The following is a 72,089-nucleotide window of genomic DNA, read 5'->3' on the forward strand; positions in this document are numbered from 1 at the left end:
CAAGCTTCAAATCATAAAGGGATAAAATTTGGAGAGGCCAGATCTTATATTGATAAATTATGCCATGGCTTATGCAAAAGATAGCACGCTTGTCCAACCATTTAGTGTACAATCAAAAAAATAATTAGTGGCTAGTAGCAGCTAAAGTGCCCAAGGAGACCCATGATACTCTCTTGGATCTTCCAACCCACTCTATATCCGAATATAATTTCGAGACATACAAGTGGCAAGAAGCTCTAGGAGGAAAGAGTCGAAGAAATCAACATTAATTTACACTTGGGTGGTGATATTAAGACTCTGAAGCGTATGTTCAATTGTGATACTAAGGCATTAGTATCATTGTTTTGACTATTTTGCATGAAAATAAACAATTCTTTTGAGATCATGAATAATGTTACATGGAAGAGAGGATCAGTAGCCTACAATAGAAAGGCACCACAAAATAGATCACGTCTTGATGAGAATTGAAAAGCCATACTTCCATTTCTGATTAACATTGAGAATGACCATTTTTGCTCTTTGTATTACCTCATGCATATATTTGACAAGTTGTTAGAGTTACATGTCAATTATGTATACATAATGAAGCCTCTCTTCAAACATGAAGTAACTATTGAGAGAGTCAAGAAGCTATTAAATTCATTAGGTGTATATGGAGACAAGGTTAAGGTTGAAAATGACCAAAAAATGTCAAGGCTAACTTATAATGTAGCACAAAAAATATAAATGAGTGGGATGAAGACGAAGAGATTCATAAGCAATATGACTAGCAAGCCATCAAAGTTAAAGTAGGAGCTATGGAAAGATTTATGCAAACACAGTACAAATTTGGAAAAAGAACTAGTCTTAAGAATGTTCGGGTGAAAGTTTGGTGTTCTTTTGATAAGCTAGTGTATATAATGCTAAAACAATCAACAATATCACGTGTGTTCAAGGTCTATTTATAAATATCCTTACATATGAATTTTTCCTAAATAAAACATAACCATTTTCTACTCAATCTGTAAATAACACCTCTATATTACACCCTTCTGTATGTAAAAAACCTATAAAAATTGTATTTTAAAAATACCTATTTTTTAACTCACGTGATGCACAAACTTTCACATTCAAGTAGGGAGATAAGATTTGACTATGTGTCCTAATACTAATCGCATTAGAAATATTCAAACTTTATAAAAATTTATAAATTCTTGAATATGTGGTTAAAGTTGATACAAAATAGCAAGTAAGTCTTCTACAATTTTTCATAACAAGTGTACAATAATACACTAAGCATCCTTTTTCACTAACCACTCAATTGTACATGTAATTTGGAATATGTTTGCAGATAAAACTTGTGTTTGCGTCTTGGCAAATACCTCAAGACTTCAAAATTTGAAATCTGTAACCTATGTACCAACTTTTGGTCAATACAACTAAAATCACAGTATACATAATTCCACTCAAGTTAAATTTCATATATTAGTCAATGATTTTACAAAGCTAGTTGTCAATGCATGGGGAGAAATCATCATCATCCACTATATGGTACATATTTAATTTTACTTCTTACGTGTTCTTTTATATTTTGTATAATTTGATGTTCCAAATCTAATGTCAATGCTCTATATCTTTGTAGTACATATTATATGCTCATAGATCATATTTTTTGGATAAGTATCGATCTTTGAAAATGTGGAGCACCCAAGGTATGGAAAAGTCTCGTTACTAGGCTCTTGGAGCATATTTCAAGAACACTTACCATAGAGATGGTCGCACCATGAAAAGCTACCTTATAAAAATATTCGATTGGTTTTATGGATATATATTCTACCACTTCATCACATTGGAGAATGTTAAGACTACCGCATTGGCTGAATCTCTCAGGCAAGAAATTCAAGCACTTAATAAGGAAAGGTGGAAAATACATCTATAGTGAATATACATGCAGCATGGCACATGACAAGGTAAAGAAAATTGTCAAAATGGACATGTATATAAACCATGTGAACCCCCCTTAAACCCTAATACTAGGTTTCATACAAATAGAGCTCTTTTAGTTAATTTCCTATTTCGTACTTCTATTGTTGTCTTCTCTTCTCCTCTTCTAATCCACCTCATGGCCTGAACCAAGCAAATTGCATGATGACATCCACAACCAAGCCAAGGCCAAGGGCAAGATATGTATGTTGTCTTCTCTTCTCTTCTAATCCACCTCATGGCCTGCACCAAACAAACTGCACAACGACATCCATGAACAAGCCAAGGCCAAGGGCAAGTATTTACATATCCATCATGGCAAGGCAAAGAGATCCCCAATTTTAGCCAACTGGATAACTCCAACAACAATGTAACCTCATCGTCTTGCATCCTCCCCCCACTCAAGTGTCTATCCAAATGCTCAAAGACCCTCCCTAGATTGGCCTTGGAAACCTTGAAAAGAGGCCACAAGCAAAAAGACCATTCTAAAGACCAAGATGTAAGTAAAAATGTGAAATGTTACAACATACCAAAGAACAACGAGGATAACACTTCTATGAATAAAGAAGATGACATCAATGATGATAAGGGTAGCATTGATGATGATATCAATAGGCCCCAAAACATAATTGATTAGCTCAAGCCTAGCACAAATGCAACTGAGAGGCACTCAACAAGTAACAAGGGCTCCATGCGACATCCCAAGCTACCAAGCAAGTGACCCAGAGTACTTCCTCCTCCAACACCCCTCCTCCCTACTCCAGAACCAGTCCCTATTAAGCAATTCACACCTAAGTTCCAACCTCTACTCCAACAAACACAAAGAACCACCACCGCAAGGTCCAACCAGAGAAGTCCTAACGCAAAGGCTAAAGTGAAGAAAGAACTATCACCTAGCAACCCCCATGAAGATCTGCAAGTATTAGAAGAGCACAGACCTACTAATCAAGAAATTGCCATTTGCGAGCTTAGAGAAGAAAATCATTCACTCTTACGGAGATTGATTCTACATGCAAGGTCTTGCACCAGAAAGCCGCAAAAGCATGCCTTGTCACTCTTTTTGAGGACACATATATGTATGCAATTCATGCCAAGTGGATGACCATCATGCAGAGACACGATTAGCTAGTAGAATAAGAGGAAATTGAGACTAGTGAGTAATACACACTGTAGCACAATACGTTTTGTAAGCTTTGATATATAATGTAAAACCTTTGCTTTATATTCTACCTTGAATATCTCACATTGTATTTATGTATGATGATGTAATTATTAAATTTCCAACGTCAATTGAAAACTCAATGATTAAGGAGGAGTATTCATTTATCAAAGTGTTTGATCACTTAGCCTTTCTCCTTTATTGAATGACAACTTAGCATGCATTATCCAAGCAATGTGTAGGTGAAATTTGTTAAAATTTGTAGTGAAAAAAAATTATTGTTTAACAGGCCAAATAGCTTAGTTTTGTCTTAAAATGCCAAAACATGGAAAAAAAATGCTAGACAAGCTGCCCAAGAGATGATGGACACTACGATGCATGAATGGGCAGAATGACACTATGACACGTGAATAATCATCCTATCCATTTGCACACCCTATAGCGTCCAAGACATGCTAGACAACTCATAGCCTTTTTTTTTCCAAATACCAATGTTGTCCTACCCATTTACATGCCATAGCATCTAAGGCCTCTTGCACGACTCATCTAGCATTTTTTTCCTCCATTTTTTGGCATTTTAAGACAAAACTAAGCTATCTATCCTATCAAAAAAATAACTACATATTTTTAATTATATGTTTATGATCTTTCATACTTTAAAAATACTAACACATATCACATAACATCGATTCATAAAGGACTTCAATATTATGACAATTGAACACAAAAAAATATGTTTGATAGATTGCGAGAAAAATACATTTATATAGACATAAGTAATGGACTTTTAAAAAAATTAATTCATTAATTTTTTTATAATTTCTAAAAAGTAAAAAAGAATAAAATCACAAAACAAACCAAAATATACAATATCAAAGAATCTTAAATATATATAAAGAATCAAAAAATAACATCACTCAATCTATTGATTGTGAATTTCCAATACATTGTCCATCTCCACACAACATTTGACTTGTTGCAAATCACTTGATACCATATAATTCTTCTTCATTGTTTTACCCATCTAAAAGAAAAAAAATTATAAGTTTCATAATATAAGTGTCCCAACCAAAGTAAAATACTTCCAATATCAAGTGTCCCAATCGAAGTAAAATACTTCCAATATTAAACAAACTTACCTTTCTACCAATAATATGAAAGATAAAACTCTCCGTACAAACGCTTCCCATCAATACCAGATGCTCTTGCAAATTTAGGAGACTCCAACAATCATTGTAACTAACTCAATCATTTTGTCTAACATATGGATTTGAATATCAAATGCTTGTTCCATATCTTTAGTGGACTCCAAGTGAATCCATTGGCTTCCTTTTTTCATCCAACATCGATAATAGTAGTGTATATACAATGATGAACATACAATCAAGTAATGGAAGATAACACTATGGACCACTAAGAACCACCACTTTTCATGAAAAGATGCTACCTTTGTGCATCCCATCCACCTCATTTCATCATTCTTTAAAATTGAAATTAAAAAAGTTCACTTATATCCTTACAAATGAACATGGAGGGATATTGATACATATAAGTGATTTTGAATATATAAGCAAAAATTTGAATTGGCACAAATTATGAAAGACCCACTAATCTTGAAGCTCTCCAAAATTTTACGAGCTATAAATATCATATACGATCTTCAATTTTAATATCTCAAGCATTCACTCATCTAAAATGGACCATTTCAAAGAATTGAGAGATGGATAAGGAAGCTATTTAAGAGAACCATACGAATTAACTAATGTAAGCGCTATATACATTAACTTATAGAAAAAAATATTACAATCTAAAAGATATTGCGATGACTTTCCGATCAGTGTCTCACTCACATCCCCATATAAATCTTAGTATGTCCCTAACCTCAAAGACTGATCCCTAATAAGATTCGAAAGAAAAAGGCCTGACATGAGATAAGAAGTAAAAACCTTAATAATATATGAAAAGTTAAAAATATAAAAGTAATGACTTACAATTCGAGAAAAAGAATTGTCAAGTAGTCCCATGAGGTAGTCTCAAGTTATTCACATTGTGCACATATTAAACTGATGTAACAAGACCATCTCGAGCCTCCCAAAACCCAAGCACTTTGCCCTTCCAATGATTTTATAGCACACCACATGACATACTCGATGAGGCTCTATTGATGAAGGCTGAACAATGCTCCTAATTTGTCATGCTCGTACTTTGTATTGTATACATAGATAGCATAAATGAAATCACAAGATTGCTTTTACTGACATGTAGATGCCATTAGAATGGATTTGAAAAGAACACTACTTAGAAAGAGAGGAGCGTGAGTGAGAATAATTAAAATTGGTGATAGCTAATGGAGATGAAAAAAAGAGATGTGAAGTATTGTGTGGCTATGGCTGAAAAAGGCTAGGACTATATGATTATGGTTGTGTGAGCACTAAAAAAATGAGAAGATTTATAAAATGGAGATAAGAGAATGACTATGAAAAAAAGAAAAAAGCTAGATGTTGTGTGGCTATAACTAGGAGAAGCTAAGGGTTGTGTAGCCATGGTTATGTAAGCATAAAAACATAAAAATATTTGTGAAATAGAGATAAAAGAATAACCATGGAAAAAAGAAAAAAGTTGGATGCTATGTGACTATGGCTTGGAGAGGCTACGAGTTGTATAACTATGATTGTATAAGCATAGAAAGCTAAGAAGATTAGTAGAATCAAGGTAAGAGAATGATGAAATTGAAAGCATGTCTTACAAAAAAATTACCAAAAAATACTTTTTTTAACTATACATGACATAAGAATATGTTTTGGGAGGGAAAAAAAACTTTTTGAAAGAGAGAAAAATTTCAATTTTGGGTCACCTTTTTGGATGCCTAATGGGACCCACTTGACACGCTATGGTAAAAATAAAAAAAGAGAGAGAGTGACCCTTTTTGGAACAGGAAAAAATCAAATTTTGGATTACTTTTTTGGATGCCGAATGAGACCCACCTAGCGTGGGGTGGTAAAAGTAAAAGGGAGAAGAGAGAAGGGAAGGGATAAAGGGAACATAGGGAGACAAACCTGCCCATAAGTGGTAAGGATAAGGAAAAAAAAATTGATAATATGTACACACCACCCCTTCTCCCATTGATCCACCTCAAATCTTGTCATTAGGAGAGTCGTTAACTCCTAAGCCAAAGAATCCTTTTTGAGTCCTGATTCCCCCTAATGGTCATTCCTATGCAACTCCAATCTAAACCTTCAAAGTACACTTCCTTTCACATTATCAAGAAAGATTCCAAGACAACCTACCACCTCCAACAATAGGTTCTCATTCATCAATTATGGAGAGGCCCAAAGTTTTAACCAACTATTAGGCCACAATGGCACTACTTGGGCACATTGCCAGCACTAGCCATGGCTCCATCACATTATTCTTTCCCATGGTAAGATCATATGTGGAGATGCTCAACCAATTGTTCTAGGAAACATTGCAGTGGAGTCTTATAATAGTCACACCAAGCATGTTCAATCTCACTTTCAAATTTTAAAATATGATACTATATCCAAGTGCAAATGGAAAGAGGAAGTTGGAAACCAAATCCAACTGTCACATATATATCTATAGAATACAACACCTTGTCCAAGACCAATCGGTTGTGGGATCCGAAGACACCATTAATCAATAAATGTTCTTTGACAAGAACCCTTCAAAAGGAACTGATCGAGAGTATTCTACTTCCACATCATTGCAAGACAAGGGGCTCTTCTCAACAACCCAACTCTTTGAAATTGCATATAGCCATCCCACACATCTGATCCCATTCCCTTCTTTTCCTTTCCTATCCCTCTCCTTTATTCATTCTATCCACTATACAAACTCCATCTTCTCCACCACACATTGTCATCCATCTTCCTACATTACGATAGACAATCCCAAGAACAACAATCAATCAAACCATCCAAGATTCTCATAATACAAATTTACCAAACTTCAAAGGAGCCTTGCCTTTTACAATGTGTTATGGCACATTAATATTGAATGTTCTTGTGCACGACTGAAATCACGCTTGGTTCTTAGCACATAGATCCCCTCATAAACATGTCACTGGGGTGAAATATCTATGGAAAGGTCCACTCAGATGGTAACTTGGACAAGTACAAGGCCTGCTTAGTAGCAAAGGGCTACATTCAGCAAGAAGGCATCAACAACACAAAGACCTTAGCTCCTACAGCCCGCATGACCACCATCCGATTGGTCCTAGCTCACGTCCCATTATGAGTGACTCATTTACCAAATGAACATTAAGAATGCCTTCCTAAGCAAGAAGATCCATGAGACATGTAGATCAGCTCACAGGATCTGTCATTTCAAGACGTCAGTAGAGCATCCAATATCTATCACTTGCAAAAGGCCCTTTATGGCCTGAAGCAAAGCCCTTCAGGCTTGCAATGAAATTACTAAAAACTTTTTTGTTTCGTAAGGATTCACATGCAGCCAGCTGGATCAAAATCTCTATTTGTATTCAGTTGATTTCCTTTAAAGTTCATCATATCTCGTATGTAGACAATCTCATCATTAGAGATTCTCATATTGCCAAGGTGTCAAATATCATGGATCATCTTCTCATCACCTTTTAGATGACATAGCTCAGCTTCACATTGCCAAGGTGTCAAATATCATGGATCATCTTCTCATCACCTTTTAGATGACATACCTCAGCTTCATTACTTCCTTGGCCTGGAGATCACTAATCATGAGCAGAAGAATTTCATTCCCAGCAACATTATTGTCAAGAGATCCTTTCTACATTTGACATGGCTGAAGGTACTCCCACGGATCCAAACTCCAAGCTCTGTCAACATCCAGTTTCTACCTCCCCTAACCATACTACTTTGCAAGCTAGCACATGTTAAACCAGCAAGTTTTAACTGCAAAGCACAGAATTCTACTCACTGTCATATTCCAAAAAACACTGTAGATGCCAAAATCCCAAGACTATGTTGCTGGGGGGCAGTTTTTTGTAAGTTTCAAAGCTACACAATACAGTCCCAAGTCTCGAACTCTACAGCTTCTTGCATCTACGAAGATCGTTTTAGATAAAGCAAGCTTTCAAATTCCAGTCCACATATGACATCCTGAAAAGCCACAGTAACATGTCAATGATTAAACAATTGCTTCAAAGTCATTCATGACAATCAGGTCTGACCTCAATACTTACAGAGCCGTTCTCTGGGTTTATATCAAAAGTGTTGATGGCACATGGCTCAGCCAATATTTCCAATGGAGCTTGCCCTATTTTTAGACAGCATATTATCATTATCAGCACACATCCCATATTTTGATACTCTTAATGATGCTTAAAAAGAACAAAAGTAAAAACAGAGAGTTCCAAAAAGGAAAGGAAAAGAAGAAAACCAAAAAAAAGGGGAAAAAAAATGATTAATATAAAACCAACAATCAAGCTTTTGGATGACACATATCCAAGAAAGACATGTTCAAGCTGCTCTCTCTTCCTTATGAATTAGCACAGGACCTCTTCCTCATTATGCTAACACCAGCCACCTCATTTCTCTCTGTGCTACCTTAAGCTCCTGTCTTTCATCTCACTCCTTGCTTTCTAAGAGCAGGGCTAAAAGTGAGGTGCACTAATTGTCCTCCATGTCCATACTGTGTACAAATAAGAAATGAACTCAAAAATGGAAAGAGATGAATGAAATGAACCTCAATGAACAAACCCAGTATATGGAAGGTCTGTGATACAACGGATGGCGAAGGAGTCAAGGGCTGATGAACAGTCGTGTCTCTCTAGGGAGCAAGCTGAGTAGTGCCAAAGGAGTCTGCTGTACGCTTAACAGATTATGAGACCGAGTAACCAGCCAAAAACGTGATGCCAGGAGACAAAAGATGATGATGATCAGGGTTAGGTAAAATGGGACAACCAAAATCTCAGACTCATTGAAGAGGGTACAGGCTGTGTTTGCTGATGACAACAATTGAGGATGATTACAGCAGCAACATGCAGCACCTGACTGCAGTTGTGACAACTGCTGGGCCTGTCATTGCAGATTGCAGCAGCAGCAGCAGCAGGATGACATCTGGACTGATCAATTGCAGCAAACAGTTCATCAATGTCTGGAGGAGCAGACCAGCAAACCCAGCAGTAGGATGTCTTTGGAGCAGTCAACAAGCCTCCAGTCTTGAGTTGGGAGCAGTAGGGGCAGGAAGAAGCAGCAGTAACCAGTACTTGGCAGCAGCAGCAATCATCTAGTCTCCTAGGGCTGCCATTAGATGATCGAGAGAGAGAGAGTGGAATCTCCAAGGATGGCAATGATGGCTTAAGGCAAACGACAAAGAAGTTGGCATTGGCTCTAGTGAGGAAATTGATAATAATAGGGACCAAAAAGTGGCTTGCCCATGATCCCCCCTTTTATAGAACTTCCTGAATTAATTTTCCTACCAAAATTCTGGAGCCTCTTCTTTTTCACTACGTGTCTTGAGGCTAAGTATATTAGCCAATAATTATTAGGCTAATCTTTTGGTAGCTTAACACCCTCTCACACACAAAATAGAAACCTAAGAGGAATGAGAAGCAAGCTCTTTGCCCAACCCAAAGATCCCAGCCCAAAGAGAACAAGGGATTGGACAAAGGATGCGCAAAACGGGTTGTGCTAGGTCCTACCACGACATGAGAATAAGTATTAAGACCAAGCAAGGAAGGTCCTATTCATGAAGAGAGATGCTAATAATCAGGATAAGAATGATTTGAATCTGCCCAGCAATGTGCCACACAGTATGTAGGGAAAAGCAGAGAACTGGTCCAACTATAAATGCTTATCAGAACAGGCTTATCAGAACAGTCAGCTGAAAGCTGGCAAACTGGAGAAAATGCATATGAACAGCCGATAAAAATCACTGGACATCTTCATAAAATCAGGAGCAACTAATGCTAGGCCTAGCTGGATATAGACAATGCAAAAGCTCCAAAATACCCGTCTGTCTCAAACTAAAGCTCACAATCAAGAGAGAGACCAAACGGCTGTAGATCATAGGTTGGTTGGTTAAGTTTAATGCATAGTGACCAGATGGTCTTGAGTTCAATTCCTATATCCGCATGGCCATTTACCATAGGGAGAAAAAAGGAGATTTGAACTCAGGTCAATGGGTTGAGAAAATAAGTGGGTTACCGCTAGGGTAGCCACTTGACTCAGAGAGAGAGAGAGAGAGAGAGAGAGAGAGAGAGAGAGAGAGAATTGGAGAGAGAGAGAGAGAGGTCGCGATGGTGCCCCTGCTTCGTGCCGCCCTGCCCTCGCCTGGTCTGACGCGCCCTGCTGTCGCCTCGCTCTGCCTCGTCGCAGTCTGATGATCTGCCTGTCGTTCCCCCCAGTTCGAGTCAGCACCGTCGTCGCCTCTGATCGCCTGTCCTTCGCGTTTTCTCAACAACGTCGACGCCTGAATCTCCGCCTGGTTTTTGACCTTCGCGCCTGCTCCCTGCACCGCCAGCGGAATCCCTAGCGCCCTCTTTCTGCCGCCCTGCTCCTGGAGCCGCCAGCACGTCCTGCTCCTGGCGCCCTGTCCACGGCCAGCCGCCCTGTCTCTGACGCCCTGTCCACGGTTGCCTGCCACTGACGCCCTGTCCCCGGACGCTGTTGACGGATCCCTGCCCGGCACCCCAGCCTGTCCCGTCCTGCCGTGGAGACCGCCAGGCCTTTGTTTCGCCCTTCTGCCCCTGCACGGTGACAGGTAAAGCTCCGTTTTCATTCGCTGTCCTTGCAGAGTACACCCCTGGACAGCGCCTCTGTACAGAAAAGAGGGAGAGCGAGAGAGCCGGCAAGAGACAGGGCCAGTCCTCCTTCGAGTTCAAATCATCATATACGATGGCTGGTTTGGATCTGGATTTCATAGATCAAACAGTGGCAGCACTTGGCCCGGATTCTGATGCTGAGGAACCTGAGGATATGGTTCCGTGCGACGAAGAGATGCCCCCTGGTCCCGACATCCAGCCTGCGGGTAAACGTACCAAGCATGCTTCGGAAGAGATAGGTGTTTCTCAGGATCGGTCCTATGCTCAGGTTGCTTCGGATCCTGTGGACTCTCAGGAAGTGGACTGGGAGCATTTGCTGGAATTTGCAAACACTTTGCTTGGAGATTATGTTCAACATAATCAGGAAGTCTTTTCTGAATCGGCACCTGATGATGTTTTGGATGCCACCGTGGACCCAAAAACTGTCCTACGCTCCTTTTCGGTATTTTATGATCGCGCTGTGATACTCTTCTTCACTGGTCGAATCCCCTTGCTTTCCCGTATTCGCCAATGGTTGCACAGTCTGCTCCAAGGGGAATGTGTTGAAGAGATTTTTGTTGGCTCCCGGGGCTTTTTTGAGGTCCTGTTGAAATCGGAGACGCACCGTGCTGCTCTCTAGTCTAAACTGCCTTTGTTTTTTGAACGCCGGTTGGTTCATGTGGTTCCATGGCGTCCAATGGCAGATTTTCAGCGTCTACTGCAACGCGAATGCCCTGTGTGGGTAGAGGTGGATAATTGTCCGGCTGTTTATTGGCCCCTATTGAAGGATGCTATGGCCGCTGTGGGCACTGTTCTGGTCCCTCCCAGTCTCAGGGCTGTGAATCGCAACCGCTTGTGTATGCTATGGGACACTGCAAGAAAAAGGCATGCCTGGTTACGCCTCAATTGCTCTGGCATGCACCCGTTACACTTTCGTTTGAAATGGGGCAATTTTGCAGGCCATTGCTTTTCCTGTGGACAGTTGGGGCATTTTATGGCCGAATGCCCAGAACAACAACACACTTCTGATGTTGGCCATGCTGCGCCGCCCATGGAAGATATGGTGTGTGATGCCCCGTCGCTGGATGCTACCCATCAGTCCCAAGCTCTGGCCAAAGGTAAACAACAGGTTTTGGGTCTGGATTCCAGTGCCACTAATTGGGTGGAAGTACGTGCAAAAAAAGCCAACAGGGTTGTTGCTGGCATGGAGAACACTGTGCCTACTACCTCACAAGATTCCATGCGTACATATATGCGCAGGAAGGAAATGTTGTCTTCCGAGCGCTCTGCTCCTGCTATGGTTTCCTCTGCCCCCCTTCATCAGCCAGCCAGGAAAATGTATTCGGATCGTCCAAAGGGTCCCCCTGCTAAGCTGGCATTTGATACCAGAGGTAATGTCATTACCCCGTGGGACCGTCGTTATCCCCGTTCCACCCCCAAGCCAGCAGATATGCCGTCTACTTCCAAATCTGGTCCTCGGAACTCTTTTGCAGTGTTGGCGGATTTCTTGGAAGAGGGCGTCCTGGACATTCTCGCTGACAAAGTCAAATCGAGGCAAGCTGTGCCTCGTACCTGATTTTGTTTTGAATACACATGAAAATAGCCACGTGGAATGTGCGAGGAATTTGTTCTCGACACAAGCAACATGCCATGTGGACTGTATTGCATGAAAATCAGTGGGATGTCCTGTGCGCTGTTGAGCACAAGAGTCACGGTGAAGCCAGAAAAGTGGTAGATTGCCATGGCTTTCGATTGTTTTATGCAGGGACACAGGCCATACATTATTCGGGTGTGCTCATGATTGTCCATAACAAATATCAGCCGGTTCTTATTAAAAATGATGTTCATGGCCGTTTTTTGGTGATTGAAATTTTATTCGAAGGGGAAATCTTATGGCTACTTGGCCTCTATGCTCCGAATGATTCCTTATCTCGTCGGGCGCTTTGGCAGACTTTGCAGACCTCCTTGTCACTTGGCAGACGGGGCTTTTTCATGGGGGATTTCAATATGTGTGTTGATTCTTCCCAGTCCACCTCGGAGCATTCGGTGATGGATGCGCCGGAAAGTCGTATGTGGCATGCGTTGGCTCTTGCTGTTCTTAAGCAAGATCTCTGGTCCTGGCTACACCCGTCTTCTACAGGGTTTACTTTCCATTCTGCCCAATATGCAACAACATGGTCGCGATTGGACCGTATATATATCATGCAGAATGATGATTTTCTTCCCGAGCTGCTCGAAATAAAAGTGCTGCAGCAATATGCCTTGTCGGACCATTTCCCTCTGCAACTTGAGCTACTTGCACAACCCGTTGCACCTTTCAAGCAATTTCTGGAGAGACTCCCTTACGTTTCAATTCGTCCTACCTGAAGCATGCAATCTTTCAGGGCTATATGCAGCAATTGATTGACAGATTCCTCTTTGACTTCTCTTCTCAGGGCACCGCGTCATTTGAAAGGTTGCTCTCTAATATGCAGAGGGTTGCTCGGTAGTATGGGATCTATCATGCCTCTCTTTGTCGGCAGCGTCGCAAGGCAGCCGAGGATATGCTGACTTTGGTTCGTTCTCTGCTGGTGGACACTCCGGATGATGCATTTCTGCTCGCTCTGGCCATGCGAGTGGCTGATCTTATTAAAGAATTCCACTTGAAATCATATCAGCAGGCCAAACTGCAACATCTGACAGAGACTCTGCAAGATAGTGCATGTCAGACCCATAAGTTCTTTCGAGCTCTCCATGCCTCTCCTGCTCGGGAAAATATGACCAGACTCGAGGATGCAGAAGGCCACCTTATCCTGGATCCGCAGACTATTGTGCATATGTGCAGGAATTATTTCCGTGACCTTCTCGGCTCCACTTCTCCACCTTCAGCCCAAATCACTCAGGCCCGTTCGGGTTTTTTTGACCTGGTCCGCAATCAACTTCCACAAGACATGCAAGCTACTATGGAGTCCGATATTTGTGAGGCAGAGGTGATGGACGTCTTGTTACACTTGCCCAAGGATAAAAGTCCGGGTTGGGATGGTCTCACCAACGAGTTCTTTGAAGCTTTTGCTACCCAACTGGCGAAGCCATTGCAGGCGTTGTTTCAGCAGGTGTGGCAAACGGGGATTATGCCTTCCTCATGGAAAGAAGGCCTTATTAAACTGCTTCCCAAAGTTCCTTCGCCATCTAAGTTGACACAGTGGCGCCCCATTTCTTTGATGGGTTCAATGTACAAAATCTTTTCAATGTATTGAATGCTCAACTGGCTATTGATTATGCAAGGCATTCTAATCAGGAGATAGTACTGATTCAACTGGACCTGGAAAAGGCTTTTGACTATCTGGATTGGTCTTTCGTGGCTGAACTTATGTCTGCTATGGGCTTTGGTCCCCGGATGTCGCGTCTAATCTACACCATCAGCGCTGCAGCGTCTTCGTGAGTCATGCTGAACGGAGGTGTTACTGAGCCATTTGTACTTGCCCGCTCTGTCAGACAAGGATGCCCTTTGAGCCCTCTATTCTTTGCCCTTGCGACACATCCAGTTATTTCAATGTTATCCCATATGGCAGCCTCTTCTCAGTTGGCCGGTCAGTCGCTTCCTATAGGACAGCACTTCATTAGCCAATCCCTGGCGGATGATACTTTTATGATTTTGCGTGCAGACAAGGACAACCTTCGACGAGCATTGGATGTTTGGGGCATCTTTGGTCAGGCGTCCGGCCTTCGTATCAATGCGCTCAAATCAGCCATTCTCAGCTGCACGGAGTCGGACTTGCAGTCCTTGGACTGGCAGGGTCTGGTTGTTCCTCGTGGCTCCATTGTCAGGCACCTTGGGTACCCTTTGGGTGTTGACGTTCCACCAAAGCAGCTTCTGCAGTGGATTTCCCAGAAAATGATGGCTAAGTTTATGTATTGGAAATCTCAAGCCTAGCCCTTCCATATTCGCCTCAAAGTGGCCCAGACAATTATGTTGCCAATGCTCACATATTTCTTGCCATTGTTGCCCTGGACTACTACGACTCTGAATGCTCTTACTCGGTCTATTCGCTTCATGCTATGGAAGAAGGACTCATTGCATGCAGGTATTTCCTGGATCTCTTAGTCGCATGCGTGCACCCCCAAACGCATGGGTGGCGGAGCTATTTTGGATGCCCAAACTCACATGCAGGCACTCCGTTGGTCTCTTTTCCGCGCCATGTGCTCGGATCATCATCCATGGGTCGATATAGCCCGTTATTTCCTTGAGAGCCATGGGCTTCTACATGGCAATACCCAAATCAGGAGTTCTTGGTGGCATGTTCTTAATGCTGATTCGAGGTTCTCCAGTTCTTCTTCGTCGCTGCTTACTCATTTGGTATGCTCCTGGAAACGGGTCCTCCACAAGGCCCAGTGGCATCCAGCGGAGGATCGCTTGGCTACTAACTCTTTTCAATTGGAATTACTAGCAGTCTCGCGTTTACTTGCATGGGAAGGTAAACATGAGCTTAGACCACAATTCAACCGGATGGCCCGTTTGGGCTTGTCTTCAGTTGCAGATGCCACCCTTGCCAGTCGCAATGTGCTTATATCTTTTCGTACAGCTCGGAGGCTTTTCAGGATCCCTCGGGGATATAGGCCTTTATGGGAACAACTTTTGCGGATGCTCCAGAGCAGACAACCCTTCCTTCCCTTGCTTCAGATCATCCCTGGCAGGATTGGGACCTACAAGGCCGGCTGACTTTAAGCAAAGCTTCTGCTAACCAAGTTTATCATATTCTGATTAAAGATCATCAATGGCTAGTTACCAAAGCGAATGCTTTATGGGGATTACGTAAATCCCGGTCATGGTGGAGGGCAACAGTGATGGAGGGCTGGTTGAACAAGACACCCTTCAAATGTAAAGTCTTTCTTTGGAGAGTGATGATTGGTGGTCTTCCACTTGCGTCGGCTCTTTCCAAGCGACGAATCTCCAATGGCAAATGTTTCTTTTGCACCACTGCTGTGGAATCAGCCTGCCACCGATTTATTTCTTGCCCCATCGCAAAGAAAGTCTGGTTATTTTTGTCGGCTGTTTGGCAAGGAGTAGTTGGATTCACCCTGCGCCCCTTTGATTGGGTTTTCGGGCAGCCCAAATACCCCACTCCTGCACAACCACATATGAAGCTCATGTATCATTTTCTTCGATATTGGGGCTGTTGGCATAACTGGACCATTAGGAATGCCTTTCTTTTTGACTCCGCCTATAATGTTCAGCGGCATATTGCGAGGCTTAAGGGCCTCTTGTATTGGCAGTTGGATCTTCTCCAGCATTATGATTTGCTCTCTAGGGAGGACTTACGTCCATGGCATATGGCAATTTCATCTGCATCCTTGCCATAACATTGTAACTTGTAGTACTTAGGAACCTTTTCACATGATGGCTTAGATTGTCGTCATGTATCTTGTAATCAAGTCATCTTGTACTTTTTTTCGTAATTAATACAATTACCTTTTACGAAAAAAAAAAAAAGAGAGAGAGAGAATTGAAGCACAATGATACTGGATCACATGTTCATCCAAATGGATATAGCAGCCTATGGCATTTTATGGAACATGACGTACCAAGTCCAAAGTCTTGTCAAAAAGCTTGGAACTTTTATCGAGGAGCCTTTACAAATAGATTTGCCAAGTTGTCTTCAATGGATACATGAGATAATGATAATGAACCTCAATATGCTTTGTGCACGAATGGAATCTTGGATTCTTACAAGGGGGTAAAGCATGTTAAGTATCAATATAGAGAAGTGTCACACGTCGCTGGTGCACATGGAGATCTACAAGTAACTTATGGACCCAAACACACTCCACACTAGCTATAAATGAGCTTCATACTCAACTTCACAACTAAAAGTAGCAACTGTAGTTTGCTTCTTGATAAACCAAGAAATAGGAGAGATTGCCATAATGAGAGAGATGGGTGTCTGAACAACCAACCCAATCATCATCTATATATCCATGCATGGTGAGTGAAGAATCAACCTTATAGAAAAGGCCTAAACCTTGGGTGACCTTAAGACATGAAGATGCCTGGTATGACAAAACAAAGATCTGACAGCTTACTACTATAGAATAATATCAAAAGATCTAGTGCCATCATTAGAAGACTTTTTGAATTCAAACTCCAACGGAGTAGACACAAACTTACAACCTCAAATTGGAAGCACTAAAGAGCTATCCAATGTACTTTGATTGTGTCAATGGTGGCAAATTGGATACCTAAATAATAATGAAAAAGACCAAGATTTGTCATGGCAAATTTCTACTATAAATCACTTTTGAAAGCTACAATTCAACCAATATTGGTTCTAATTATAAGCATGTCATTAACATAAACATTAAGTATGGGAAAATTAGATCCTTGGTGTCAAATATAAAGGGTAGCGTCTGTGGGGTTGTTATTAAAACCAAGGTGCAGTAGATATGAATGAAAGTGGGCATATCAAGCTCAAGAAGCCTACTTTAAATCGTATAGGGCTTTCTTCAAGCAACAAACTTTATGTTTGGAGCCTTGACTTTAAAACCTAGAGGTCGGGAAACATATACCTCTTTACTTGGGTAGCCATGAAGGAATGCAATCTTGATGTCCAACTAATGTATCAACCAATGAAAGTGGCAACAAAAGAAACAACACATCTGATGGTAGTGATCCAAGAGGTAGGAGCAAAGATATCCTCAATGTCTTGCTGAGCACAACCCTTAGCAACTAAGAGGGCTTTGTACTAGTTAATAGAGCCATCAGATTTTCCTTAACTTTGAAAACCCACTGTACCATAGCATGCTTGCCAAGAGGAAAGTCACATAGCTCTCAAGTATCACTTTGATAAATGGATTCTAACCCTGGCTTCATAACATCTATCCATGTATAATCTACAAAAGCATCCTCATAGCTCAGGTATTCTTCATTGCATGCAGTAGCCACCAACACATATGCTAGAAGATGTCTCTATGTTTTACAAGCTAAGGCTCATGTACAGGCAGCCAATGGAAGAGGCTGCTTGCTATCCCATAGCATATTGACTAGCCATCTAGGGACACGTCTAGGCTGCTGAATATCAGCCCAAGCATGCTCCAAAGGATCATGAACTATAAGTTACTCTTCAGATGATGAATCGTGTTGATGTTGCTTTTGTAAATCAAGCTGATTCAGCGGAAGTAAATGACCGACATTTGGTGGAATTGAAACCTCGGGAGGCTCATGAATGGCAAAACCATTAGGGAACAAGGTAATTGTCAAGAAAAGTGATAGGATGGTGTGTACTCATACCATATCAAAGAGACAATAGGGTTTGCCAGCAAAACACAATGGATGGTAAACACTAAGAAAAAAAAACAGAAGAGTGAAGAATAATAAACAATGAATCATGCTGAACAAATCATGTTGATGGTTGATCAAGTGGCACCACCTGTAGGAAATTTGCACTGTGAAGGGAGTAAAATGCAGTCCTCCAGGCAATAGAGTACTGAGATCATAGCAGCCAGAAACGTCAAAAACGTTTAGAAACGAAACGTCAAAAACATATTTCGTAAGTTTCTTTCAAGAGGGGGTAAAATAAGAAACACGGGTTTTTTTATATAGGGATTTTTAAAAGTTTGAATTGGGGAAAGAGGTTCTAAACCTCTATGGAATTCTCTCTTAAACAAATAATGGCTAATTGAGCTTGAGTGATAATAGGGTCAATTGAGAATAATACATTATACGTTACATATCCATGATCCATTATTAACTTGTCACTTATGTCAAAGTTAGTCTTTGGACAAGCTATACTATGGTTTAGAGCTCAAACATTATGATTCATACATATCATACAAAGAAAATTGAAATTAACAAGTAAATAGCTTATCTATAATATGGACTGAGTCAAGTTGCAACATCATGATTCTTGTTTCAAAACAAAGAATGAATCGTAAATAAATGAGAGTAAAGTCGTATAATATTCAAATCTCAAGACAAGAATAGATACTAGATTAACAAAGTTCAATAACTAAACAAAATCACAAAAAACCAATCTCTCATCCAAAATCTTGAGCCCTTGCAAGTCATTACACATCATCATCATCATGTTTAACATTGCCCAATAGTTTTTGTCAAAAAAGCCATGTTTTCGGTTCCAACTCACCAAAAAAAAAATTAAAAATAAAAACACCCACGTTTTTTACTCTCAAAAACGTTTCGTACTTTAAGAAACGTTTCGTAAGTTTCAAATTCAAAGAAACGTGTTTCTTAGCTGCTATGATTGAGGTAAATGCTGAACAGTGAAAGACAGCTATAAAGGGAGAGGAACACAGTCCTCAAATGTTGTCAAAGAGGAGAGAGAAGATCAGCAATCACCGCAATCCAGGAGCAGGCAGCCTGCCTATGGCTGAAACGCAGCAGTAGAGAGCCCACCAGCAGCAAAATGTAGCATATTGGGGTAGTAGACTACCTCTCCGAGACAATGTAGATGCCGAAAAGGTGACACATTGCAAAACGCAAATCTTGGAGATGAAGAAGATAATGCTTGCTGCAATCATGTGAAAGCCAGACAGCCTGAAGGTGTAGACCAGCTGGGCAGCAGCATCTAACCAATTAATGCAGCCTGCAAAGAGTGGAACAGGCTGCCAAGCATCAAACAGCTGTGAAGAATCATCCACAAACTCAAATGTTGTAGTAAGGGTGTAGACAGCACTAGAGAGATTGAGAAATAGAGAGGGCACTTATGGAATAGACTGATCTGATGGCGAGAGTGAATGAATGAATGTATAGAATGAAGGGAGTCAATGCCCTATTTATAGTCACAGACAGACTAGAGTGGCAACCCCAGAATGTGAGTGCCCAGCCCTTTTTGGCGCTATAAGTGTGAAACCAAAATGAATTAATGAAAAGAAATGAACATAATGAATGGGTTTCTCAACACCCCCTCTCAAGCCCAAAAAGGTGTCTAAGAGGTATGAGAGAGAGAGAGAGAGAGAGAAGGTCCACTCTGGAATCCCAATGTTCCACCTGTAAGGTAACCTGTAGTGAGGAACATTAGACATGATGAGCTAATAGTACCCGAAACTCAACCTCAGGAGAGAAACCACAAGGTTCGTGACTCCATGTCAAAAGGAATACGAAGGCTTAGCCACAAAGTCATGGCTAAAACATCTAAGGCCCTGAACTAGGAAGAACATATAAATCCTAAGTAACAATGGGTGAGATGGTATGGAAATGTCAGCCACCCCAAGAAGGTAATGATCCAACAAAAATAGGGAAAATCTAAAGGCAATGCCGAACCCGTAACCTTTATTTGCCTTCTCCGATGGAGAGAATATTTAGCTCTCTAAGCACCTCTGCTTTGATACCATGTCAAGAAAAGTGACGGAATGGTATCCACTCATACCATAGAAACATGAAACGGGGAACAGGAACGGGGAACGGGGACGGGGACGGGGACGCCAAACCTAGGGAACGGGGACGTGAGAACGGGAACTGCATTTAAAAAATCAAAATTCATGAAAAAATTTTAATATTTCACTCATAATCCATGTGGACTCTGGAGTGTTAAAACTTAAAACCAAGGTATATAATCCACAAGGACAAATCATTTTAAGTTTTAACTTTAAGATATCATGCATTATTCTAAAACTACTCATTAGAAATTGAATTGCAACTTACAAGGCTCAAGAGGTAAGCTATTCAATTATAAATAATAAAATCCATAATACATATGCCAAAAATGATAAAACAATGAACAATGAACTAAACTTTAAAGTCTAAGCTAAAAGAACATGCCTATGGTACCATTGTCAAAAAACTTAAAAGATTACAAATATGAAATTTAAGTCTAATCTTTGAAAGAACATGCTCATTGCCCCAAAAAAGACTACAAATATAAAGTCTAATCTCTAGACTGAAGCAAAATGCGGCATGCCAAAATAGCCCAAAGGGCAACTACAAGACTGCAAGACTCAAGTACAAATATAATATCGGCATGGCACAACTATCAACAGCCCAAGTGTCACACTGTCATCAATGATCATAATATCATATATAATGTAAATGTGTCATGTATCATGAGACTCGTGATAAGTAAGCTAAATAAAAGATCATGATCATGATCTGAGGCTACTCTAGCCACTCCTGAAGTGCCAGCCTCATCATCATGTGTACCATGAATTGTTGCATCTCCCTCAACATCAGCATGTGTCTTCTCTTCTTGCTGCATCTCCCACTCTGTGAATGGATCAGGCTTTGTTGTCATACTGTTACATAACATCCTCAAATTAGCACTAACGAATACTAGATCGTTTGCCCTCTCCACACCGAGACGGTTTCTCTTCTTTGAAGCAATGTGAGCGTATGTACTCCACAATTGCTCCAAACAAGAGGAGCTAACTGACTCACTCAAAATATGGATGGCTAGTTGCTGCAACTCAGGACCATCCAAACCATAGTCCTCCCACCGTAAAGCTGCCCCAATCTTACAGCGATCCTCCTGTGCACCCCCACAACCAAAAGAACCCCAAAAGGTCCTATAACATGAAAGCTGATCTCTGATCTTTCGTCTAGTGCCATGATCAGGCACTAGACGAGACAATATAAGTCTCCATGCATCCATAACCTCAGTGTCATTCTCCTGACCCTTGCCCTGGAACTCAGGATCCATAACAAATGCAGCTGCATGCATGGGTGAGCTATAGGAGTTCCACCTCGTCACAACTAAATGGTGTATTTCCTCATACGCCTCATCATTTGGTGCCAACTCCTGCAACTTTTCATTCAGCCTATCCATAGCCTCATATACCTTGCCAATGCAAGGTTGCATAGCATCCATAACCCTCAATAAATGTACAATGGGTGATACCATAGCATCTATCTGCTTTACATCATCCCAAAAAGTGGAGTTATTTGCTTTCTCCAAGCATAAGATACTTGTAGGAGTATCTGTCAATGCTGATGAGGTAAACTCATCACTAAGAAATAACTGCCTCAAGGCACCACTGCATTCTCTTAACCTGCCTAGCATCAAGAAGTTAAAGGCGAATCTGGTATCAAAGTATTTTAAAATCCTTGTCGAGCAAAGTGGTGCGTAAGGTCTCTAATAATGGAGGTACATATGAAAGGGCCATACTCACCAATCTTCTTGCACATCAATTTAAAATACTCTGACCTGGCTGCACGAAATTGAATGTGGTCATGATAAAAAAGCCTGCCACTGATGTATCCACCTCTTCCTTCTTCTTGGAATCCCAACTAGCATCAAGTGTGCTTTGTCTACGTGCAACATGTGGCGTTGTTGATGCCATGGCCGATGCAATACCTGCAGTAGGTATGGAGGTAGCACTTCTTGATACTAACCCTGCTCTAGATACATCTGATGGGGATGGTGTCACAAAATTTGCAGGGTCAACTGCAACACGTCGTGGTCTAGATGCAAGATAAGCTTATTGACCTGCTACATGGTCATGAAGCTCCCTTTGCTTCTCCAAGGTCACATTCGAACAAAACTGCACCTCTGAATTTGGCTCATGTAGGAGATGAGCTCGGACCTGATTATGCATAAATATTAAAATGAAACAAGTGGCAATAGTAACTTTGAAAAATTAAAATCAATAAAATTTTGAAATACAAATGCTCGGCTCAATGGATTACCTTGTTTGCTCCACTAGTTCGCTTGTATGGGCAAAGCTTGCAAGTCCATGGTCGAGATCCTCCACCACTCAAAGGGCGATCAGCACTTACTTCTTCCCACCATGACCAATCATCAGACCGTCTTCCTCGACCACCAACCCGACGAGCGGGGCGGGAAGATGAAGCCATTTATGATTTCAAGCTGATAATTGAAGGCTCAAGAGTCGAGAGAAGGAAAAATTGAAGGCTGAAAACTGAAGGCTCGAGAGAAGGGAGAAGGCTCAAGAGTTAAGACTCACTCAAGAGTCGAGAGAGAAGGGAGAAAAAGAAGAAAAGAGGAGAACTTGGAACTTGGAAAAGAACTTAGAAGGAAGACTCAAGAGAAAAGGAGAAGAAGGAAGAGAAGGAAGAAGGTTCAAGGAAGAAGGAAGAAGAGAAGGGAGAAGTGAAGAGAAGGTAGAGGGAAGAAGAGAAGGAAGAGAAGAAAGAGAAAGAAGAGAAAGAAGAAGAAGGAAGAGAAGGAAGAGGTTGGAGGTGGGAGGAGAAAGAAGAAGAAGGAAGAGAAGGAAGAGAAGGAAGAGAAGAAAGAAGAAGAAGGAAGAGAAAGAAGGTGGCTGGGGGCAAGATGCAGACGGAAGCAGGACGCAGGCCAAGACTGGGCGGAAATAGAACACGAACTGGGTGCAGGCGGGAGTAGACGAACTGGGCGCAAGCGGGAGCAGAACGCGGGCGGCCGGCCGCAGGTAAGTTGTGCCACGTGGCGTTCCCTGTCCTGTTTCAGACAGGGAACGCAACATTCCCTGTCCCTGCTGCGTTCCCTATCTAAAACGGGACAGGGAACGCCACGTGGCGAATTCCCTGCTGCGTCCCCTGTCTAAAACGGGACAGGGAATGCCACGTGGCACATCTTACCTGCGGCCGGCCGCCCGCGTTCTGCTCCCGCTTGCGCCCTATCTCAAACGGGACAAGGAACGTTCCATCATTTGGAAACGCGGTTTCCTGTCACTATGACTCATACCATATCAAAGAGAAAGTAGGGTTTGCAAGAAAAACGCAGAGTGTATGCCATACACTAAGAGAAGAAAACTCAAAAAGAAGGGTGAAGAATGATGAACACTGAATCATGATGATACAAAGGAGCAAAGCTCTAAGATAACTGCATTGTCTTGTTTGATCAGGCGGCACTACCTGTAGAGAATCTGCACAATGAAGGAAGTGAAATCTCCAGGCAGTAAGGTATCGAGGTAAATGCTGAATGGTCAAGGTCAGTTGTAGAGGGAGTGGAACACAGTCCTCAAATGCTATCGAAGAGGAGAGAGAAGATCACCAACAATTATTGGGATAAAGGCCTGGTAACCTCCGTGTATAGTACATGCACATTGTACATGTGAACGCACCCTTTACGTGCCCTAAGTATAAATACATTTTATTCTTTGTGTACCAACACATTGTTGGTACACTCTTATCAATTCATACTTTCACTCTACTCACACTCTCTCCAGCCGTCACACTCACGCTCACTCCTACTCGACCTCCATCTCTCTCAACTGTGCCCCTCTCTTCCAACAACTGGTATCAGAACACAGGTTGTCCACCCAAGTCCGGTCTCACCTGACGGGACCAACTGACAGGGTTGACAGCAGGCAGAAGATGTGACAGCTGGGCGATTGAAGGTCGACACGCGTAGACCAGGTGCCTGTTATTGCGCGTGGGCAAGGAACCGAGAAGCAACTGTGTCGTCACGAAGGGGACCAGGGATCAGCCTAGCAAACTGCAAACAGGCGGCAACTGCGCGACACACGGGCCACTAGCGGGCACGTGGGCGACAAGCAACGACCAGCGACTGGTAGCGGACAATGCGATGCATGACGGGCGACAGGCAACAAGTGGCGTCGGCAGGCAAGTGTCAAACGTGACGGGCCAGGGTCAACGGAGTTCACACACACTGAAGGCACAATTTCAAAATCTATGTAAATCTAGCCAGAGAATTTGGGGCTTTTCCCAGATTTCATCTCATCTAGGCCTGTTAATATATCCGGAGTCAAAAATTGCAAACATTGTGAGAGATGACCCAAATTAATTTAGGGATTTTACCAAATTTTTTGGATTTCCGCTCTTCTGAGCAAAATTTCCTGACATTGGATCCCACAAATTTGGGGCTTTTCATGTATTGGTAAAGTTTTGCTCAATTGGGTCAGATCGACTGACATTTATGCAATTTTGGACTTGAAATTTTGGGGATTTGCGCAGAATTTGGTGAATTTCTGCATCTTTTGCCCGTTTGAAGGCTGGTTCATGTACAAACAACAGAAATTTACTTTTGGTTGAGAAAGAACAGCAGTGCATTTTGCTGGTTCAACTTGGGCTTTTGCAAATTAGTGCATTTACTCTTGTGTTCGTAATAAAATGGTTGTAACTTCTTCGAGTTCAGACATCAAGTATTTAATGGAGATCAAACGGTTTGATGGTCATGGCTTTGACCTCTAGAAAGACCGTATGCACGGCATTTTGTTCCTAAAGGATTGTGAGGATGCTTTGCAGGAAGATAAACCCACACTAATGTCTGATGCAGATTGGGCATAAGTGAATAAAAAGGCTGTGGCTTACATAAAGATGGGTGTCACTGATGACATTCTGACAAACATTAAGGGTTTAGATATAGGTTATGCAATATGGGAGAAGCTCAAAACTACTTACGAGATCACTACACCTGTTAATCAGATACATTTAATGTGCAAGTTGGTGAATATGCAATTGGATGAGTCAAAGCCTGCAGCTGAGCACTTAAGTGCATTTACAAGGATTTTAAATCAGCTCAAAGATGCAAATTTAGACTTTGATGATAAGTTGAAAGCAATCTTTTTATCATGGCATTGCCTGACTCTTGGGAGACCTTGGTGGTTTCACTCAGCAATAACCCCAACTCTCATATGATGGGGTGAGGGGTTCTATCTTGAATGAAGAAATTAGACGTATGTCTAGTGGAGAAGGTAGCAACTTAGCTTATAATGTAAGAGGTAGGGCTGAAAAGAAAAATGCAAATGCAGAGCACAGAAACAAGAGCAAGAGCAAAGGAAAGGAAAAGAGTGACATTACTTGCTATCACTGTGATCGGAAGGGCAACAAGAAACCTGATTGCACGTATTACAAGAAAGAACAAGAGAGAAACAAGAATGCAGGAGATAAAAAGAAAGAAAGAAAAGACAGATGCATCAAAGACAACCAAAGGCAAAGAAAAGGCCAATGTGGCCTCTAGTGTGGTCATAGAGGAGCTTTCAAATACAGAGGCTGATGTATTATGTGCAGTTGATTATGATGCCCTAGTATGTCACATGCAAGATATGCAGATTACCAAGGCTGATGTGATTGATGCACTCTTGTCAGTTGATGATGGTGTCACTCAGACTTGGCTTGTAGACTCTAGTGCCTCTTTCCATGTGACTCCTTGCTTGGAGTGTTTTGCTATGTTCAATGCAGGCAGTTATGGAAAGGTGTATCTTGAAAATAACCATGCTTGCAGCATTGATGGGATTGGCACTGTACACTTGTCTTTAGACAATGGACAAGAGCTTGTGTTGAAAGATGTTAGATGTGTCTGGCATTAAAAAGAGTTTACTATCTGTTGGTCAGCTTGACCTACATGGCTACACCACACTGTTTGGTGGTGGTTTGTGAAAAGTAAAAAAGGGTTCCATGCTGATTGCAAAAGGAACCAAGAATGGCACTTTGTATTGTTTGCACTGTAAGGCCTTGAATGGCAAGTTTCTTGCAGTTGCTGAAATTTGCAGCCACTTGGAGTTATGGCATAAGAGATTAGGCCATATGAGCCAAATAGGACTTGATATCCTTCTCTCTCTGAAGAGGGTTGATGGAAAAGGCTCTAAACTTGATTTTTGTAATGAGTGTCAGTTTGGAAAGCAAATAAAATTTTCCTTTTACTCTGGTGTCTCACGTAAGTCCAATGTCTTGGACTTAGTGTATTCTGATGTATGTAGTATGCCCTTGAAATCGTTGGGTGGTGCCGCATATTTTGTATCATCTATTGATGACTGTTCCAAGAAGATTTGGGTGTACTTGCTGAAAAAGAAAAGTGAAGAGTTTGTTGTTTTTAAAACTTTTCGTGCATCTGTGACCACTCAGACAAGTAGAAAGCTAAAATGCTTGAGAACTGATAATGGGGGTGAGTTCACATCGACTGAATTCAGGTCCTTTTGTGACTTGCATGGTATTAAGAGCGAGCTTACAGCCCCTTACAGCCCTTCTTCAAATGGGGTGGCTGAAAGATATAACAGGACTTTATGTGGAAGAGTGCAATGCATGTTGTCCACTGCTAATTTCCCTCATGCATTTTGGGGAGAGGCACTCAAAACCACAGTTCACATTTGCAACCGCTCTCCAAACAGGTCCTTAAATAATGGCATCCCTCAGGAGGTTTGGTCTAGCAAATCGGCTTCATATGACCATTTACGCATATTTGGCTGTGATGCTTTTGTGCATGTTAGGGATGAGCTGAGAAATAAGCTTGACCCAAAATCCACCAAAGGCATTTTTATGGGTTGTGTCAGAGTGCAGCGGTGCGGAAGCGTAAGACTGAAAGAGAGAGAACGCAAAGAGAGGAGAGAGAAAGAGACAATGGAAGATGAAGATCTGCTGTATAAAGTGTGCTCTATACAAAGATATGCAGATATATCCACGGGCGCAGTGCGCTAGACTGCGTGTCTCCACCTCGACGCTGCAACCTGCTGTTCACCTCGAAGTCCACTGCAGTCTGCACGATCTCCTGTCTGAAATCTGCGAACAGAGACGGAATCTGCACGTATCTCCAGCTTGGAACCTGCGTACAGAAGTGTATGCAGACTGCTGAAATCCAGGCTATAAATAGCCAAAAAACAGGCGCCAAATAATTGCAGGTCGGCTGCATTAAATGCAGCCGACTGTACTGAAGCAGGTCGGACTGCCACGTGGCAGTCCGACTGGACTGCAGTCCGACCAGGTGCTCTGATCGCTAACACCCCCTCTCAGAGCCTGGGCGGGGCAGAAGCCTGAGGGATCTGGAATGTCTCTGAAGTAGAGCCTGGGGAAGTGCCTTTGTAAACAAATCTGCAAGATTATCCTCCGTCTTGCAGTACGCCACAGTGATGGTCTCATCCAGAAGCTTCTCTCTGATGAAGTGGTACTGGATTTCTATGTGCTTCATCCGGGCATGGAAAACAAGATTCCGTGCCAAGGCAATGCAACTCTCATTGTCGCATTGCAGCAAGGTAGGACGAGTCTGGGAGCAACCAAGCTCCTCCAACAATCTCCGAAGCCACACAGCCTCACAGGTGGTGGAAGACGCGGCCCGATACTCCGCCTCAGTAGACGAAAGGGCTACCGTGGGCTGCTTCTTGCTACTCCATGAGATAACACCTGCACCCAAGGTAAAACAGTAACCTGTAGTAGATCGCCTGTGGTCCACATCACCAGCCCAATCCGACTCACTCCAACCTGCAAGTACAAGATCTGAACCACCTGTACCTGCTGGATAATGAATCCCTAAATCAGATGTCCCCCTCAAATACCGAAGTATCCTCTGGGCAGCCTGCCAATGCACCGTCTGAGGTTCACTCATGAACCCTGCCAAGAGCCCAACAGCAAAACAAAGATCAACACGAGTGTTGAGGAGCCAAATCAGCAATCCAATCAACTGACGACAGCGGGAAGCATCCGCCATGGGAGAAGCTGAATGTGAAGTGGCCTTCCAGTTCGGATCCATAGGAGTAGAAATGGTCCGACAATCCTCCATCGCAAAAGAAACCAAGAACTCCTATACATATCTCTGCTGAGAGATTAAAATCCCCCTCTGAGACTGATAAATCTCATGGCCCAAGAAGAAATGGAGTAGACCCAAATCCATCATCTCGAACGTCTGATGTAAGGCTGCCTTCGTCTCTTTGACCTTCTGTGCATGATCACCTGTGACAATCAAATCATCAACATACAACACAAAAAGCACACAACCAGCCTCGGAAGTGTGTATATAAAGCTGCAGATCGGCCTTGGAATGCCGATATCCCAACTGTGACTGAAGGAACGAATCAATCTTCTCGTTCCATGCACGCGGAGCCTGCTTGAGGCCATACAAGGCCTTCTTCAACATGTAGACTTTCCCATCTGAAGATCCAAAGCCAGGAGGCTGCTCTACATAGATCTCCTCCTTCAAATCACCATTGAGGAAGGCCGACTTCACATCCAACTGGTAGACAGGCCGTCTCCTATGGCCAGCCAAGGCAAGAACAGCTCGAATAGTCGCCATACGAGCAGTAAGGGCAAAAGTATCATGACAGTCAATCCCTGGGCGCTGTGCAAAACCTTTAGCAACAAGGCGAGCCTTGTGCTTGTCCAAAGAACCATCGCTAAGATACTTGGTCTTGAAGACCCATTTGACACCAATCACCTTCTTATTCGGGGGGCGAGGCACGAGATACCAAGTGCCATTCCTCTCAATAGCCTCCAACTCGGCTTCCATAGCTTTCTTCCATGGTGCGGACTGTAAAGCCTCCTTCACGGAGGTGGGCTCTCGATCCTGCATAACACGGGTCATCAAACAATAGTTAGAGCAAACAAGCTCCGTAGAATGTGCCTGGTGCCGCCGTGACCGCCGCGGACCATCCTGCGGTCCCCACTCCTCAGGGACCCCCTCGATCCCTGAATCATGGAGTGTGTCACGGGCCCAACAAGGAGGAGGCCGGACCTCTCCTCGTCTCTCTCCATCAGCTGAAGACTTTGGGATATCCACCGGTGGTAACTCCTCGGGGGTGACCGGTGGAACAACAGACTCTATATCGGAAACAGAATCGGAATCAAAAGGCGTTGGCTCCAAAGGAATTGTCTCGGGAGCCCAACTCTCCCGTGGATCTCCACAAGCGGGATGCTCCTCACCTGCTGCTTTGGCCGGAACCTCCACGAACCGCATATCTCGACTGGTGTACACATCCCGCTTGACAGGATCATACAAACGATAGCCTTGGGACTGAGAGCTGTAGCCAACAAACACCTGTCTTCGGGAAGCTACTTCAAATTTATCACGACGAGCCTTGGGAATGTGAACATAGGCATCACACCCAAAAACCCTAAAATAAGAAACATCGGGCTTAGTCCCAAAGTAAGCCTCAAAAGGTGTCATCCCATCAACGGCCGAAGTGGGGGATCGATTAAGGATGTGGACTGCAGTAGCCACAGCCTCGGCCCACAGAATCTGAGGTGTCTGTCGGTGCTCCATCATGGTGCGCGCCATCTCGATCACACTTCGGTTCTTCCGTTCAAGAATGCCATTTTCTTGAGGAGTGTTGGTATTAGCAAACTCCTAGTGAATACCTTTATCTGCAAAAAAACGAGCAAACTCATTAGAAACAAATTCACCACCCTTGTCGGATCGCAAGGTCTTCAATCTCCGGCCTGATCGGTTCTCCTCAAAGAGAAGCCAATCCTTGAAGTGGGAGAAAGCTTCTGACTTCAATGCCAAGAAATAGGCCCATGTCATCCTACTGTAGTCATCTACGATCAACATGAAGTACGAGCTCCCTCTAAAGGACTCGTTCCTCATAGGGCCACAAAGATCCGTAGATACAAGCTCCATCGGTGAAGTAGACCGCCGCGAAGCTTTGTTGGGAATCCCATCCCTATGTTGTTTCCCACGAATGTAGAAAACGCATGGCTGCTGGCTCACCACTATGTCTAGCAACCCTCGAATAAGCTGTCCACGTGACGCCCTCCGAAGATAAGCATAGTTGAGGTGACCAAACCGAGCATGCCATAGCTCTGACTATGTCTCAGAGGTAAGAAGAAGAGTAGGGAGGGCGGTAGAAGACGTCAGTTTGTAGATGTCGTTCTCCTCATATCCTGATGAGAGAACCTTCCTCGACCTACGATCAAGGACTCGCACCGCATCACTGTCAAACTCCACCAAAAGTCCAAGGGAACAAACCTTATGAACTGACAGTAGATGATACCCTAAACCTGGTACATGCAAGACCTCTGAGGTATGGGTACCACCACGTCCATCTGGAATAAGCTGCATCTCACCCCGTCCTGCAATAGACACCGAAGAGCTATCCCCAATGAGAATCTGCCCACGCGAAGGTCGCAACTGGGCAACACCATCTAATGAAGGAGTCATGTGCCGCGAAGCACCACTGTCAACGATCCACTCTCGAGCCTGGGGAGCTGTCATCGCAGCATCAGAAGCATTCGGTGTAGAGTCCTCAATGACAGCTAGATGAAGAAACGCAGATGATGAGGGTGCAGCCACCGCTCCAGAATCCTTCGTTCCTTCTTGTTGGTGTCCTTCTTGTCTTTGTCAGGGCAATCCTTCTTCCAATGGCCAGTCTTTCCACAAATATGGCATGTGGATTCTTTGTCCTTGTCCTTCTTTGACTTGTTGTCCTCCTTCTTCTTCTTTTGGTCCTTCCCCTTCTTCTGAGAGGCTTGACCTGTCAAGGCTTCCGACTTGGAAGCATGCTGTCCCTTCAATTGTTCCTCTTGGTCCAAGACCATAGGAACCAGCTCTTCCCACCGAAGAGTGGACTCTCGCCCCGAAGCAATAAGGACGGAGTAGAAAGCACCGAATCGTGGCGGCAACTGGGACAAGAGTGTGATCGCCATGTCTTCGGAGGAAATCGGCTTCCCCGCATTCTGAACCTGCATCTAAAGCTGTCTAAGCTTGTTGATGTGCTCCCGCAACGAAGAAGACTTGTTCACGGACAAAGTCTGCATCTGCACCTCCAGAGAAACCCGCTTCATAAGGGTCATCCGGTTATACATCTGATCAAGCTCCAGCCATATCTCCCGAGCCACCGTCAAGTGCTCGATGTGGGCTATCACGGCTGTAGTACAAGACAGAAAAATAAAAGAACGAATCCGGGCATTCAGTTTGTCCCAGTGAGACTGTGCCTTGGCCAACTCTGCACGAGCATCAGAAGAGAGTTTGGACTCATCTCTCACCGAGAGCCGGTCGATCTCCTCCTGTACAAGCTCCGCCAAATCATGTGAGTGCGCAGATAGCGGAAGCGTGAAGATTTGCAGCAGAGAAGTGAGCAGGTGAGTGAGAGTGAGAGACCGAGAGAGTACAAGCTGATTTGGGTGTACCAACAATGTGTTGATACACAAAGAATAAAATGTATTTATACTTAGGGCCCGTAAGGGTGTATTCACATGTACAACATAATAATACACGTGTAAAATACACGGAGGTGAATAAAGGACCTTTACATTCCAACAAATCGTAGGACTCAAGGATGGCCAACATCATCGCGCGCCAGATGCGATAATTGTCGCCATCGAGCTTCTAATCTGCGGGAAGAGCCGGTAAGACAAGCACCTTCCAGTCCATGATCGTCTGGAACTCCAAGTCAATCTCTGTAGACATCTTCACCTGTAATGCCTTCACAAACGCAAAAGCAAGCCCCTCTGACTGTGAAAACTCAGCCTGCTAGGGCTCTTTCTCTTCCGCGTCCCGAACCTTCTTCACTCGCCAGAGGCAATGAAAAGGCAAAACCTGCACTTGAAGACTGAAAACTCAGCCTTCCTCCTCTTCAAACAGCAGCAAATCCACCAACTGGACTCCTTTCCCGCGCGCCCACACTCGCTTCAGCCTTGTTCCAAGGCGCAGCCCTCCCGCTCGCCCTCAAACGCTGGAAACGCAGCCTTGTGTCGCGATGGAAACTCTTCTTCAGATTGGTTCTTCACTCAGCCAGCCCTTCTACACTGCTCTGATACCATGTCAGAGTGCAGCGGTGCAAAAGCGTAAGACTGAAAGAGAGAGAACGCAAAGAGAGAAGAGAGAAAGAGACAGTGGAAGATGAAGATCTGCTGTATAAAGTGTGCTCTATACAAAGATATGCAGATATATACACGGGCGCAGTGCGCTGGACTGCGTGTCTCCACCTCGACGATGCAACCTGCTGTTCACCTCGAAGTCCGCTGCAGTCTGCACGATCTCCTGTCTCAAATCTGCGAACAGAGATGGAATCTGCACGTATCTCCAGCCTGGAACCTGTGTACAGAAGTGTATGCAGACTGCTGAAATCCCGGCTATAAATAACCAAAAAACAGGCGCCAAATAACTGCAGGTCGGCTGCATTAAATGCAGCCAACTGTACTGAAGCAGGTCGGATTGCCACATGGCAGTCCGACTGTACACTCCGACTGGACTGCAGTCCGACTGGCTGCAGTCCGACCAGGTGCTCTGATCGCTAACACTATGGTGATGAGGGTGAATTTGGCTACACATTGTGGTTACCTCAGTCCAAGAAAATTATTCACAACCATAATATTGTGTTCAATGAGGCAAAATTGTTGAAAGCCACTTTAGCCTCTAATGAAGATCTGAAAAATGTCAAATTTCAGAGTTTGCAGCCACCCATTACTTCAGAAAATGAACCTGAAGGTGTTGTTTCTTTTGGTCTCACTAGTTTGATTTTGAGTTTATTTTGGATTTTGAATTGAATTTTGATTTTGTTTACCCATTCTTTGTTCCCCCTTCCAAGAAGGGGCAACAAAAGCTCCCTTTATAGAGATCAAACTATGATACCGATGGATCAGCCAAGCGTAATGCAATAGCTAACACAAAAACTCGTAGAAAGTGGGCATAGTGGACTGAGATTACCTACTACACAAAATGGAAGTATTTCCTTGGTAGCTTGTTTAGAAACAATGTAGTCTAATTATTTGAGGACTTAGGAGCCCCCGTGGTAGAGGACTTAGTGCGAAGACGCTGATACTTAGCCAATTTGACTGTCAAGTCATCCCGATCAGTGATTTTAAAGTTTTGGAGCCCATGATCCAAATTGATGCAACAGGTCCTATCCCGAGCCGCATAGCGATCAATCAAGTGTGCCCAAAGCTTGTATGCTAAGTCAACATGCTAAAGCTGTGAATGAAACTCAAGTAATAGACCATGCATCAGCTCAACAATAGCAGAGGCATTCCTAGCCTTTCATGAGCGAACAACCTCGTATGCAACAAGTACAAGATCAAGTTACGATTCCAACAATCCTGCACAAGATCCCATAGGTTCTAGGAGTCTAGATGTCTCATCAAATTTGACCAAGTGGTGAAGTTTAAACCATTAAAATGAGTCTTGTCATTAAAGACATGTTTGGTTGATAGGGAGGAATAACCATGAGGTATCGGATAAGTGGAGTAAGGAGGTGGTGGAGGGGGATAAGTAGAAGGGGGAGTTGGGTAGGCAAAAATAGGATAATAATGTCCAATGGGTGCCAATTGATGCAGAGGGACTGAAACATCAAGGTTTCCATAAAGTATCAGTGGAGGTGGAGGCACATAGACACATTAGCCCTGTCCAACGGTCAACTAGGGCACAACAAAATGACCAAAAGGCCCACTAGGTAATGCCATGGAGGCAAATTGTGGTACCAACTAATCCACACTCGGTGAGGGCTAGGTGGCATTCCAAAGATGTGAAAACCCCGAAAGTGTGGGGATGGGAGGATGATCCTCCATCATGGAGACACCACTCGGCTGAGAAAACAACGATGTTCTAAAATGTGTACCTAAGGGTGAAGGACCACCCAAAGTGATGTGGAAAGGCACGAAAGGTGCACTTAATGCATGCTAAAAGAACAATGCAATGGAACTAGTGGATGGGATGTATAGAAGATTAAATGAATTTGTCATTTGTGTAGTTATGAGAAATGTGTTAGGTTTCTTTTGTCCATTAAATGCAAATGATGAAAAAGATGAATCATCAAATTGACCATGAGATGTAAAAGCTCAAGGAAAAGTGTTAGCAATCCAAACAGATCATGTGTGAGTCTGGGCATGGCTAGGTTATTTAGACATTTTATTATGGTTATTATGATGCTTATTTGGGGCACTAAATGCTAGTCGACCTGCCCCTATTTTGGCATTATTTTCTTTATATATCCGGCTACCTCTTCATTCTATTAGATCATCACCTACAGGTTCTGTTAGATCATCTCTAAGTTCACTTCTTTTGCAATGTTCTTATGTTTTCTTTCTCTTCTGTCTTGTGCTCAGTAGTTTATTTCAGCACTTGTCTATGCTTCCATTGCTACACCACTTCTGACATGGTATCAAAATGCAGGATCTAGGTTCTTGCGATTTTTCTATTGATTACAAGTCTTTCTCCCCCTGTTGATCAAGCCTGCATTTTTCAACCAACCACCTACATTTTTAGCTTGTGCTTGGATTCCAACCTACAATCGTCAGTTTGCTACATTCAATGCTCCACCAGCCTGCATTTTTCATTTTTTGCCCCTAACTGTGGCTAGGCGATACATGCCATTTTTGCTATTTCTAGCAGTTTTTGACTGCTTCTTTTTCATTTTGCAACAATCAGCCTTCGTTTCTAATCAAACTTTTGGTTACATTGCATGTGAACTCTCATTTAGTGAAGTCTTTGCTGTTGGTTTGGTTGTATTCCCTCTCCGTATACCCTCTATCCTCTCTTCTTATCCTCTCCCAATGGCTCCTCCATGCACTTCTACATATGATAAGTTACATGGACTTGACTATCTTACATGGAGTGCTATGATTAAAGCTTGGTTTGTACAGAAGCGGATTTGGTACATTATATGTGGAGCTATTCCTCAACCTCAACACCCTTTTCCTCTTCCTAAAGATTTTAATGAGGACCACCATGAGAAAGCTATGCTTACATGGGATTCAAATAATCACATGCGTACTCTTTATTACTTCAGAGTATTTCTAAAGAAGTTCTACCGACAATTACCTCTTGCAAGATATCCCCAAAAATATAGTCAAAGCTTCAAATGTTGTATGAGGCACTTTCCCCCATGTGTGCTATCATCTATGACCCTTTATGGACAACTTCAGAGAATGAAGTCCAACACATACCATTCAATCATTTTTGCTCTGTGTTACACAGGTACAGGACCAACTTCAACACATGCAGTCTACCTTTCCAAAGGCACGTCTAGTGGAAACGGTACTCTACAAGCTCCCCTTGGAGTTTGATGGAGTGGCCAATGCTTTGTGGGTGCAAACATCCTCTTCACCTGTGAGCTTTACACATATGTCCTTGATGCTGCTTGAGCATGAGGCATCTTTGCATTTATAGGTGAGGCTTCTGTCTCATTATGAAGGTTCCAATGAGACCTTTACAGCTTCCGAGAGAGGTGACAAGAATAAGAAGTTGAAGGCCCAGTGTTTTCACCATGGTAAGAAGGAACGCTTGTGGAAGGACTGCAAGGAGTTAGTAGCCTTATGGAAGAAAGAGAAGAAGGCGAAGTGGAATGCAAGCTCCTCCAATGAGTCATCCTCAGACTCAGACTCCAACTCCCATCCTCCAGCCAAGGCGAAGTGCAAGGAGTAAAAGGGATTCGCTTCTTCAAACCAAGGGAAGGGCTTGACTATCCCTTCCTCTGTTGCTTTATAGTCCAAGTGATGCGGTCATCCCTCACAACTCTCCAATGTCAAAGAGGGAGTATGAGAGGGTGGTGAGATGGGGCAATTGAGCCTCATCTATATAGGTGTATAGGTGCACAAGTTCTAGAGAGAGTCGTCCCTAACGCATTGACCGAAGTCTGGCAGGTTCAAATCCTAGAGTTGAAATTGATATCAAGGTTCATGATGGGTTGTTTCTTTGACAAAAAGCGGGATTGGCTCCTAGTTCGAGCTCACATGGAGGGACACTTTGGTGGTCTTGGCCAAAGGGGAGGAATCCATGGTCACATATGTTCAGAGGCATTTTTGACAGGATAGTCTTGTATGCTACTACCAAACATTGTTGACAAACAAAGATCTACTAGATTCTTCTCTATTTTCACGAGCTTGTACAATCAACATCAACATCAAGTTCCCTCCAAGGCACCTTGGTGGTAGCCTGATCACCCACTGCTTGGGTATCCATGATTCTACTCTAATGGTTCTATGTTGTATGCACTATGATTAGCCTTTATCATTATATCGTTGTATTATATCAAATCATCCATGATCTGAGAGAGGATGTTAACAGTCTAGACAGCTCATGTGTGAGTTTATGATGGGTATGGCTAGGTTATTTAGGCATTTTATTATGGTTCTTATGATGCTTATTTGGGGCATTTTATGCTAGCCAACTTGCCCCTATTTTGGCATTATTTTCTTCTTTCTATTCCCGACTCCCTCCTCATTCAATTACATCATCACCTACAAGTACCATGGAGAGAGGGAGCCAATGCCACTGCCTTGGAGTCAAAGACTGTTAGAGTTCATAGCCTGTTTTTAGGCAGCAGCACAGCTAGTCCAGCAGTCGGACCAGCTGCACAGTCGGACTGTGCAGTCGGACTGCCACGTGGCAGTCCGACTGCCTGCAGCCATTTTATTCCAGGCTGCGCCCCATTTTTGAGCCCCGTTCTAGGTGATTTTTCGCCTATTTATTGCTGACGTTTTCAGTAGTCTGGCCACTATTCTCTGTCGCAGATTACAGACCGGTGCCGTGCAGATTTCTGTCTCTGTTCACAGATTTCAGACAGCAGACAGTGCAGACTGCAGCAGACTTCGAGGTCGACAACAGGTCGCATCGTCGAGGTGGAGACACGCAGTCCAGCGCACTGCGCCCGTGTATATCTTTGTATTCAGCATTCTTTATACAGCAGATCTTCATTGTACACTGTCTCTTTCTCTCCCTTTTCTCTCTGCGTTCTCTCTCTCTCAATCCTACGCTTCCGCACCGCTGCACTCTGACATGGTATCAGAGCAGTGTTTGAGGGCTGACTGAGCGCAGAATCAACCTGAAGAGGAGTTTCCATCGCGACACAAATTTGCGTTTTTTGCGTTTAAGGGCAGACAGGAGGGCTGCGCCTTGGAACAAGGCTGAAACGAGTGTGGGCGCACAGGAAAGGAGTACAGGTGGTGGATTTGCTGCTGTTTACTGCTGTTTGACGCGGAGAAAGTTTGAGTTTTCAACCTAAAAGTGCAGGTTTTGCTTTTTCATCGCCTCCGGCGGGTGAAGAAGCTTCGGGACGCGGAAGAGCCTTAGCAGGCTGAGTTTACTCAGTCAGAGGGGGCTGCTTTTGCGTTTGAGAAGGCATTGCAGGTGAAGATGTCTACAGAGATGGACTTGGAGTTCCAAGCGATTATGGACCGGAAGGTGCCTGTCCTACCGGCTCTTCCTACAGATCAGAAGCTCGACGGCGACAACTACCGCATTTGGTGCGTTATGATGTTGGCCATCCTTGAGTCCTATGATTTGGCGGAGTTGGTCCGGGAAGATATTGACCGGCCTTCGGTAAGAGATGAGTCCAAACTCTCTTCCGATGCTCGTGCGGAGTTGGCCAGGGCCCAGTCTCATTGGGACAAACTGAATGCCAGGATTCGATCCTTTCTCTTTCTATCATGCACTACAGCCGTGATCGCTCACATCGAGCACCTGACGGTGGCTCGTGAGATATGGCTGGAGCTTGATCAAATGTACAATCGGATGACCCTGATGAAGAGGGTTTCTTTGGAGGTACAGATGCAGACCTTGTCCGTCAATAAGTCTTCTTCGCTAAGGGAACACATTAACAAGCTAAGGCAGCTACAGATGCAGGTTCAGAATGCGGGGAAGCCGATTTCCTCCGAAGACATGGTGATCACACTGTTGTCCCAGTTGCCGCCACGATTCGGTACATTTTACTCTGCCCTTATTGCTTCAGGGCGAGAGTCTACTCTTCAGTGGGAAGAGTTGGTTCCTATGGTCTTGGACCAAGAGGAACAGTTAAAGGGACAGAATGCTTCCAAGACGGAGGCGTTGACAGGTCAAGCCTCTCAGAAGAAGGGGAAGGACCAAAAGAAGAAGAAGGGGGATAACAAGTCCAAGAAGGACAAGGAGAAGGACAAGGACAAAGACTCCACATGCCATATTTGTGGAAAGACTGGCCATTGGAAGAAGGATTGCCCTGACAAAGACTCGAAGGACACCAAGAAGAAGGAAACCAAGGATTCTGGAGCGGTGGCTGCACCCTCATCAGCTGCATTTCTACATTTAGTTGTCATTGAGGACGCTTCACCGAATGCTTCTGATGCTGCGATGGCGGCTCCCCAATCTCGAGAGTGGATTATTGATAGTGGTGCCTCACGGCACATGACTCCTTCATCAGATGGTGTTGCCCAGCTGCGACCTTCGCATGGGCAGGTTCTCATTGGAGACAGCTCTTCAGTTACTATTGCAGGTCGGGGTAAGATGCAGCTTATTCCGGATAGACGAGGTGGCACCCATACCTCAGAGGTTTTGCATGTACCAGGATTGGGGTACCATCTCCTTTCAGTTCATAAGATTTGCTCCCTTGGTCTTCTGGTGGAGTTTGACAGTTCTACTATGCGAGTCCTTGATCGTGAATCGAGGAAAGTTCTATCATCTGGATATGAGGAGAACGGCATTTACAAACTGAAGTCTTCCACTGCCCTCTCTACTCTTCTTCTTACCTCACAGTCACAGTCTGAATTATGGCATGCTCGGTTTGGTCACCTGAACTATGACTATCTTCGGAAGGCGTCACACGGACAGCTTGTTCGAGGGTTGCCGGATATAGTGGTGAGCCAGCAGCCATGTGTCTCCTGCATACGGGGGAAGCAGCATAGAGATGCCATTCCCCACACCGCTTCGCGGCGGTCTACTTCACCAATGGAGTTAGTATCTACGGATCTATGTGGCCCTATGAGGAATGAGTCCCTGCGTGGGAGCTCGTACTTCATGCTGATCGTGGATGACTACAGCAGGATGACATGGGCCTATTTTTTGGCACTAAAGTCAGAAGCTTTCTCGCACTTCAAGGATTGGCTTCTCTTTGAGGAGAACCGATCAGGCCGGAAGTTGAAGACCTTGCGATCCGACAAGGGAGGTGAATTTGTGTCTAATGAATTTGCTCGGTTTTGTGCAGATAGAGGAATTCACCAGGAGTTTGCCAATACTAATACTCCTCAAGAAAATGGTATTCTAGAACGGAAGAACCGCAGTGTGATCGAGATGGCGCGCACCATGATGGAGCACCGACAGACCCCTCAAGTTCTGTGGGCCGAGGCTATGGCTACTGCAGTCCACATCCTTAATCGATCCCCTACTTCGGCCGTGGAAGGGATGACTCCATTTGAGGCTTATTTTGGGACGAAGCCAAATGTTTCTTACTTTCGGGTCTTTGGGTGTGATGCCTATGTTCACATTCCCAAGGCTCACCGTAACAAATTTGAAGCGGCTTCCCGAAAACAGGTATTTGTTGGCTACAGCTCCCAGTCCCAAGGCTACCGACTGTATGATCCCATCAAGCGGGATGTCTATACTAGCCGTGATGTGCGGTTTGTGGAGGTTCCGGCTTCTTCAACGGGTGAGGAGCATCCCGTTCTTGGAGATCCAGGGGAGAGTTTGGCTCCTTCTACAGTTCCACTGGAGCCTGTGCCGTTTGATTATGATTCTGTTTCTGACATAGAGTCTACTGTTCCACCGGATCCTTCTGAGGAGTTACCACCGGTGGACATTCCAGAGTCTTCTACTGATGGAGAACGACGAGGGGAGGTTCGGCCTCCTCCTCGCTGGGCCCGTGACACACTCCGTGATTCAGGGATCGAGGGGGTTCCTGAGAAGTGGGGACCGCAGGATGGTCCGCGGCGGTCACGGAGGCACCAGGCGCATTCTTCGGAGCTTGTTTGCTCCAATTATTGTTTGATGTCCCGAGTTATGCAGGATCGAGAGCCCACCTCCGTGAAGGAGGCTTTACAGTCCGCCCCATGGAAGAAAGCTATGGAAGCTGAGTTGGAGGCTATTGAGAGGAATGGCACTTGGTCACTTGTGCCACGCCCCCCGAAGAAGAAGGTGATTGGAGTCAAGTGGGTCTTCAAGACCAAATATCTCAGTGATGGTACTTTGGATAAGCACAAGGCTCGCCTTGTTGCTAAGGGTTTTGCCCAGCACCCAGGGATTGACTGTCATGACACCTTTGCCCCTACAGCTCGTATGGCAACCATTAGAGCTGTTCTTGCTTTGGCTGGCCATAGGAGATGGCCTGTTTATCAGCTGGATGTGAAGTCGGCCTTCCTGAATGGTGATTTGAAGGAGGAGATCTACGTCGAGCAGCCTCCTGGCTTTGGTTCTTCAGATGGGAAAGTCTACAGGTTGAAGAAGGCCCTGTATGGCCTCAAGCAGGCCCCGCGAGCTTGGAACGAGAAGATTGATTCGTTCCTCCAGACTCAGTTGGGATATCGGCGGTCCAAGGCCGATCCGCAGCTGTATGTTCACACTTCCGAGGATGGTTGTGTGCTGTTTGTATTATATGTTGATGATTTGATTGTCACAGGTGATGATGCACAGCAGGTCCAGGAGACAAAGTCAGCTTTACATCGGACGTTCGAGATGACGGATTTGGGGCTACTCCATTTCTTTTTAGGCCATGAGATTTATCAGTCTCAGAGGGGGATCTTTCTCTCCCAACAGAGATATGTACAGGAGCTCTTGGTGACTTTTGAGATGGAAGATTGTCGGGCCCTCTCTACTCCTATGGATCCGAACTGGAAGGCCACTTCCCACTCAGCTTCTCCTTTGGCGGATGCTTCCCGCTATCGCCAGTTGATAGGGTCTTTGATTTGGCTTCTCAACACCAGGGTTGATCTATGTTTTGCTGTTGGGCTCTTGGCAGGGTTCATGAGTGAACCTAAGACGGTGCATTGGCAGGCTGCTCAGAGGATACTTCGGTATCTGAGGGGGACGTCTGATTTGGGGATTCATTACCCCGCAGGGACAGATGGGTCAGATCTTGTACTTGCAGGTTGGAGCGACTCGGATTGGGCCAGTGACGTGGACCACAGGCGGTCTACAACAGGTTATTGTTTTACTTTGGGTGCAGGTGTTATTTCATGGAGTAGCAAGAAGCAGCCCACGGTAGCCCTTTCGTCTACTGAGGCGGAGTATCGGGCCGCGTCTTCCACCACATGCGAGGTTGTGTGGCTTCGGAGATTGTTGGAGGAGCTTGGGTGCCCCCAGACTCGTCCTACATTGCTGCGATGTGACAATGAGAGTTGCATTGCCTTGGCAAGGAACCCTGTTTTTCATGCCCGGACGAAGCACATTGAGATCCAGTACCACTTCATCCGAGAAAAGCTTCTGGATGAGACCATCACTGTGGAGTATTGCAAGACGGAGGATAATCTTGCGGATTTGTTTACGAAGGCGCTTCCTCAGGCTCTACTTCGGCAACATTCCAGATCCCTCAGGCTTCTGCCCTGTCCAGGCTCTGAGAGGGGGTGTTAGAGTTCATAGCCTGTTTTTAGGCAGCAGCACAGCTGGTCCAGCAGTCGGACCAGCTGCACAGTCGGACTGTGCAGTCGGACTGCCACGTGGCAGTCCGACTGCCTGCAGCCATTTTATTCCAGGCTGCGCCCCATTTTTGAGCCCCGTTCTAGGTGATTTTTCGCCTATTTATTGCTGACGTTTTCAGCAGTCTGGCCACTATTCTCTGTCGCAGATTACAGACCAGTGCCGTGCAGATTTCTGTCTCTGTTCACAGATTTCAGACAGCAGACAGTGCAGACTGCAGCAGACTTCGAGGTGGACAGCAGGTCGCATCGTCGAGGTGGAGACACGCAGTCCAGCGCACTACGCCCGTGTATATCTTTGTATTCAGCATTCTTTATACAGCAGATCTTCATTGTACACTGTCTCTTTCTCTCCCTTTTCTCTCTGCGTTCTCTCTCTCTCAGTCCTACGCTTCCGCACCGCTGCACTCTGACAAAGACTTGCCGTTGTACATGTCATTCTCATGTTTAGCGTATGGATTCCATTTCCCAAGTACATCTCTGAGTTCTCTTTGTTTGCAGTGTTCTTTTTTCTCTCTTTTGTCTTGTGTTCAGCAATTTATTTTAGCACTTGTCTCTGCTTCCATTACTGCACCACTTCTAACAAAAAGATGAAGAAGAAGCACTCACCATAGATTCTTGCAATTTTCGTTTCTCTCTTCTTGAGTGCAACTAAAAAAATCTATCTTCTTTGGGGCTAATGAACCAATACTTAGTTTGAAGAGTTCCTTCATCGTGAGCATCTTTGATATCTTACAAAAAAGAGAAAGTAGCATCAAAAGATAAAGAAGTAGTAACATACGTACCTGACATAGGAGTGAATGAAGGTGGAGAAGTGTGTGGAAAAGACAAAAGAGGTAAGGATATAGATGATGGTGATAGAGAGGAAAATTGTTTGGACTTCATGCCAGTTTCCACGTCAGAATGGCCAGTCCATTGTGGAGCTTCTATCCTTCCTGTACAATCATTAGACCAGTACACCGAATCTAAAGAGGAAAACTCAAAATTACCTTCAATTCGCTATTGAGCTTGATACATGAGAATGCTATCATATTCTGCTTGTGAGATCTCGTATGGTCTATGGACTCCATGGCAGTTCGAAGACTCTCTGACCATGTCAAATAGAGAAACAAGTTGTAAAGCCCACCCCATTAGTGTGGGTGCCCGTGAACTTGTCACATGACCACTAGTCATCTTATTAGATCTAAAAAAATAATAGAATCCACCAAGAGACTTGGTCTACATGGGACGACAAACATCATTGTGAAGGAGATGCAATCTGCACAAAGTACCAACATGTATATCTTTAGGAAAAGAAAACTGTCATGGGATTGTGAATTTTTAATTTAATGCACTTTGGACACTCAAGTTGTGCACGTGTAGTGCAAATGTGAGATTAAGTTGAATGTGTGTCACCGTAAAGGATAATCCTAGCTTGGGTAGCAAAAAACTTCAACAAAAGTTGCAAGGACAAGCATCAATGGAATGCCTAGGTCACATCTTGATAACGGACATCGAATAGCCCCTTGGAAATGAATTTTGGTGTCATGGAGGTTAGAAAATTAGATGACTTCATGCCCTAGACTAAGATTTGTGAAAAGTCTCAACACTGTCATGTTCAAAGAGGTTAGAAATTCAAAATTGGGGCTAGGCATGGCCAAGGTTTGGGAAGGGACCGCATGTTTTTCATTTAATTGAATTATTATTGGCTGGAAATTAAGCCTAGAGGCTGAGTTTGCATGGGCAGGTTTGACATTTGGCAGTTAGCTAAGTTTGGAAGCCAAGCAAAGCTATGTGAGACCATTCATGGCTGTTTGGGGCAGATCTAAGGGTGCAGAATTCAGTTGTGGGTTGAGAGACACTAGGATAGGTGTCAGGCCAGCAAGCTGCAAGGCAACCTGATGTAGACTGAATTCTTGGGCTTAGAACAGCTGGTCAACCACATTTGCTGCATGATCCGAGGTTGGAACAGCAGGTAGCATGATCTAGGATGCATCTCAGAGGTAGAGGACTGCATTCAGGGCTGTTCTGGTCAGGTAATAGCTGATTTGGGCCATTTGACAATTCCTAGTGCAGAATATAGACTGCATTCTGTGGCTGAGAATAGCTTGGGTGATTCAAGAGCTGGAAATCAAAAATTTACCTTTCCTTTGCTACTCTTCTCTTCTTCCTTTGTGAATTTGGGCATTCTCAGCACTGATGCGCTGATTCGGGTCTGAAACTCAGTAAAGATTAGGGTTTTTCAGTTCCCTTGGAATATGTGAGAGCAAATCTCAGCTATGCATGAAGGGTATATGTTGTTAAATTGAAGATTTGCAGCAAAACTCTGTGAAGAATTAGTCATCTACAACAAGGGTGCCTTGCATGCAATTTAGAAAGACCCAATTGGTACCGCACATACTCCAAAGTAAGGGGCAAATTAGGGGAATTTGCTGCTGGTCATTCAGAGCAGCCAAATGTTCCAGATTTTGTAAGAGAATTGTCTCGGTCAATAGAGGAAGGGGAGACTAGAGGATAAATTCATTGAGTTTGTGGCAGGGCCTTCATCTTCCGGGGGATTCAATCATTCTTTTGGTTGTATAACAAAATTGTGAAAGACAAACTAAAGAAATACCACAAGGGGCACCAATTTTGGGGATCCAACAAAACTACAATAGCAAGGTGCTACCGTGTGCTAAGAAATGCCCTCTTAAGATAACCTTGACTTGGAGTCCATAGGCATGAAATGGGCTTGCAAGCAGCCATGCCCAAGGCAATGAGCATCTCAGGGATGTAGTACTGCTGCAGAATGGAAATGCCCTGAGGCTACTGATGATAAACCTCAAGACCAAGGAAGAAATGGAGCCTGAGATCCATCACATCAAACGTTTGGCTCAACATAAGAGCAACTCCTCTGTGTGGCTACTTGTAAGAATTAAATCATCAACATATACATGAACACAACGAGACCATCAACCAACCAAAAGTATGTTGCTTCTATTTTGTCAATGTCATCACACCAATGTGTGCAATGGAAGGAAACAAGGGAGAAGGGCAAGAGAGGCTGCAGGCAGAGTGGGTGGCTGCTACTTCATGCAAGACAGCGGCTTGCGAAGGGAGAAGGAAGCACTAGAATGGCACAAGATGCAGGGGGGTCACAAGCAGGTGGTATGCAACATATTCTTGTCAATCATTTCTGGTCACGTCACCTCTGCCTGTACATTCAGATAAGTATACAATATATTCTTGCCAGGCATGGACAAGCACAGGGTGCAGCGGAGTCACAAGCAGTCAGTATACAATATATTCTTGCCAACCATTTCTGGCCACATCACCTGCACCTCCACATTCAGAAAGGTGTTTAAAATCTTGAGTCCTTATGCAACAATTGCAGCCTGCTAAGCAGAACGTCTTCTATATCTGCACTGTCATCGACCAATAACTGCCAACTATGCTGCTCTTTCCAGTCATGTCAGAATGCCAAAGATCATACAGAATAGCAAAAGCAATCGTGCACTTTCAAGATTCACATCAAAGGCAAAGGATGGAGAATCTATGCAAATTGTGAAGCATTCATATCTGTCATTTAGCAAACAGCTCCATAAAAATCTGATGTGCAAATGAACAGCTTAAAAGAACGTGATTGATGAATAAAATGACTACCTGTTTCTAAGACTCCAAGGATGCCATCTTCAGAGCACATCATGATTGATGGCATTTTGCTTGACTGAGAATTGCTCCCTACAGCTGTAAAGGGATCAAATTTGACCTCCCAGACATCACTATCAGCCATGCTGTTACCTAAGAACCGTCCTTTGACAAGTAATGAACCTGAAAGCTGTATTGGCTCCTTTTGCCACCGTAGATCCCAAGCTAGAACTGTACCATTGGATCCACCCACCTTCATAAAATAAAGCATTTAGAAATCATATGATACCGAAGCATTGGCCACAGCATCACCATGTTGCTATGAACCAACCATCCCTTTAAGCACCATAGAAAAAGCCTGGCAGCTATAATGTGAGAACTGCAGAAATCTTACCACACAAACATGTTTTCTTGAAGGGTGCACATCAACAGAATGAATGATCCCACCTCCTATACCAGAGTTCCTATAGACAGAACGTAAGTTTAAAAACATTCCCCAAATGCCAAAGAATGCTAGAACAGAATGCAGATCAACATGATGTATAAAAGGACAATCAAGTCACAACAGAATTAATATTAGAGCTTTCCACAGGAAAAATTACCACATGGTATTGTCTTCCAAATATATATCCAATGTGACAACCCATCATATCTCATACAACTCATTGATAAACCTTCTAAGAACCACCACATTTGGCTTGTGCTTGCACATCCAAGCACACAAGGACTAAGATGTATGTTTTCAATATATGATGCAGTACATGCACCCACTGAAAATAAGACCCTCAATGTTTTCATTGCCAAAAATGATGTGGCAAACATTGCCTACCAGAAATGCAGCTACCTTATAGAAATTGGCAGCAGTGGCTGCCCACAATCAAAACGCAAAGGCTGTCAGTAAAAATACAGGTTTACTGAGCTATAATAACATGAAGATCAGGACCAGTACATGATGGTGTCAGGGTCTGCAGAGGAGTTGCACAAAGGAAGTGCAGAGAAAATGCAAAAGAAAAACACAATAGCAGCCTCGGTATAGCCAAATGCAGCAGTATCCACTTTCAACAAAGGGATGATACCATGTCAGAAAGACAAACAGTGGAGGAAAACAAAGGTGCAAATGAGCTGCACAAGAATAAGAAAACTCACAATGATGACAAGCTGCATAGCATAAATCAAAACTCGGAAGGCTTGGCACCTCAACTTGCAACCCCAAAATTTATCACCATGTAGGCAAATAATAAACAGAGAGAGTACTCCTAGCAATCCCTTCTAGTGCCTTATTACCTGAATCACTAGCTAAGTAGTTATGCTCAGTTGAGTCAAACTTGCAACACATATCAGCAAATAGTGGACCCTTTTTCTGAACCACTAAACAAAGTTTCTCAAATCACACATGATGTCATCTGAAGAAGCCAAAAGTGGATATGTTTGTGACTGCCTTCTTAAGTACCAATTTGAGTGTTGTAACCCTAACAAAAACCATAAAGGAATCGATCTCAATAGGCAGCCTGTGGTATGTCAAATTTGTGCAGACACTCAATTTCGAGGTCTAGTTGGATGCCCTTGGAACTGATTATCTATGCAGGTAGTTGCTAGCAATATTGTCAGCTCATGTGTGAGCCTATGCATGCCAAAGTGGGCTGGGCGCATCCCAGATTATTTAGGATTTTATCTAGCATTTTATGTGACTTTATTTAGCCATTTCTGGCATTTTATGGCTGGCCAACCTGCAGTCATTTATGGCATTTTTTGGGCCTATTTATTTAGGCTCCTCCACAGTCTCTTACTCATCACCTACAGTACTAGTGCATACCTTGGTGGAGAGAGGAACCATTGACAATGCCCACGCAACCAATGACTCATTGTTGTACATGATTGTCTCGTGTTTTGTATATGGATTCCATTTCCCAAGCGTTCTTTTGAGTTCTCTTCTTTGCAATGTTCTCTTTCTCTCTCTTCTATCTTGTGTTCAGCAGTTTATTTCAGCACTTGTTTATGCTTCCACTACTACATCACTTCTGACATAGTATTAGATTTCAAGATCTATGTTCTTGCTGTTTGCTTTTGCTGATTTTAGGACTTCCCCTACCTCTTGCTGATCTAGCGATTGCTCCCTGCTGCCATTGCCCTACCTATCACCCTTTGGAGGCCGCATTTTTTCTTCCAGCTACCTTCGTTTCACACTTTGTTGCATTCAATGCAGGTCGCCTGCATTGAATGCTGTCTAGCCTGCGTTTTTACTTGCAGCTGCTGCATTTTCTACATCTACTGCTCCTAGAGGCTGGGCGACAGCATCTGCTACTTTTTGACAGTGTTTGTTGGCTGTTTTCTATTTTCTACAATCGATTTTGTGTGATCAGCATGTGAATACTACATCTGAAGTTTAAACTCTATTGTTATACAATCTTTGCTGTTGATTTGGCTGTCTTCTCTCTCTATCCACCTTCTATCCCCTATCTCCTCTTCCTATCCTCTCTAGATGGCTCCTCCATGCACTTCTACAAATGATAAGTTACATGGACCTGACTATTTAACTTGGAGTGTTGTTATGAAAGCTTGGTTTGTGCAAAAGCAGTTATGGTACATTGTCTGTGGAGCTATTCCACATCCTTACATCCTTTTCCAATTCCAGAAGATTTTGATGAAGACAATCGTGAGGAAGTTATGCTTACATGGGATACAGATGATACACGTGCCTATTTTGCTCTTCTTTGATGTATTTCTAAAGAAGTTCTACTCGCACTTACCTCCTACAAGACATCTCCAAAAGTATGGTCGAAGCTGCAGATATTGTATAAGGCACCTTCCAACATGCGTGTAGTGACACTTTATAGATAGCTTCAATAGAAGAAGTTCGAGCCAAAGGACACTATCCAGTCTTTCTTGCTCCGCATTACACAAGTACAAGACCACTTTCGACACATGCAGTCTACTCTTCCAAATGCACATATTGTGGGATCACTCCTCTACAAGCTCCCCTCCGAACTTGACGGAGTGGCCAATGCTTTGAGGGCGCAAACATCATCCCACATATGTCCTCGATGCTACTTGAGCATGACGCATCTTTGCATCTACAAGGGAGGCTTTCATCTCACTATGAAGGTTCTAGTGAGGCTCTTACAGCTTCAAAGAGGGGCAACAAGAAGTCGAAAGCCCAATGTTATCACTATGGTAAGAAGGGATACTCATGAAGGACTGTAAAGCGTTAGCGGCTTTGAGAAAGAAGGAGGCGAAGACGAAGCAACAGGATCTCGACTCTTCTACTAAGTCATCCTCTTTCTCAAACTCTGACTCAGATCCTCCAGCCCAAGCACAAGCCAAGGCGCAGAAGGGATCCTCGTCTTTAGATCAAGGGAAGGGCTCGGTTGCCCTCTCCTCTGCTTCTTTCTAGTGCAGGTGATGCAATCATCCCTCACAACTCTCCAATGCCAGAGGAAGTGTGAGTGGGCAGTGAGATGGGATAGGTGCACCTCATCTATACAGGCATACAGGTACACAAGTTCTAGAAAGGGGCATCACTGACACACAACCAAAGTCTAGCAAGTTCAAATCCTAGAGCTGGGATTGACATTCAAGTTCATGATGGGCTGGTATTGGACAAAGAGCTAGATTGGCTCCTTGTCTAAGCTCACATGAGGGGAAGCTTCGACGAACTAGCCAAAGGTTGGGAATCCATGGTCTCATATTTTTAGAGGCATTTTTAACAAGATGGTCTTGTATGCTACTGCAAGATAATGATGTGACATATTCAAAGACATGCTATGGTTCTCTATTTTTCGGAGCTGGTACAATCAATATCGACATCAGGTTCTCCCCAAGGCACCTTGGTGGTGGCTTGATCACCCACTCCTTGGGTAGCCATGCTTCTATTCTGTTGGTCTATGTTGTATGGCCTATGATGAGTCATTATCATTGTGTCATTGTCTTGTATCAAATCACCCATGATCTAAGAGAGGGTGTTAGTAGTATTGCCAACTCATGTGCGAGTCTATGCATGCTAGAGTGGACTGGGCACATCCCAAATTATTTAGGATTTTACCTGGCATTTTATATGCCTTTATTTTGTCATTTCTAGCATTTTTAATGGTTGGCCGACCCACATTAAATGCTAGTCAACCTACAGTCATTTATGGCATTCTTTTGAACTATTTATTCAAGCTCCTCCTCTAGTCTCTTATTCATCACCTGCAGTACTAATCCATACCTTGGTGGGGAGAGGAGCCAATGCCAATGCCCACACAACCAATGACTCACTATTGTACACGATTGTCTTGTATTTGGTACATAGATTTCATTTCCTAAGCATTCTTTTGGGTTCTCTTCTTTGCAGTGTTCTCTCTTTCTTTCTCTTTTGTCTTGTGCCTAGTAGTTACAATAACAAGCTACTCAGCATACCAATACTCTCCTCCAACAGTCACCTTCATCCAACACTGTGTTTGCCATTCGAAGGGTTGTACTTGCTGCCATACCTATGTCTTCTAGACACAATATTATTGAATTAATATACGAGGCTAGTATTGTGGGAAGGATCGAGGTTACAAATATTTGCATGCACAACTTCTCACAATAGAAACAACTATGTCATTACATCTATATATATGCATACAAACAAGCATGCAAATTGATGTGCACTCTACAAAAGTAATGCATTGGCCTATTGTGCAACCTTAAGACTATGTTGAAACTCTCTCTCTCTCTCTCTCTCTCTCTCTCTCTCAAATCATTAACACTTAAACTCCAAAGGGAGGCCAAACTACCATCAGCCATTGAAAACATAGCTGATTTCCCATCTTCAGGCATGTTTCTCAAGCCCAAAATTAGACTATTCTAATCCTTCCCACAACAATAGTCTCTTAAATTGATTCAACAATACTGTAATAAGTGTGTCAATGCCGAAGAAGATGGCTCTTCAGGACACAACTTTGGTGACATTTTTCTTTTCGCATTCTTATTTCTCATCATCAATGTCAAGCTTGTGAAACAAGGCTTAGGTATCTCTAAGTGTACCTCACTCTAATACTATGTAAAGAAATGCTTGAATAGAGAATGAAAACTCCATGTGTATGACAAGAACACAATGAAAGCAATAGAACTCAAAATGAAGAGTGAATGAATGAATGAACCAAACTATAACAGCATGATACAATGGCCTCAATCCTTTGTGTCTTGAGTGGATCAAGGATGATGTGAGTTGGAAGAGGAGTCCAAGGCAGTGAAGACAACTTTGAGAAAGTATCGTACCTCGAACGGATTGCAAAATGTAGCAGGTAGTCTCTAATGACATCGGTGAAGTGGTGACAACAGTGCCAAAACAAACTACTGAAAACAGAGGGTCTACTTGATCCAATGATGATGTCAGTTGATCATGACTATGGTTGGTGATAGGGCAGCAATAAGGCAGCCTGCCAGGCTGGAAAACACAGGGTGCAGCAGTGTCGGAGTCCTCAGCTGATGGGAGTAGCTTGTGTGCTGAAAATGCAGGCTAGAAGAGTAGCTGGATAGGTTGCCTAGCTGGTAGAAGGCTAGAATCAGCAAGGGCAGCACTCCAAGATCTCCATCAATTGATGTATCCACCAAAAGGGGTATTGACACTAGTGGAAGTGAGAAGGGTAGGTGGGTGCCAGTTGATGAGTGATTGAGCAATGAAGGGCTGCACTGATTAGGCTCCTATTTATAGAGGATTGGGGGTGCATTTAACCTATTTCCATAAATAAGCCATTTAATTTAAAGAATTCAATGCTTTGCGCTTTAAGGGCTCATTTACAGAGACTTCAATATGGGTTAATAAAACCCTAACTTTAGTGGCTCAACATAGTATACTTTTGTCCATTGTTCAACCCTAAAGTGACAAGCTCGTACAAGCTTGATAGCAGAAAATTCTAGTTGTTAACTCGCTTGGTACATGTTGACATCGAGTCTTCATAAATGCTATTGACAAGGTACTTGCTTGCTTGAGCACCTATGGACTTGTTATTTCAACCATTACTTGCAAAACAAAAGGTCCAAGGCACTATTGAAAGTACGAAGAGAAGCACTTATAAGCTATTCATACCTTTCTCAAATTTGATATTTCAGAGGTTAGTCTAATAAGCTATTGTCAGCTGCTGCCAAAGACTCAACCTAATACACAAACAAGGTTCCTGACTAAAATAATCTTGAGTGTCATAACATCTCACCATTTGTTGGTAGCCTGCACTGCACCTCCTGATCGCCGATGATCCCACCACTGCATTGAATATCCCAGGCCTGCAGTCACAAATTCAGTAGGTGAAGCCCATCTAGCTGCTGTGAACGATGTCAAACCATGGCTGTCAAAGACACATTTGTGCTGAAGAGATGATTCTCCAAGCTTCACCAGATTGATTTTCCCATCTTCACCCACAGAAACACAATCATGAACGTCTGGCTGCAAATCTATATCAGTGATTGGGCTTTGGTGCAGACAGGGAGACACAATGGGCACTGCCGAGGACAAGTTGTGGAGTAATGTGCTAATTATGAAAGAAATGGAGCCAGAATAACTCGCAACTGCCACAAGTGCCTGCTGGGATGGGACAGGCAAAGTCTTCAGCACAGAAATACGGTCAGGTTGCGTCCAGGAAGCCTCAGGCTGCAGGCAAAGTCTTCAGCACAGAAATACGGTCAGGTTGCGTCCAGGAAGCCTCAGGCTGCAGAGAAGGAGCATTATCACCATGCACGAAGGAGGCTAGCTCAAGGCTTGGGACGCCTGAGTCAGGATCCCACATGGCTACGGCCAGCGACTGATGCCAAGCAGTAGCAGGGGGCATCCACCGTACGGCATCAACGTACCGGGCCTGTGGCATGCGGCAGACCTCCGTGGCTCCGCTGCAGGGAGACATCGGGAGGGGCACCATTGCCCTGGAATCCGGTTGTAACACTGTCATTGCCAAATCCATTGGATCCCGGGATGCACTCTCCTATGTTTTCTGTGGTGAACTGATGCAACAGCCGGATTGTACGACCTCAGCGATGCCAATGGAAGGAAAGCTCAAGGACGCACTCTGCTATCTTGTGCTGAACCGACGCAAGAGCCGAATTGTACGACCACAGCTATGCCTTTGGTAGAGAGCTCAGTATGAGAAGCCTTCGGCAAGAATGTAAGGGTGCATGATGTCAGACCCCTGTCTGCAGGAAGGAAATGCTACAGCCACAGTTTCCAAGCCCTGTAATGGACGTACATGGCACTGACGCATCCGCACCTGTCAGCCGTCGGCTTCCTCCGTTGCCCTTATTATACTGTGATGGACGTACATGGCACTGACGCATCCGCACCTGCCAACCATCGGCTTCTTCCGTCGCACTTATTATACTGAGGCTGGTTAAGCCTGGTTACACGCCGCGTTGGCAGACGGACAGCCCTTTCAAAAATTTGAGTCTGGCATCTTCAACGCCTTACCACCTTAGGGTGATATCACACGCACTATACTTTTCTAATGTATAGCAAGTAAAGTGAGTTGCATGAGGCACCTTGTTTAAGCCTCATATTTCGTTTTTGAGAAAAGCATTATGATAATATCAATGGAGTGTGTACACTAAGGGAGGGATAATACTCGAAAAATGGCTTTGAGCATTGGCCAATGCACAAGGAGAGATGTTGAAGCAAAGCTAGGGCATAACTGAACCATAGGACCAGAAAATATCTGCTTGGAGTAGTTGAGGGGGAAATTGGATTGAGTACAAGGCTAGGGGTTTCCATGGGCGTAATAGATTGACTAGTCCAAAGGACAAGAGATAAGTTAAGATGGGACATCCAACTCGTTATCAAATCAATATTTGTTGGCCACATGTTTTATGGCCATAAGGATGTTTTACTACTCTTTTTCTTCTACTATAGTGTCCAAGATGGCTTGGGCTTCAGTTTTCATTCATTCTAGTTTTTATTTCTTCCTCATTCATTTCACCAACCTTTCCTTCTTTGAATCTACCTATCAAATAAAATCATGTTTAATAAATTGAAGATCTGAATAGAAATAACCTTTGAAAATTGGATGATTTCATTGTAATCGAATGGCCCATGGAAAGTAGGCCCAAATGAATGTCCATAATTCCATTGGGAGACCATTAGCTTCCCATAGGAACCATTCCTTCCAATTGATAGGGAGAGGGTGGGAGGTTTTGATAATTGTGTGTAGAAAATTTAGAATTTCTCCATTGAGCTTACAATGAAGAAAGAGATGGGTTAGAGTTTTAGTTTCAGATTCACATCTCAGGCACTTACCATCGCCGATGCTAATCTTGACAACTCATTCACCTATCCATAAACCCTTATGAATGATTAGCCACAAAAGGGTGGATTTTTTAGCAAGAATATGAACCAAAGCCCATCAAAGATTCTAAAGACCAAGCCAACATACCCTTTGGAGTCTAGATTGAGTGCTATGTAAAGCTTTGCATGTGGTGACTAGCTTCAAAACTTTGGATCATTGTGTGCCGTGTATGGTTAGCTAAGAGGATCAATAAATTTGTGTGTGAATATATTTCTAGATGTCTTAAATGCACAAGACAAGGGGTGGTTGCAAAAGGAGCATTGTTAGCATGCAACTTTGTGCAGCTTTGCTTTTAAAAGGAACTTACAAGTTAGCTTTGTGCTATTTTTCTACTTACACAATGTTCCAAAATTGCCTAGAGTAGCAACCTACAATCCTTGTGTGCTATTATTGGTCCAATAAAGCATCTAAAAAGTGGCATTTGACAAGCATCACTTTAGGTTGGTTACGTATTGCACTATTGAATGGATAATTTACTAAAAGTGAAGGGGCATTTTGCCACACATCCTCATGTCGACTGCTCCACTGTCTAAGGGTGCTAGATCGTTCTAGATTAACATTATACCTTGTTCAAGCTACATATGCCCACTTAGAAAAATGAATTTATCATTTATGCCCTCTTGACAAATTTTTGGATCAGTCCACACATCACCCATCAAACTCATGTCTCTATGGAATCATCCCATTTAGACAAATGTAAAGTTCACTTTAATGAGACATGAACCATGGCCAACAAGGGGAGAGGCAAGTAGACTAGCCAATGAGCTAATGCGTTGTTTTCAAGGTTTGCCTACCATCTAAGTGTCATGTCATGCGTTAGTCATGACTAGACTTTTCCAATATTTAAGAAGTAAAGGTAAACCCTAGCCTTTGGGAAGAGCTTCTAGTTCCCTCAACGAAACTAGTGAGCTAGCAATGAGATGAACTAGCCAAGTTTGGTGGTCACAAATCCCTTAAGGGATTTGTTCAGCACATTCCATTCCCATCTATCTCCACAAATCTTAGTCTCAAAGGTGAGTCTTTCAAAGCTCTCTCTCTCTCTCTCTCTCTCTCTCTCTCTCTCTCTCTCTCTCTCTCTCTCTCTCTCTCTCTCTCTCTCTCTGTGTGTGTGTGTGTGTGTGTGTGTGTGTGTGTGTGTGTGTGTGTGTGTGTGTGTGTGTGTGTGTGTGTGTGTGTGTGTGTGTGTGTGTGTGTGTGTGTGTGTGTGTGTGTGTGTGTGTGTGTGTGTGTGTGTGTGTGTGTGTGTGTGTGTGTGTGTGTGTGTGTGTGTGTGTGTGTGTGTGTGTGTGTGTGTGTGTGTGTGACATAGAGAGAGATGAAATTGCTACCTTTACCTTGAAAGTCTTGCCTTTTGAACTAAGAATTGAATGAAATGGAATGTGTTGAACAACTCCCCGAATGAATTGTGACCATCGAACTTGCTTGGTTCATCTCACTACTAGTTTGCTAGTTTCGTTGGGGAACTAGAAGCTCCTCCCAAAGGTTAGGGTTTACATGACCATGTGGATAACATGTAGTCTTCCTCAACAGATAGTGCACTACTCAATGCCTCACATGGAAAACCTTGGGAATGTTCTCAAATTTGCATCTGCATTAATCCCAATCCTCCCAATGGACAACATTGCCTTGAATGGGAGTGGGGGGAATTCCCAACTTGTCTCCTTACTCTTTGGATCGTTACTTGCTAACATCATAGCTAATTGTGGGCCTATCTCCTTGCTTAGACCTCACCCCAAACAAAGAGATCAATACCAAAACTTTACGGGCCAGCTATTCTTCCATTCTCTTGAACCCAACCTTTCAACATCTCCTCTTGGAGCTTCTTTGAAAATATGGATCCAACTAAATTCTAAAAGGGTGGAGGAATGCTTCCTTCAAATATTGATGGCTAGTTCTTGATTCATATGGTGATGCAATGACACAATTTTGTCCCCCTCCTCAAAAAAAGTTTTCAAGGAACTCCAAACATGGATGTTGCAAGAGCTAGTGATAACTATTATTAAGGGGTTGGCAAAAACTGACCAAATCCATCATAGGAAAGAAGAGGAATTCCTCCAAGTGGTAGTGGCCATCAATAACATGCCCAAATGGTAGAAGAACTCAACCATGTAGAGATTAGTGCAATGACAGTTGGCTAGTGGTCTTGTAGGAGCATGGACAACATCAATCAATGGCCCAATGGCATGACAAACATGAAGAAAATGTATTATTGTTGGCAGACAAGGTATGGATCACAATTTATGTTTAACGCTCATGTGCTTATTGGTTTATGTCATGGTCCTTGTTTCATCCCCTTTTAAATTCATGAGAATTTGGATTAAGTTTAACTAGGAGGCTCTTGAGTGTGGGGTTTTTATTGAGTTCTAATTGCTTAGTATCTTCCCAAGTTTAACTAGGAGGCTCTTGGGGGTAGGGCTTTAATTGAGTTCTAAGTGCTCAATATCTCCCCAATGATTATTTTTGTTTCTATTCAAAACTGAGTAACTGTCAAAGTTTTAGAGAGAGAGAGAATGACACATACATTGGAAACCCACACAGAGAGTAGAGTACTCTCATGTTCATAACTCATAGACTAAAGTCTAGTCACACACACTTAATATTCTAGTCTACTAATTGACTATGTCATTAGCTACGGTTGAGTCTTTGACTCATTTATTGGACACACATGGTAGATGACGGCAACTAAGACTATGGCTGTCAAGGTAGAGCGGTGTCGGTGATCATGAGCTTGAATCTCAACACTCTCCCTCAAGCTCAAACTAGCTGTTGTACTCCAAGTAACTCTTTGAACTGAACAAACTTATCTCCACCAAGTGATTTGGTAAAGATGTCTGCTACCTGATTTTCTATCTTAACATGAAGTAGATCAATCTGTACAGCAAGTACCAGTTCCCTAATGAAATGGTAATGGACCTCTATGTGTTTAGATCTTACATGATAGACAAGGTTGCTAGCCAGCATCATGGTACTAAGATTGTCACAATGCAATGTGACTTTGTTGTTCAATTGAATACCCAAGTCATGTAGCAGTTTGACAAGCCAAACTATTTCGCAAGTTGCTAAGGCTGCACCATTGTATTTTGCCTCTGTGCTAGACAATGCAACGGTTGGCTGTTTCTTATTACTCCAGCTAATCGTATGGCTATCCAAGCTAAAAGCATAACCACTGGTTGACCTTCTATCATAAACACAACCAACCCAATCATCATCTATATAACCTATCAAGTCAAGTGATTTCCCATGCTCATAAAATAATCTATAGTCAATAGTACCTTTGACGTACCACATGATTCTCCTGACAACATCTAAATGTGGCTTACGAGGTTTTTGCATGAATTGGCTAATCAACCCCACTGCATAACTCAAGTCAAGATGAGTGATAGTGAGGTATATCAGCCTGCCCACCATCTATCTATACATAGTGACATTCTCTATTTCATTCTCAACATCAACTCCAAGTTTGACATTCTGATCCAATGGCGTTTCCATGGATTTACATTCCATCATCCCATATTTTAGCAGCATATCATGAGCATACTGTTTTTGGAGCAACCATATACCATGAGGTGTAGACACAACCTCAATCCAAAGAAAGTACTTCAATTCTCCAAGATCTTTCACCTTGAACTCAGCCTGGAACATTGCTTTAATTTTAGCAATCCCATGATCATCATCTCCAATGATGATCAAATCATCCACATAAACCACCAGAAAAACATAACCATTTTCTCTCTTCTTTGTAAACAAGTTGTAGTCTACATGACCCATCTAAAAACCAAGCTATTGCAAATACTTGCTAATGCAAGCATTCCATATTCTCAGTGCTTGTTTTAGCCCATACAAGTCCTTTGTTAGTCTGCACACATGTTTGAGATAGTCAGGGTGTACATACCCCTTAGGTTGTTCCCTATAAATCTCCTCAACCAAGTCACCATTTAGAAAGGAAAATTTCACGTCCATTTGCCAAAGCTTCCATCCCTTTGAAGCTACTAATGCAATTACTCTTCTCACCATTGCCATCTTGGCAACTAGGTTGAAAGTTTCCTCATAGTCCAATCCATATTGCTATGCATATTGCAACCAGTCGAGCTTTATACCTTTTGAGTGTACCATCTACTTTACACTTCACTTTGTAAACCCATTTATAGCCAATGGGTACTTTGCCCTCAGATAGATTGACCAATTTGCATGTGTTATTTTTCAATCAATGATGCATATTCCTTATCCATAGTAGCAGCACACCAATTTTTATCTCTAACTGCCTCACTAAATTTTGTAGGCTCTCTGTAGCTTGACACTTTGGCCATATATGCATAATGTATGGTTGAATACCCAATGTATGTCAACCTATCAACTGGTTTATTGACGCTTTCAAACCTTCTCAACTACAGTTCACTATATGATTGCCTCTCATTAGGCGGCATGTACCTGCTCTGCCTTACACTAAGTGTCATAACCGATGCTATGCCGAATTCACTATCAAGGCTGTCCTACCAGGTGACTCATATCCAAATGGAAGCATGCCAGTAACATCATCAAGCAAATTTTCCTTACCTTTATCCAATCTCCTCCTCACTGACATATTTGTGTTAGTGGATCCAGCATCATAATTGTGCAGCCATCCTATCCAATGACTAACAGTAGATGAACCACTACCTAAAGGGCCACTGATTGTAGTGCTAACTGAAGGGTAATTTTCAGTATGAGTAGAGCTGGTTGATGCATGAGAAACCATTGCATTAAGAGCACCATACCAAGAGGCCAGCTCATCAAAAACTACATCTCTACTGATCAAAGTTTCTCGAGTAGATGGATTATAGCACTTGTAGACCTTTCTATCTTGTGTATATCCAAGAAAAACACTCTTTACTGCTTTAGGGTCCAATTTCCTTCTCTTTTCATTAGACACATGAACAGAAGCAATGCAACCAAACACTTTAAGTTGGCTGATGTCAGGTTTGTGCTTATACAATTTCTCATACGCAGTCAAATCATGAATTCTAGTTGTAGGTGTTCGATTCAATACATAGATTGCAGTAACCATTACTTCAGCCCAAAATCCATTTGACATATTCTTTTCATTGAGCATTGCCCTAGTAGCTTCCATAATGACACAAATTTTTTACACAACCACACCATTCCACTGAGATGTGTAACTGCATGTGAGCTACCTTTTTATGCCATATTTGATTAAGTACTTATCAAACTCTTTAGAGACATATTCTCCACATCCATCAAGCCTCAAACATGAAATGTAGCAACCAAACTCATTTTCACCATGTTTCTTAAAAACCTTGAATACATCAAGTACCTCGTCCTTGTGTTTTAGAATGTACAGCCATGTATACTGACTAAAATCATCAATGAACGATACATAATACTTGGCACCACCAAAAGAGTCATTATGGGATGGACCCCATACATCTATATGTATCAATTGCAAAGGTCGAGAATTGTTTCTGGCATGCCACATTAACGGAAACCTTGCATGCTTTCCAAACTGACATGCAGAACAAACATGTCCTAAATCTTTGTACTTGAACTTTGGCAAGCCAAGTACAACCTACTTTTGCTGCATATTTTTCAGCCTCTGAATATTTACATGACCAATGTGTTTGTGCTAGATTTCTACATCCCAAAATGCTCCACTCTCATGGAAAAACATGGCTGCTTTCAACTCAGGAATAAACGCATCAAGTGTGAACATCTTGCCATCTCTTTTGCCTCTAACAATCCATTTACAGTCATTTATGTACTCTTCAATAAAGCAGCCATCCTTGTTGAACCTTACCTGTAAATTCTATTTTGCCATCTAACCAACAAACAATAGGTTCTTAGTGATTGAAGGTACATGTAATACATCATGTAAACTCTTTTTCTTGCCATCATGCATAATCAGGGGAATCACATGTTTATGTTGAAAATCATATTGTGCATCATCACCAGTGCAAACATATCCATGAGATCTTGCTACTGACTCGTCAAACCATTCACCATGTGGAGTCATGTGATCAGATGCTCCTGAGTCTATATACCACTTTTCATCCTTGTTTGGTTTAAGCATATACTTAAAAACATGATGCATAGTAAACAATCTATTTCCCTGATCATCCTATGTACCACTAGAAGATGCATAATTTCCATGTTTTTTGCCTTTTGCCTTCATATCTACTTGCTTTTTATGATAGTCCTTCACTATGTGTCTGTATCATCTACCACAATAATGACAATATTTATCCCTGTTAAATCAATCATGTGACATCCAAGAGCCACCTCTGCCTCTAGGTGATCTCCCCCTCCCTCGAAAGGCTCCAAATCCACATTGACCTTGCACATTAGAACTCTGGCATGCATTTTGCTATTGATGTCCATGTGCATTCTGAGTGTCCCCTCTCGACCTCAAAAAGATCCATGGCCTCTACCACCTCTGGTACGCTAACTAGAGTAAAAATACAATATCTCTTCCTTGAGGGGTACTGAAACTAGTGTTCTCAATCCAAGTTTAACTTCCTCATGCAACAATAGAGCAAGCAACTCATCCCAGTCAAGAGGTTCTGCTCACAAATATTGGTGTCAATTGCCTTATACTCCTTGCCTAATCCATTCAATGTAACTGCAATCATGTCATTCTTTGACACTTTAGAACCAATAGTAGCAAGTTGGTCTCCTATGGTTTTTATCTATGTCGTATAAGCTTGGATGCTCTTGCCATTTCTAGACATATTATGAAACTACTACTTCAATTGTATCTTCCTGGCATGAGTAACATTGCCATAATTCTTCATGAGAATATCCCAAGCATCCTTTGGGGACTGACAACTTGTAATTTTCATAGCCATTGCATCAGAAATGCATGAACAGAACCAGTGTAACACTTTGTTTGCTCTTTCCGACCACTGTTGATGAGCTCTTCGCCGTCGCTGTGATCATGAGTCGAACTCCATTCATATAATTCAAATCCTAGTAGCCTTTGCCAATCAAGAAATTTTGCATTCTGAACTTCCACAAAGTAAAGTTTTTATTATCAAGCTTCTCTCCCACGATTTGAGTGATATTGTTAGTGCCTTGAGCATTTGCCATATCTACAATCATAGTATTCATTGCCATATACCACTTGTAAGTGCTTGACTCCCTGCAAACCACTCAGTTGTTTATGACAATTTTAGTCCAAGAACATGTAATAATAATTCTCAGTAATAATCATGGTATCTCAACTCACAAACATGTCAAAACATCCCCAAACATGTAGTAAAACATCTAGATACAATGGCATTCCAAGTAGATAGCATACAATTGATGTAGGTGTTTTCCAACCACTTGTAACAAACAATAGTCTATGTTTAACTAGCCATAAATTCTCTGCACAAGCTAAAGTATTTACGCGCCTCAAACCATCTCCAACATATACCATAACCTCTGGAGTTCAATGTATGTACATATAAGCTTCAACAGTAGTCCAAATAAGCAATAACAATGCTAGATGACTAGGTTGTACACAACCGGCCCACTGCATAACTAGCAGTGAAATTAGTCCAGATTTAGAGTATTTATAGCCCACAACAGCCCATAGACATGTCCATATGCATACATAACTTTTATAGAGTCAATACATCTAGTTGGAGTACTTAGACAGTAGTAAACTGCTTTATGGGAACCCTGTCAAGATGTCAGCTAGCTATATATTGTATTACAACAATAAAAACACAATCATACTAAGGTCAATGAATCCCTAAGACGGGAAGGGCAAGAAGCGAGCTTTTTTGGGCAACCTCCATTTCTTGTTCCACATATTCCTCCTATTCTCTTATGCACATATCATGCACCACTACTGCCCCTACTGCCACCACCAGCACCACCACTACTACCACCACTATCACCACCACCACCACCTCTACCGCCGCCTCCACTGCCGCTGTCATTACCACCTCCACCGTTTCCACCACTACCGTCCCCTCCCATGTTTCTCCTCCCATGTTAATTAAGGTCTCTCTCTCTCTCTCTCTCTCTCTCTCTCTCTCTCTCTCTCTCCCATCTTCCACTAATTATTCTCTCTCTATTTTCTCTCCTCCCCATCTCTCACTCTCTCACTCACTCTCTCTATTGGCAACTTCTCGCTTCTCCCTCTCTTGTACTCACCTTCTCTTGCTTGATCTCTCTCTCTCTTGTGTCGCTCACAAATACATATACACCCACTCTCTCTCTATCCCTCTTTTCTTTCCTCCTCTCTATCCTTCCCCCCTCTCTCTCTCTCAAATATAGCAACTAATGAATATTAGATCAGAGAGCACTAGACCAAATAAGCAACTCCTCTCTTTCTCCCCCTCTTACACACACACACACACATGCACACACACACACACACACACACACACACTCTCTCTCTCTCTCTCTCACGTGCTCGCAAAGACACACATTCTCTCTCTCTCTCTCTCTCTCTCTCTCTCTCTCTCTCTCTCTCTCTCTCTCTCTCTCTCTCTCAATTTTGCAAGGATCATCCATCCATTTTTCACAACCCTCTTATTATTATAAGGGTCAAAGGTTTGCATGAGGTAAATTATCTTAAACACTTTTAGTTGTTAATATCATGACGAAAAGAATATCACACTGTTATCCCACATGCATATATGCATTCACACACCTCTCACTTTTATGTGCATGATTTGATATTATATCTTGATATATCACTTCCATTGTTGTGCACACATAAGCAAAATTACATTGCACATGTTTTCGCTACTTTCAATCGAGCATTATTGTGTGGACTTACTACAAGAGGATAGGGCATCAAATAGTTTGCTACACTCACTGTAGTAACGTGTGATATCTATTGTTTTTTACTTTGTTCAAATAGTTAATATCGAGACAACAATATTATCTCATTGTTACTCAATCCACTGTGCACATATACATTCAGATGCATGCACGTTTCTACACTCCACCATTCCCTAGATATTTTGCACATGCTTTGTTTACACATCTTGTAGTATTGCAATTGAGCGAATGCCTATGCAGAATCTCCTTCACTTGCACATTCCTCTCTCTTTCTCCTCTTCCCTCTCATCCTCATTTTATTGCACTTGTAACTAAAAAGAAATTAATAATTCTGAAAGTACATATTCATCATGCACATCAAATATAAATCGAGTTCCATTGTTGGGGGGTGGAATTGGTGATCCTTAACAAAGTCTAGGACTGAACCATGGAAGCACACAAGCTTGGTCAAGTAGGGAAGCATGTGCTCCAGAATGATAGTGTCCATGGGGTTTCCCTCAAATGGGGTGGGCATATAAAGGTGTTGAGTGGGTTCATCTGCATCTTCTTCATGATATCATCCACAAATAGTATTGTTATTGGGCTGAAGTGCAATCAATCGATGTCATTAAAACATTTCATGAAAAGGGGCTTTGTGTAACTCCTTTCGGCAGAAGTTGTTGTGGGAGTTGCTCTGCACTTTCCTCGTCCATATTGGAATACAAAGGTTGGTGCTTGCTTTGATGACTTCACACATTCACTTCTCACCAATTGAAGTAGCTCACTTAAGTTGTCTTCCTTCATGGAGCTCCAGATGGCAACGTCAAACAATGTAGATATTTCCTTCTAAAACTTGGCAAACCCTGGCAGCAAAATCACCCAATACTTGCCCACTTCTAGGGGCTTCACTGGTAACAATCCCTTTTGCTTTGGCCGCCTATATAAAAGCACCCCATTCATATCGAACATGATTAATTTTTGAGTTGTGGGAGGTAGCTGTACATGCACACGTGGAAGGGTGAGCACCCATGTATTGGTATGACAAAAAAGAACACTACATTATAATAAGATATTGTACAAGTTTATGTAAACATGTTACCTTTGCTCTTAGATATCTTCCATCTTTGGCGAAGCGATATAGACATGCAATTAGTCTATTGCAATTTAGTTCTATCGATGCAAAGTCACCACATCCTGCATTGCAATCTAAAATGGTGTCCCCTTCTTTTGTGTATGTTTGCAAGAACGAGCTCCAAAAAGCCCTACCATGTTGCATGCCACCTACAACATTTGGTAGTCATATAACAGATTAGTAATCTACTAAATGTTTACAAAATTTATCTACAATAGTTTAACAACATTAGATGTCATATTGATGTCTCATTGGGGATCCTGATGTATCTTGCACCCACTCATTCGCAGTAATGTCATCTTTTGTGAACTTCGGAGGGATGATTCCATTGTAAGCGATATCTAAACGCATGTATGCTAGAATATATAGCACATGTACTTGCATTTAAAGATTGAAATACTAATTTTAGTAATTATACTCACTAAACGGAGCCAACAAGTATGATACATAAACAATATCCATCATGAGCATATCACGACTTTAAAACTCTCACCTCTCTACCTCCAATGACACATATAGGTGTCTCCAATATAACATTTTCCATGCATAAGGCCCAACAGTTCTGCCCTGACTCCATCCGTCGGTGTCCATCCTCCACAACCTACTCGACAAGCTCTACCATGGAGTGTGTTGTGGCAAGGAAAAGTAACATCCCTATGTCCTTGAGAACATGATTAGCCAGATACATGGCATCAACTAACTCTGCCTTAGTATGGGAGTTCCATCATGGAATTCCATCCATGCATGACACTATCTTCAGGGAGATGAACCACCATGATATCGCATGCTGTGTTCTTGGTTTCTTTGTCAACCTCAACCATCTTGTTTTGTTTGACCTCCTCCAATGCCTCTACCAATCAAGAGATTGCCTCACTTGGCTGATCATTTTGTAATGCATGTCCGATCTCGAATGGGTCATAGAGAATAGTACGCCACTCCACCTTCGCCATCATAGCGGCATGGGAGATGACTTGCAAGGGGTCTTCCATGTGTGGGGCTTTCAATGTTGTGGACCTCTGCATATCGACTCCTTGATTAGTAACATATTCTTCTTACTTTGAATGTTAATGATAGATAATATTCTTATTACATGTTTGTTTACTTGTGGTTGGAACATCTTACACAATTGTAGCTTCATAGGAAACGATGTCTTGCAAGTGGACTTCCACGTGACTTTCAGTATGGCCCTCTGTACGATAAATTCATAATTAGCAACATATTTTTCATTCAAAATGCTATTGTAGATAGTATTATTGAGACGCATTAGTTCATCAGTGTTTGTGACTGGCACATCCTCCAACATTGTAGGTTGAAAATAAAAAATTGTATCCCCCTTTGCAAAAATACAGAACATTCTTATTGGCATTGTGCTATGGGAAAAAAAACCATGAGTCACGCTTGTTTACCGGTAGCTGCCACGTCCCCTAACACGGCTAGTTCGTGTTCTTGCATTCTTTCCTTCCCTACATAAGGCCGCACATCACTATTAACATCATATAATGATAGAATATTTTAAAGCTCCTGACATCATCCAATCATTATATTTGTGGAATTCACGAGCATAATTTCCTTACCTCTCTGCACACGTATCATGTCCGATGCGACCTCAAATCCAAGACACTCAATTCTTCCACCCTCTATATGTTAAAAAATATTGTTGATGTTACTTTAGTGATGAACAAGAATTACGTGCCTTCACATCATGAGTTTCGTATACAAAAGCAAGCTTACCATATTGGTGCTCTATAATATGTGTGTCAATTCCATATGATGCCTCATTGCTTCTCGTCATTATCGTGCATCTCTCTATAGTGGTGTGTAAGGTAACACTCCACCCCAAGATTTGGAAGAACTTGTTTTATCCTTCTATCCATGGCAATGTCGCAGACCTCCTCGATGATGTCTTCCATTTGCGATCTACTCTTTAGTGGAATCAACAAAGGGGCCTACATGGTTTGGTGGTTACGATTCATATTCAAGTAAATATTTTCACTGGAGGGACACAAGAGATGTCTTTGCTATAGTACTTCAAAACATCAAACCTTTTAGGTGTGGAGAAACCAAATGAATTGGTGATGATGGTAGCCTCTCTTCAATGATATTGGATTTGCACTTGCTCTTCTGTTTTCTTTTTATAGTAATCGCACTACTAGTATCAGTTTCATGTGAACCCATCATAGTCTCTTCATTAGGAGACAACAAAGTGCAATATACTCCTAAGAATGCAACTCATTTCACTTACCATGCCTCTGGATCCTTGTGTCTCTTGTGTTTGTTGTTTCCTTGAGTATTTTTGGTACAAAATTTTCTCATTAGAGGTGTATTTACCTTCAGGATAGTCCAAGAAAATAGGGCATCTTCGATATACCTCCTCGTCCCACTCTTGCTCTATCTGGTAATCCTCATACATGCACTGGTCCTCCTGCATGTTTGCCTAGTCCTCACACTCTCCTAGCAGAGTTTGTATGGCCCTCCTCTCCATCTACCCATACATGACCCTGACTTGCAAAGTCACCATTACAAATCTTGAATGGATTGGCAAGATAGCACCACAAATATACTATTAAAGAAGGATATTGTGAACTACTTGTACAGAAGCCTCCATGCTGCCAACTTTGTTGATTGCTGTGACTCTATATCTTCATTTGGCTTGAAATCATGGAAGATAGTGCGAAACATTTTCTCTCTATGTTTTCTCTTTTATCTCCTGGGTGTATTGGAAGAACAAAATGTGTTCCACTCAAATGTTATAGTAGTTCTCCCAACTCAAAAGCAATCTCTTTCTTCCATCTTGCAACATGGCCCAAAAGGTCTCTTGTCTTACCCAACTTCGAAGTGGTGCATTTCCATCTGCTCAAATCAAAAATATGTCATTTAATACCAATTCATCAAACTTATGATGCACATAATTTAGATGAACAAGAATAATCTACATTCAAGCATGCCCATCAACGTTAGAATTTTCCTGTTAGAACTCTCCATAGCCTTCAATATGATCTGCCTCGTTTAGCTTTGAGGATGCCAATGTGTGCACTCTCTCCTCATTCAATACACCCCCTGTCTTTTAGAGCCCCACTCCAAGCATGAGACAGTTCTGTATTGACAAAAACATTGTTACTTTGGACCAATGTAGTACGAATACATATAGATGGTAGGTACAAAGAGGTAGCAACTTACTGATACCACTTCTCTCTTAGGTTGGGGTTTGCAAGTCTTAGCAAATGTCAAGTTTCTTGATGAGGCATTATAGTATGCCTTGCTCCACTTGGTTCTAAACTTAGAGTTGGAGGAGAGCTGTGTCCGTTTCTGTTCGATCGGTTGCATTACCATATCATACTCGTCCTGCACTTGGTAATTAGGGACAACATCATTGCATTAGGAAAAAATGCATAAGGAAAAACATTGTTAAGATAGCTTGAAGAACTACCTACCTTCCACATAACATGGGCCAGTGTAATCAATGGTACCTTATGCCATGCGAGAATGGGCACGCGGAAATAAGCACCAGCTTTCTGTGCGCTTACACCCATGCCTTTGCCTCATCAATTAGCTTATCAAAAATAGTTGCATCGTCAGCTTGCCCTAGCAATCTTACTTCACAATGGATACAAGGTATGGACAATCCCCTTTTGTGTTAACCTGTGTACATTCTATATTAGGATCTCATGAATATTGTCCATTGCATACTTGTTTGTACAAGAAATAGTTGACAAAATCTCCCCCTTTTGTCACACTTGTCACATTCACAAGGCGACAATCAATGTGCACATGTTGCCTCACATTATCTGGAAAGGCTTTTGCAAATAGTCAATTATGTTAAGGATGATGTAAGAAACAAACACATTGCAGAATGTTAAGGTCCTACTGTTCAGGGCCACTCACATGTGCATATCTCATTCATCCATGATGTGAGGTGATGGTTACCATCCCAAACATAAAACATGCAATTTGACAAAAAGGCCCAATCGGTGTCGCTGATTTCTACCTCAAAGTCCTCATGCTTCTTTAGTCAATGGGGGTCCCACTTAGTTCTAATCATATCAACCTCCTTGCACTGGTGTCTTAGATTCTCTAATGACACTATGAATATACCCATCTCTTTAACGTACCTGTTGCTAAAAAAGGTTTCCGAGAGTTGCTTGTACCTTGATGTGACTTGTCTCATTGTAGGCATGGAAACCAAATGACATAATGGGATGGGTGGCAAAGGGGCGGATGTCTACATTTGAATTAGACGATGAAGTAATTAATGTCAAATCAATGTAAATAAATAAAAAACATAATCTAAATCATGTTACCATCTCTCACAAGCACTCACCATCAATGTTTCCAATTGGTCTTCTATGCATGCTTGCCCACTATGTTTATCGCAAGTGATTGTGAGAGCAGTCTTGCTAGTCATTTCACCGGCATTTGTCATGCTCTTCTTTTCGATTCTTTATGTTGGGGGTAAAGGCACCTCCGCCTAGCTGCCCATGTATTACTACACTCACAGTCACCGCCACTGCACATTACATGTGGCAGGTTCCCGTCACCGTCACTTTATTCTTTATTCTTTTAGTGATAGTTTGAATAAAGGAAGGCCCGGTCACACATTGCGACTGTTGGAGTTCCCATTTCTTGTCTCTCTCTTTCTTGCTCTTGCTCTCCCACCATAACTCTCGCGTGCAAGCTTCGATCCTTCTCACCTTTCAACTGGTATCAGAGCTCGGGTTCTCGACTCTTGAGCTTGGCTTGTGGCATTCTCAGCTTCCCATCGACTCCCCACTCACATTGGGTCTCCTTCTCGACAACCATAGCTCATTCTCTTGAGCATCTGTCACTCCCCGACTTCCCGATCTTCTTCCCCGCCTATTGAGGCACCATCAAGGCATTGACATTGAGGTATTGCTTTATTATTTCAGAGATTTATTTCAGTCCACATGTCCAGGTAAACAAAGCAGCCACCATTGAAGCTTCCAATCTTCATATCTCTCTGCCACTGGTTGTGGGATGCTAGAGGCTTGTTCCAAGGCCTCTTTGGCTCATGTTTGAGCCCTCCAATCTCTCTAGACCTGCCATATGGACCAGTAGGAGCAGCAACATCATCACGCTAATCTATGCTTGATTTTGGACAGATTTCATTAAGCCACACACTAGTTACTTCAGCTCCAGCTCCAGCTTGACATTAAGCACTTGTTTGGGCTCCATTTCAGGTTTTTTGCACATGTATTGATACTTGGCATTGATCCTTTGAGATTAGGCATTGGTTTGGTGGCTGAAAACAATTTTTCAGGACTGTTATAAATAGTTTACATACATTTGATGCTAGTGCTACATTCACAGTTTATGCCTATGCTTGTTTGGGCATGACTACATAACCAGTTTGATGCCTATTGCATCTCGATTGATTGGGGGATTGAAGCTACATGTCATGCTATGATTTTGGCCTGATTGTAGGGCTAGAAATACACAATTTATAACAATAAATGCATGCTGAATACTCTTGGGCTGAAGCTATCTTTCATGCTTTGACATATGCCTGTTGGTTTCGGGTGTATGTCTTGGGTTATGCTGTGATGTATTGATCATCGAGGGACGAATTTGAGCTTGTCATTGGATCCGGATGCTTTTGGAAGCTTGAGCTTATTTCAGCCTGCACTTATTGACATCGGTCTATGCTTGACAGTGGTCAGTGCTTTGATAGTTATATGCTCTTTGGGTACATGCTTACCTGACGCATCGAGCAGTGCACCACAACTTAGATGTTCACAGAGGGTTAGATACCCTGTTGACAGGTTGACATATAGTGGCTACACTGCAAAGCATTATGCTTACATGACAAAAGTGATGGAGATCAAAGAACCAGGTACATATGCTGAAGCGGTGGAAAATGAGAACTGGTGTGCAGCTATGGATGAAGAAATGAATGCATTGGCTGAAAATAAGACATGGGATCTTGTGCCACTACCTGAAGGAAAAAAGACCATTGGCTGCAAATGGGTCTACAAAATCAAATGCAAGTTAGATGGCAGTGTGGAAAGGTACAAAGCCAGGCTGGTTGCTAAGGGGTATGCCCAACAATATGGACTTGATTATGAGGAAACATTCAGCCCTGTTGCCAAAATGGCAACCATACGCACTATGATTGCTTTGGCTGCTGCTAGAGGATGGAAATTATAGCAAATGGACGTTAAGAATGCATTTCTTAATGGTGACTTAACAGAGGATGTCTATATGGTTTAGCCAGAAGGGTATGTTCACCTTGATTTTCAACATTATGTATGCAAGCTGAAAAAGGCACTGTATGGGCTGAAGCAGGCTTCGAGAGCTTGGCATGCTAGGATCAGTAACTACTTGTAGAGGTTGGGTTTTACTATTGGTAGGGCTAATCACAGCCTATTTACAAAGAAGACCGACAGTGGCTTGGTAGTGCTGGTCATATATGTTGATGATTTGATAATCACTGGTGATGATGACTTGGGCATATAGCATGTAATGAAGATGCTGAAATTTGAATTTGACATGAAAGATCTAGGTGAATTGAAATAATTTTTGGGTATTGAGGTAATCAAGGCTGAAAATGGTTTATGGCTGATGCAGAAACATTATGTTATGGAAATTTAAAGAAGTATGGCATGGTTGAATGCAAATCATTGGATACACCCCTTGATCAAAATGTCAAGTTGGACATTAGCACTGGAGTTGAAATTCAGGACGTGACTATGTACAGGTAGATGGTTGGAAGTATAATCTACTTGACCATCACTAGGCCAGATTTGAGTTATCCAGTTGGGCTCATAAGTCAGTTTATGCAGAAGCCCAGGAAGCCACATTTGGATGCTGTTAGGCGGATTATGAGATATGTTAAGTCCACTGTAGATTATGGGTTGTTCTATATGAGAGATAAGCCCTTGAAACTAGTTGGATACACAGATGTGGATTGGGCAGGATGCTCATATGATCGCAGATCTACGAGTGGTTATGCTCTTGGCCTTGGAAGTGGCATGATCAGCTGGAGCAGCAAGAAGCAACCAACAATTGCATTGTCTAGCACTGAGGCAAAGTACAGGGGTGCTGCATTGGCAACATGTGAGATTTCATGGTTGCTCAAGCTTATGACTGATTTGGATATTCAGGTGGATGCTCCAGTGACCTTATTATGTGACAATCTCAGTAGTGTACTCCTGGCAATGAATCCAGTATATCATGCTAGGACAAAACACATAGAGGTACACTACCATTTTATCAGAGAGATGGTTCTTGCAAGGAGAGTAGATCTTATGCATGTGAAGACTGATGAACAGGTTGCTGATATCTTTACCAAGTCTTTGGGTAAAGATAAGTTTAGTAGTCTCAGATAGCTACTTGGAGTTCATCAAATGATTTGAGCTTGAGGGGGAGTGTTAGAATATCAAGATCCCATTACTCTCTTGTCAATATATATGACTGACATTAGTTGTGTCCAGCTATATCAGCAAGTGTGGGACATTAAATAAGTCAATGGTCTTAGACCCAGTGTGAATGGTCCTACAGACCTTAGTACTATTGTATACACTTATGTTATGTTAGTCGTCTATGAAATAATGGAATATGATGAACGACCTGAAGGTCAGGTTGTTGCTCCATTACATTGTCTCTCTCCCTCTCTCTTCCAACAAATTTTGGGTAAAGCATGGCATCATCTTGGGTCAGAGGAAGTTCTCTTGCATTTTGGATGCCCCATCAAGCTCTCATTGAGATTGTTAGTAATCAAGGAATGACTTCCTCAATGAGGTATCTTTCATCTCCTATCCATGTCCTTGATTATCCATCGAAAGTCCAACCCCTACTACCCTTAGGCAAACAACTAGGTAGAAGCTAAAAATAAGATCCTTATTAATTTCTTGACAAAAATGGCTTCAACTTCATGATCTATTTGGGAATCGGGATTAGAAACTCATGGCAACATTTTGGGCCTATCGCACAGCCTGCAAGGCTCAAACTCCTTTTCACATTGTAAATGGAAGTGACACCATTATACTAGTAAAGTTTTTGATTCCTAACTTGTGCATTGCTATATAAGAGTAATGGGAAGGCACCAAGGCCTATCAAAGCTTGGAAGAACTCAAGCATTTGACAAAGACCGCTGACTCTTTGTAACCCATGCCTTGCTTGCTAAGAAGACCTGATGCAAAGCCTAGTTTGATAAACACATCAAACAAAGTTCCTTCACAATAAGGATGATCTTGTCTTGGTATACTCAAGGCCATAAGAAGCAATTCAAATTATGAGGCCTCTGACTTTTTTGTGTTTGCGTGATCAACAACAAAATAGGAAAATTTGAGCTAGAAACCCTAAAGGGCCAACCCATCTACCGTTTTAATGGTAGTCAAATTAAGAAGTACTATCTACTTGGACATCCATTGCATGAACTACCCATGGAAAATGTGGATAGCCCGTATTGTGTGTAGAAGAAATGTTCCATGACCAATTCCTTCCACTTCTCAATCTACCACCATGAATGTTAGGGTTTTTACCAATAGCAACGTAGAGCCTATTGATGAGCCTATGAT

General features: G+C 42.8%; 2 protein-coding genes across 2 annotated transcripts; both read right to left on the reverse strand.

Annotated features, from left to right (window-relative positions):
• Positions 1–6,952: 6,952 nt before the first annotated feature.
• Positions 6,953–52,314, reverse strand: LOC148024630 (Transducin/WD40 repeat-like superfamily protein). Its single transcript, XM_087694253.1, has 6 exons — positions 52,031–52,314; positions 51,561–51,972; positions 45,779–45,848; positions 45,400–45,637; positions 8,319–8,392; positions 6,953–8,235 (listed from the first exon to the last, which is right to left on the reverse strand). The coding sequence occupies exons 1-6, from the start codon at positions 52,299–52,301 to the stop codon at positions 8,179–8,181; spliced, it is 1,122 nt and encodes a 373-aa protein (XP_087550379.1). The 5' UTR covers positions 52,302–52,314; the 3' UTR covers positions 6,953–8,178.
• Positions 9,840–25,339, reverse strand: LOC148024631 (uncharacterized). Its single transcript, XM_087695046.1, has 4 exons — positions 25,300–25,339; positions 20,969–21,657; positions 10,574–10,895; positions 9,840–9,976 (listed from the first exon to the last, which is right to left on the reverse strand). The coding sequence occupies exons 1-4, from the start codon at positions 25,337–25,339 to the stop codon at positions 9,840–9,842; spliced, it is 1,188 nt and encodes a 395-aa protein (XP_087551172.1).
• Positions 52,315–72,089: the final 19,775 nt, after the last annotated feature.

Source organism: Lygodium microphyllum, chromosome 15, assembly GCF_053477565.2.
Source record: "Lygodium microphyllum isolate KBCC chromosome 15, Lygodium_microphyllum_v1.1.10, whole genome shotgun sequence".
Lineage (NCBI taxonomy): Eukaryota > Viridiplantae > Streptophyta > Polypodiopsida > Schizaeales > Lygodiaceae > Lygodium > Lygodium microphyllum.

What these genes read in the sequence shown, in the direction of transcription:
- LOC148024631 (XM_087695046.1), bottom strand. Translation starts at nt 25,339, where the DNA reads ATGATAAAAAGATTGCTTTCAACTTATCATCAAAGTCTAA. An exon ending in AACTTATCATCAAAGTCTAA is followed by an intron (nt 21,658 to 25,299) that starts ATTTGCATCTTT and finishes ATGCTATGCAAC; the next exon opens with CTTGCATTGGCAAGGTATAT. An exon ending in GCACTTCAGGAGTGGCTAGA is followed by an intron (nt 10,896 to 20,968) that starts GTAGCCTCAGAT and finishes TTTTCTGTACAG; the next exon opens with AGGCGCTGTCCAGGGGTGTA.
- LOC148024630 (XM_087694253.1), bottom strand. Translation starts at nt 52,301, where the DNA reads ATGGATTTGGCAATGACAGTGTTACAACCGGATTCCAGGGCAATGGTG. An exon ending in GTGCAGGCTACCAACAAATG is followed by an intron (nt 45,849 to 51,560) that starts GTGAGATGTTAT and finishes TTCTGTCTATAG; the next exon opens with GAACTCTGGTATAGGAGGTG. An exon ending in CCTTGGAGTCTTAGAAACAG is followed by an intron (nt 8,393 to 45,399) that starts GTAGTCATTTTA and finishes GTCTAAAAATAG; the next exon opens with GGCAAGCTCCATTGGAAATA.